The sequence below is a fragment of the Salvelinus namaycush genome, chromosome 10 (genome assembly GCF_016432855.1).
Source record: "Salvelinus namaycush isolate Seneca chromosome 10, SaNama_1.0, whole genome shotgun sequence".
Lineage (NCBI taxonomy): Eukaryota > Metazoa > Chordata > Actinopteri > Salmoniformes > Salmonidae > Salvelinus > Salvelinus namaycush.
In genome coordinates, this window is record NC_052316.1 from 19,095,204 (window position 1) to 19,156,151 (window position 60,948).

The following is a 60,948-nucleotide window of genomic DNA, read 5'->3' on the forward strand; positions in this document are numbered from 1 at the left end:
GATTATTAAACCATTGTTAATTCGATGCTGTCTGCATCTGGGTCTTACCTTCATACCGGATAGTACAAACTGGCTAGTACGGATAGTATTAGTACGAACTCCACCTTCCCGGCAGCCCCGTTTACCTCCCCCGGAATGCTTTAATCGAGAGCCAAGCTACTGAGGGGCATTTTTAGCTCAGTGTGCCCTCATTTGAGCTTCAGCAATCCTCCTTCCCCTCGAATTGCTCCAAGATAGCCTACCTCATCCTGCTGATGTCTGGGAGAGCTTTCACCTGGGCTGCCGCCGTATGGGAACAGCCGGCCGTGTGCGTGAGTCTGCAGGGGTTCGGGGGAGAGGTGAAGGTTTTTGATGCCCCGTTCTCCGGGAGAGAAGCTGTCCGGAAGCTAATCCAGCTCCGGCAGGACGCCCACAGGGTGGCCGACTATGCGGTGGATTTCCACACGTTGGCAGCGGAGAGTGTGTGGAACCAGGAAGCACTGTTCGACATGTTCCTGCACGGTGTCTCGGAGGAGGTTAAGGATGAGATTGCTGCTCGGGAGTTACCCACAGATCTTGACTCCCTCATCGCTTTGACCATCCGCATCGATGGGCGATTGTGGGAACGACGGATGGAGAGGAAATTCGATTTTGCTCGCACGTCCAGGAATTCCTCAGACATCCCCGAAGTCCTCGATGGTCCCGTTGCTGAGAGCACCCGAGGTTTCCCAACCTTCCTTGAGAGTCACCGACGACGGCCGAGGCATTGTTTCCCGAGCCTATGCAACAAGGCAGAGCTGGACTATTGCCAGCGGAACGGCAACACAGAATCAACACAAGGAGCTGTCTGTGTTGCGGGACTTTTGGTAATTTTGTGTCCTCTTGCCCGGTAAAAGACCAGGCTCAACGGTAGGAGCGAGTACTCTGGTGGGACATATGGAAAACTTTTCTGCTTCCCTTACTCGCACCCCTTCATGTCATTCTGCTGTGGGGAAACGAGCCCAAATCTCTCCGGGTCCTCATTGACTCTGGGGCCGATGAGAGCTTTTGGACGCCACACTGGCTTCCGAGCTGAACATCCCCACTCAGCCCCTCTCCATTCCCATGGATGTTAGAGCGCTGGATGGGCGCTCTATAGGTCGGGTCACCCATAACACCACTCCCATCAACCTACGTGTGTCAGGGAATCACAGCGAGACCATTCAATTCCTGCTCATCAAGTCCCCCCAGATTCCAGTGGTTTTGGGATTCTCCTGGCTCCAGCAACACAATCTCCTCATCAACTGGTCTATGGGTGCTATCATGGGCTGGAGTCCGTTCTGCCCCGCCCATTGTCTGAAGTCAGCGCAACCTGCCCCGGGATGTCTTCCTGGGGGCTCGGACCTCTCCACCATTCCCACGGAGTACCAGGACCTCTGGGAGGTGTTCAGAAAGTCCCGGGCAACATCCCTTCCGCTGCACTGCCCCTATGACTGCGGGATTGACCTTCTCCTTGGCAGCACGACACCACGGAGAGGTCTGTACTCTCTGTTGGGACCAGAGACCAAGGCTATGGAGACCTACATTGGGGACGCTGTCCGCTCCGCGGTCCTGGAGTGGGCCCATTCCCCCAGGCTTGCCTGACACCCGGGCTCTCGTCGGACCCTGGCCTTCATGCGACAACGCTTTTGGTGGCCTACTATGATTCCGGATGTTGCCGTGTTTGTTGCCGTCTGCGCACAGAACAAGACTCTTCGTCAAGCTCCGGCTGGTCTTCTCCAACCACTGCCTTTCCCTCACCGTCCCTGGTCCCACATATCCCTGGATTTCATCACGGGTCTCCCCCCGTCTGAGGGCAACACTGCCATCCTGACTGTGGTCGACCGGTTTTCCAAAGCCGCCCACTTCATTCCTCTCCCCAAACTACACCCGGCTAAGGAAACGACCCAGTTTATGGTGCAGCACGTCTTCCGGATCCACGGACTCCCGGTGGACATGGTCTTTCGACCGGGGTCTGCAGTTCTCGTCCCCGTTCTGAAAGGCGTTCTGCACGCTCATTGTTTCGTCGGCCAGCCTGTCCTCCGGATTCCAAACCCAGTCCAATGGCCAGTCGGAGCAAGCCAACCAGGACTTAGAGACAACTCTTTGCTGCCCGACAACCCTACCACCTGGAGTCAGTAACTGGTATGAGTTGAGTACACCCGCAACACCCTTCCTTGCTCTGCAATGGGTCTCTCGCCCTTCGAGTGTTCCTTGGGATATCAGCCTCTGCTCTTCCCCGAGCAATAGGAGGAAGTCGGCAATCCCTCTGCCCAGATGTTCATCCGTCGTTGTCACCATACCTGGAAGAGAGCCCGGGCCGCTCTGTTGAAGACCACTTCCAGGTATAGGCGACAAGCGGATCACCACCAGGCTCCTGCTATCGGCTCGGGCAGAGGGTATAGCTCTCCACCCGGGACCTGCCCCCCCCCCCCCCACCCCCACCCCCATTTAATCGGCCTGTTCCCCATCTCTAGAGTTATTAGCCCCACCGCTGTTTGTCTTTTGTTACTTCGTACCCTCCGTATTCACCCTACTTTCCATGTGTCTAGGATTAAGCCTGTGTCTCAGAGCCCTTTGTCTTCTGTTTCAAGGCCCACCCCTCATCCCCGTGTCATCGATGGCCATCTGGCGTACACGGTGAGAAGCGTCCTGAGTGTTCGACCACGGGGCAGGGGTGGGAGGGTTATGGCCCAGAGGAGAGGTGCTGGGTCCCTGCTAGAGACATCCTATACCCAGCCTTCATCACGACTTTCACCGCCGGCACACCGATTAACCAGGCATGCGCCCAGGTAGGACGCCAGGTGGTCTGCCGTCCGGTACCGTTGCCCCACCTCCGGTTTACTGACCCCTGCCTGCCTTGACCTGTCTACTGCCTGCCCCTTTTGGATTATTAAACCATTGTTAGTTCGACGTTGTCTGCATCTGGGTCGTACCTTCATACCTGATAGTTTTCACTTTGTCATTATGGGGTATTGTGTGTAGATGGGTGAGACCTTTTTTGTAATCAATTTTGAATTCAGGCTGTAACACAACAAAATGTGGAATAAGTCAAGGGGTATGAATACAGTCAGAAAGCACAGTATACCATTAGTCAACTAGTTTTTCTGATTAACAACTTGTGTCATGACCATGTAAAGGCAGATGCCAAAGTACCACACAAAGTACAGGCTACATTTCCTCTAAGAGTATATTTCCTGGTAGGACTATAGAAAACGGCCCAGTGGATCACTGCACCCACACACCAGAGGACAGGGCAAGCAGCAGCATCATTATTCAAGCAGTGCAATGCTGGGGCCAGGGCCTGAATAGTAATGAGTTCTCCTCTCACAGACACACAGCACACCTGAGAAGAGCAGGTTCAATAGGAGGATAGGATCGCAGCCTAAACTAAGGTCTCCACAAGGTAATATCCCATTAAACTGGAATGACGGCCAGTCACTTTAAATGTTACAGTGACCCGAGGACACTTAAATCAATTAAAATGTAAAGTATGGCTGTAAGGATATGCTCTGGTGTGCCAGCCTTTCATGGAAACTTTTTACTAAGTGTGTGCACGTGTATTTTATTTCCTAACATTCTGAAAAGGGGCAAGTACACTTGCAATTTCAGTCTATTGTGGTATTCTCTGGACTGGACTTAAGCTTTTTTCAAAGTAATAAATTAGGACAAAGAAACTTTGCGCCAAATTCAGCAGAAAAATTGAGCTTCTGTTAATTTGGTCTATTTGCTTTCTTGTCAAGGATGGAGGATGGGGAACGGACAATAAATAAATAAACCAAAAACATGTTTTGTTCTTCCTCCCTTTCATCCCACACAGTGTCTCGCTGTAGACCTGCACTAGATAAGACAAGAGCTGAGTGGGATGGGAAAATGAAATGGCTTAGCAAAAATCGTGACCTTCGAAGAGAACACTGTGCTTTTTAATATTTAAACAACGTGGGGAGAAGGGGCAGTGCAGGATTCCTCTAAGAGGAGAGGCTCAAACTAGATCAGTACTGAATACAGCAGTAATTATTGTTCTTCTGCTGCAGAATGTGCCAGAAACCACTCAGACATTGGTGAAGTTATGTATCACGTAGGGTGTAACTTTGTGTTGGATATTGTGGGGGTCAGTAGCAATGGGTTCTCTAGAGTGGTTTGGGGCATTCCCCCGTAATAAATACTGTATATATATTTTTAATAGCTTTGAAATGGTTGTTTCTGGTACATTTTGAATGGAAAATGCATCCAAAAATGTCCTACTAATTTGGTCAATATACCCCAATCACAACTGAAATACCAATATCTGTCTATATTACTTTAAACTGTGTTCTTCTTAACAGTTCAGAAAGTCACCACCACATCCCTTTAAGTGCATTTAAATGTCAGAACACATTTTTCTATCTTTTATCTTTGTACCCTTGGCTCATACATAGTCTTGAATAACTCATTTCTTATTCCCAATAGTGTAGGTGCATAAAGATGGCGGCACCCATGCACTTACCACAAATTCCTCGTTTTGCTCACCGTATTGTACATTGCTCTCTGTTGCTCTTTTTTTGTATGGTCATTAGCAGAGTATAAATGATCCCAATTTTAGATTCAAGATGCCGGCAATTTGAAAAGCAGAAAAAGTAGACTGTGCTGATTTATTGGCACATTGAACCATATCGTGGACCGTAGTTTAAAAACTCAGTGGATGGTGCTAAAACAATGACGCCATATCTGAATTCTGCCATCTTTATGTACTTTTGCAGTTTAACTTAACAGGAGTCGAGGCAATCGGAGATCAGAAAATTCTAACTTGGTTACACAATTTAATTGGAGTATTAATTCATAAATGTATTGCAACCTTATACAAAGATGGGCATATAGTGGTACAGAGAGGGGTCAGATCTTTAGTCTCAATTCACTTAAATGCACCAAATACCTGTTTACGCCTATCACTGCCAGCAATGACATTCTGACATATTGTTTTCCTATCTATGGTATTCCACTTCTCCTGGTGGATATGACAGACGGCAACATGGTTCAATCTGCTTTTTGTCATAGAGCGCAACCACGTCTTCAACCTACATGACAACCAAATGAAATCAGAATGTAGGCAACAACATTTGTTACAGCATTTGGGCTACAGTCAGCAAAGATGAGGAGCTGAAACGATAGATCCAATCTGTGTGCGATGTAAATAGCTGTGCAACGTACCCTATCAGACTGCCTTATAACTCAAATTCTCACCTGATGACCTTTTCATCCTCTCCCTACTTCAATATGGCAGTGCCCTTTCTCTCTTTACTGTCTCTGACCCCTGCGGTGACAATCAATTAAATCAGAATGTAGGCAACAACATTTGTTATAGCACTTGGGCTACAGTCAGCAAAGAAGAGGAGCTGAACTGATAGTGCCTTTATAAATCAAATTCTCAACTGATGACCTGTTCATCCTCTCCCTGCCTCTACATGGGCGGACTGGGACCAGAAATTGGCCCTGGCATTTCAAAAATACGGGCCCATTTTTTTCCTGTAGGTCTCCACACCGGCCCATTTTTTTCTTGAGCCCCCCATTATTAGCTAGATAATGATCATTTTGTGCAACATCAAAAAAAAATAGTTAGACAGGACTGGGCTAAAAATGGACCAGCCCATCCACCCCTGATGGGCGGTGCCAGTGCTCTCTCTCACTCTCTCTATTGCCTGTCTTTGATCCCTGCCATAATCATACTAATTTTCCCCCAACTTCGGACACAATTTTCATGGACTGGAAAATAATGGTAAGTTTTAAATACACCCGTCAGGCTAGCTGACCACCAATTTTCATTACAATTTAAGTTAGGTTCTGAGAAGTTTTTTAAAAGTTATGTATTGACATTTTGTGGGACACGCTACAAATCATAAAATTCGACTTGCGCGACAGACCACAAATCATTTAATATCAAGCTTTTAACCTCTAAAATATAGCTAACGGTTTTACTAAAGGTGATAGCTTATTTTCTCAATGTTGATAGGACTGCTTAGTAATGAGAAATAAATAGTAAGTGTTAGATAATACATAGAGTGAGGGAAAAAAGTATTTGATCCCCTGCTGATTTTGTACGTTTGCCCACTGACAAAGAAATGATCAGTCTATAATTTTAGTGGTAGGTTTATTTGAACAGTGAGAGACAGAATAACAAAAAAATCCTGAAAAACGCATGTCAAAAATGTTATAAATTAATTTGCATTTTAATGAGGGAAATAAGTATTTGACCCCTCTGCAAAACATGACTTAGTACTTGGTGGCAAAACCCTTGTTGGCAATCACAGAGGTCAGATGTTTCTTGTAGTTGGCCACCAGGTTTGCACACATCTCAGGAGGGATTTTGTCCCACTCCTCTTTGCAGATCTTCTCCAAGTCATTAAGGTTTCGAGGCTGACGTTTGGCAACTCGAACCTTCAGCTCCCTCCACAGATTTTCTATGGGATTAAGGTCTGGAGACTGGCTAGGCCACTCCAGGACCTTAATGTGCTTCTTCTTGAGCCACTCCTTTGTTGCCTTGGCCGTGTGTTTTGGGTCATTGTCATGCTGGAATACCCATCCACGACCCATTTTCAATGCCCTGGCTGAGGGAAGGAGGTTCTCACCCAAGATTTGATGGTACATGGCCCCGTCCATCGTACCTTTGATGCGGTGAAGTTGTCCTGTCCCCTTAGCAGAAAAACACCCCCAAAGCATAATGTTTCCACCTCCATGTTTGACGGTGGGGATGGTGTTCTTGGGGTCATAGGCAGCATTCCTCCTCCTCCAAACACAGCGAGTTGAGTTGATGCCAAAGAGCTCCATTTTGGTCTCATCTGACCACAACACTTTCACCCAGTTGTCCTCTGAATCATTCAGATGTTCATTGGCAAACTTCAGATGGGCATTTATATGTGCTTTCTTGAACAGGGGGACCTTGCGGGCACTGCAGGATTTCAGTCCTTCACGGCGTAGTGTGTCACCAATTGTTTTCTTGGTGACTATGGTCCCAGCTGCCTTGAGATCATTGACAAGATCCTCCCGTGTAGTTCTGGGCTGACTCCTCACCGTTCTCATGATCATTGCAACTCCACGAGGTGAGAGCTTGCATGGAGCCCCAAGCCGAGGGAGATTGACAGTTCTTTTGTGTTTCTTCCATTTGCGAATAATCACACCAACGGTTGTCACCTTCTCACCAAGCTGCTTGGCGATGGTCTTGTAGCCCATTCCAGCCTTGTGTAGGTCTACAATCTTGTCCCTGACATCCTTGGAGAGCTCTTTGGTCTTGGCCATGGTGGAGAGTTTGGAATCTGATTGATTGATTGCTTCTGTGGACAGGTGTCTTTTATACAGGTAACAAACTGAGATTAGGAGCACTCCCTTTAAGAGTGTGCTCCTAATCTCAGCTCGTTACCTGTATAAAAGACACCTGGGAGCCAGAAATCTTTCTGATTGAGAGGGGGTCAAACACTTATTTCCCTCATTAAAATGCAAATCAATTTATACAATTTTTGACATGCGTTTTTCTGGATTTTTTTGTTGTTATTCTGTCTCTCACTGTTCAAATAAACCTACCATTAAAATTATAGACTGATAATTTCTTTGTCAGTGGGCAAACGTACAAAATCAGCAGGGGATCAAATACTTTTTTCCCTCACTGTATCATATCATGAAAACAGCTGAATGTTGTCAAGCTTTACCGTTTCAAATTGGAAGCGTTTTGCACAATCTGCAAGAATGAACTTTGAACCATTAACTTTTTTGACACCTTTCACTGTGTCGGTTATGTTTCATCTTACAACAGCTACATTATCTGCAGTATTTAGTCAAATGTTAGCTACAATGTGTGCATCAATATTAAACTATTTGTGACTGCAATTGTAATTACAGATAACAACATCAAACAAAAAACGTGAGTATACTTTCAGTTTATTGTGAAACCTTTCATCTTCAAATTTCAATAACTTAGATTTTAATTGTAAATGTTTATACATATTGAAATTATCTTTCTAAAATTAGTATATTATGCCAAGTTATTCAGCAAAATGTATTTCCCACCGGAGCATGGAGAAAGTAAAAAGGCAGCAGCCATGGAGGATTGCGGTGCAGGGATGGCTATCCCCCGGGCTGCCAAGGTTAGTCTTCTTTTGTTTTGATGAGATTAACACGGGAATGTGAATTTCATCTGCAAATAACAGTTTTTATTTTTTTATCTGCCGAGGTGCAGACCCTGGCAGGCTGAGCGGCCGGGTGACCCATGGTTGTCGTAGTGGACTATCCACATTGCTTGCACCAGAGGATAAAAATTCTCTGGTGCAGTACTGTATCTTCCCCTTCACCAGACAGAGGCTGACTAATTACGCAGACAAAATATGCAGGCATTTGGTGTTTTATGTGCTAGTGTATGCAGAATACTGGACTGACTGTTCTCAATGTGTGTGACCTTAAATGTGTATGTGTATAATGATGCCAAAAGACACATTTCCATTCTGGATGGACAATTAAGTTTTATTCTATTCTAGGTTTCGGTAACCAGGGGAGACAATTTCACCAGTGGCGAAGAGGTGTTGGAAAATGTTCAGGAGGAGGCACAAGAACCTGAGCATGAGGAGGCCGGACACTCTGGACAGGCCGAGAGATGAGTGTGCCACAGTAGTTCTTGCAAGCGGGAGCGAAGGGCACTGTGTCCCGTTGTTGTTGCCACTCATGCCCTCCCCATTGAGTAGTAGGCAATGTATGTATCAAGGTCACACCTAGATGGTTATCAATATTAGTTATTTCTTGTGTAGGCTCCTATCCTACTTGAAATAAAATCATGGGAGGGAAAAATGATGATACAGCCATGATACAGCTGCCCAATATGAAGCACCTCAGGTCAGCAGGCATGTCTATACACCAGTGCACTGGTCGTCGGCTTATCGACTCGTCATGCGGCCCAGTCAGCCACGCAAAACAGTCTTGAGTGGCAACAAATCCACCCAATTAGCTGATTCTCTTTCCATGCACCCACTCCTTTCGACACACCCACGCACCGATACAAATTATATTTTATTAGTCATATGCTTCATGAACAAACCTGTGAAGTGAGTAGTTCCATGTCATTGGCTAGATGTCATTGCCATGTTTCTTTACACACAGCATAGAGAAACAGAAAAGAGAATTGTCCACTACTCTCATACATAATTTCTATTGCACAGCCTTGACTTATCCTGACTGTTGCCCATAGCACATGCACCAACTGAATCAACAAGTATAATGACCCACTTTCCAATGGATACATTCTCCATTGGGTATTAACTTGAACTTTACTAATGCTAACGCAATTACTGGTGATTTTCTCTTGGTAGACATCCAGAGCTGATAAAAGTGCTCTGCTTCTGATGTCTGACCACTTGTTTCTCTGAGAGGGGCATTGTCATGGTAGCCAGGGGTGTCATGCACCCCAAAAATCTGAGGGTGCACAAAGTACGTGAGGATCATTATCGTTACTTTCCCCAGTTTCTGTTGTGGTTTTGTTTGTTTGTTTGTATGTGTGTGTGTTTCAGGATGGCTTCCTGAAATTCCCCAAGCAGCTGATTGGTTGGCCCATTGATGATTGGAGCTGACCCCGCCCTCTCGTCAGGAAACAGCTGTCTTCAATTACCAACTCCTTCTCCAGCTATATAAGCCAGTGTTCTGTTGCACAGATGATTGCTGAGAGAAGAGGGCAGATTCGTAGTATATTCTGTATTTTGGTTAGTGTTGTTGAGAGAGATGATTAGTGTGTCCTATGTTGGTTGTGGTTAAGAGAGCTGAGGGTTATATCTTGTGTTGGTTGTTGCAGAAAGAGAGAGCTAATTCGTATGTCCTGTGTGTGAAGTAGTTTGTATTGTTCTGTGTCGTTTGTTCCCAAGGGGAAGGCACCTAGGGAGTGCTTAGGCAAGAGGCCTGCGGGCATACATAACCCGTAGTATTCACTGTCTATGCACACTAGGTAAGACCTGGGCGGACCACCACCTGTATTTTGGTTAGTGCACCAGGTGGTGCTAGTTAGGTAAGTTGTGGGTAGGCAGGTAAGGTAGGAGAGGGGGCTTTGACATTTACTTTCTTTGCTTTGGTTCCGTTCAGCCCCTTTTCCCCAAAATTACCGTGTGACGGAATAAGTTCCTAGTAAACGGTAAATTCTCTGCCTTTTGTCATCCTTACTCGCACCTACAATCCCATACCTCTTTCACTCCACAGGGAGTTGAGTTGTAGCAGGGTGTTGCGTTCCCTCTTCCTAGAGGGAATGTAACATCAAATCAAAATCAAATTTTATTTGTCACATATACATGGTTAGCAGATGTTAATGCGAGTGTAGCGAAATGCTTGTGCTTCTAGTTCCGACAATGCAGTAATAACCAACGAGTAATCTAACCTCACAATTCCACAACTACTACCTTATACACATAAGTGTAAAGGGATAAAGAATATGTACATAAATATATATGAATGAGTGATGGTACAGAATGGCATAGGCAAGATGCAGTAGATGGTATCGAGTACAGTATATACATATGAGATGAGTAATGTAGAGTATGTAAATATAAAAGTGCATAGTTTAAAGTGGCTAGTGATACATGTATTACATAAAGATGGCAAGATGCAGTAGATGATATAGAGTACAGTATATACATATACATTATATTAAGTGGCTTTGTTTAAAGTGGCTAGTGATACATTTTTGATCAATTTCCATCAATTTCCATTATTAAAGTGAGCTGGAGTTGAGTCAGTATGTTGGCAGCAGCCACTCGATGCTTAATTCTGTCAAAAATATATTTTTGTATATCTAAGCATACCTCTTGAGCTGTCTGTATATGCTTCTCTGCTAAAATCTGGGTATCAGATTGGAAGGAATGAGTATTTAATACATTTAGTAACTGCTTGATTTTTTAAAGTCTACCAGTCTTGCCAGCACGCATGCTAGCTGAGATAGTTAGATAACCTAGCTACTCTAACCTGATTGATAGCTTGAAATGGCTTCTTGGTACATAGTTATTCGGTTGGGAACCTATCCGGGCTAGCGAAAGCCAACTTCATAAAATTGCCAGGTGGTTAGTAGTATTACAGAGAAACAACAATAAATGAGAAATTAAAATATTTTTTCAACAGGTCGGTCAAATCTAATGGGGTGGGTGCCCCTGTGCCCCCTATCGCCATGACGCCTCTGATGGTAGCCATGGTTTGAGTGGAGCGTGCAGCAGGGGAAGAGATGAAAGACAGGACAGGGGGAAGAGAAGGCCACTGGCGTACCACACAACCGCAGCATACCCCACAATGTGGGTGGGGGGGGCACACAGGCTCTGGACTTTAGTTGTTGTCATTGTGTTGGAGTCACCCTGATAGAATTAGGAATTAGAATAATAGAATAGACATGAACCTCCTATGATGGGTTAAAGGTTGGATATATTTGTCAGGGAGTTGGTCAACCATGGTTTGCCAGTGCTGTGATAAGATATTGTGTAAAATAAATTAAGAATGTATCTGGACTGTATGTTTGTTAGCTAGCTAGCCCTCCAGTTTTAAAGGAATGATTCCATAACATTTTCAAATTAACTGCCAATATGACAACATTACATTCAAACAATGCAGTCAATCCACTGCCATACACTGGCTGAAGTCAGTAGATAAGACTTTAGAGAAGTTGTAAATGCAACAAGTACTGATATTGTATCATATAATAGCACTCTCAGCTTTCCAAGAACACTAAATTGAGACATTTATGGTCTGTTTACATATATTTTAGAGGCTATTTATACAGAATGTTTATAAAACCCGAATAAACTGTATTTATGATTATATGACACTATTTTAGGTTGACAATTATATTACACAATTCCTGATATATCACAAGCCTTTGTTTTATTTGCCTGCATAAGTAAAACCAGGATTATCCCAACTGCCATTCATTCCAATTAGACTGGTTTGGATTTCTTCCTGACCAATATAGCTGCCATTTTAACCCCATTCTGGACATAGCCCCACCATTTATTTTACAGTACGTCACCTTGCTATAGTCACTCAGCGTACTGCAACACATCCGTCCTTTGTTTGGGGATAGCACAGTTGTAGGCCATCACTGTCAGGACAGATCCAGTCATATCCCAGCCAGACAATGAATATTTCAGGGCTAGTCGTCTCCCCCGTGTCCCCAGCACCTCTGCTGTTGCCTCTGTGCCGTTGGCAACCCCCTCTGCCCAAATAATCCCACTAGAATAAACAGAGGCACACCAGTCGCCTGTGTTTCAGACATGATGAAAAGTCATCAATTAGGAGGCTATTGTTTCCCAGGGAGGAAACTGGCTTATTTGTTACTTTTCATTTTGTATGTTGTTTTGGGGGCTTTTCTAGTTTGTTGTTTTAAAGAGCCAACAGAGACTCAGTAGAATCATATTGTCAATATCGTACAACCTGGAAAAGATGTATCTTATTTAAAGTCTCAGGCTGTTCCAACTTCCTCAACAGAGGCCTTTGTGATTATAACTGAAAAGATTCAAGAGACGTACACTCACACAGAGCCAAATACAGTTAATGACTATGATGAGTATTCATTTTAAAAGAATAAGGATGAGTTCATGCTTCTTGAAAATGTAACATTAATTTGAATGCCCCCTGATGCACATAATTAGGACAGTTTTTTCATCCACTATTTCTAAGACATGATTTTTAATCTGAACACATTGTACAAAAGTAGAATAGGGAAAAAAGCATTTAGAAAGAGCAAGAGAGTATTAGACACACTAACCTCAAAGCTGTTTCAGTTTTCATTGTGCATTGACAAGCCACATCATTAAACCCACAAAAAACATTGAATCATTGGTGAGAAGTAATCAATATGTTTATTCATTCATTGGAACAGGAGATATAAAAATATAAAATATAAAAAAGACCTTGTACTCTCTTAGAGGATATGGGTAGATGGAGGCAGGCAGGGTTACAGTATACTAACAGTATAGTACGCGTGTGGTTGACTTGACCACCTCTGATGCATGGTCAACCTCTGCTCTCTATATCCCTTCCACATGAGCTGTGTTCCTGTTCATGTCTAAGACCTACATCAGCTCAGCCAAGGTTACGCCTTATTAATGTGTTATTACACCATAAATTGCCAGGGCAAAAGCTCATATCAAGTTTCAACCTTGAGATGATTTATAATGGTGTGGTCCATGTTACTGATACCTGATTTTGCAGCCAGGATGCCCAAAATATGTTGCAGTGCATTGAAAATAGGACTTCTGCTGATGGTGTGTAGAGGGCCGATCTTACTTAAACAGACTTGAATTGAAATGGGCATAAAATGGACAGATGGTAAATAATTCAAATAGATTTAAGATGCAGCTCTTTTGACCTTAGAATCAACATTCAGGTGTTGCATTTGCAAAAAAAAATCAAATGCAAGTGTTGGGAAGAAGTTTTTAAAAAGCGTATTTTTTTAAACGTTTTTTGTGTAACACACTTGTACCATCTGTTTTTTATGTAAACATGAATCATTACTTTAGAATTGTACTGCATTTTTGTTTTGCAGAGTGATCACACTAACATTAGATCACAAAGCCTCCCTTGGACCAATTCATCTTCCAATGCGAAGAAGTTTATCAATTCTACCTGTTTGGGCCTCCTTGAAACCTTTATGGTTGATGTGTCCTCATCACTAGTCAGTTTATTGGGTTTGGGTAAAATAAATAGAATCCTAATCAGATTTTTTAAACCCTGGGCTTGGTTAATTTGACCCAGACATTTTCAGTAATGCTAAAGTAAATGGCTGATAAAACTAACAGCAGCTGCACCATACAACCCTAGCAACCTGGCTATGTTGCCAATTTAGTCTGCTCATCTAGAATGGTATGTTCTCAGACACAGGGCAAGTTCTAATTGTCCTAAGGGATCAGTCATTTTCTTATCTCCTAATCTTCAATTACTCAATATCCAGAACAATTTGGGCCACAATCAATTGATCCAGTGGAGCAGAGTCAGAGTTAAACAGAAACAGATGACACTACCGGCCTCCAGGGCACATGCTGGTAACCCCAGTCTGGGGAAATTGAAGGAGGAGGAAGTAGAGGGACACTGGGGAACATTAAATCCCCACACTCTCCAAAAACACACAAACTAATAACTGAAAAAGATATGATAGAAGAGTAGGAACACAGACACCCCACTGTTCTCCAGTTACCAGACTTGTTTAATTTCTCATTTGTTAATATGTCTGCATGCGGTGTGAATATGTTTACTTTCAGAAGGGTTGGTGATTATAAATGTAACCACAGAATTAATTTCACTTCAAACATGAACCAAAATGTAACTGCGGAAGCCATTCAGAGTATCTCTGATAGCAATATTAAAGTAATCTCTCTCTGCATTTTGGCCTAATAGCTGTGAAAATATAAAAGGGCAGATAATGAAAATTATAATGGGTCATATTTTATCGTGATTAGAATCTCCTAATGAAATGGAGGAGTTTGTGGAAATGGAATCCTGCATAACAAATAATGGTAATGGAAATTATTGTGCCTGGCATGCTGGGATAACATATTACCAGTAGCCGTTCGTGGGTAAAATCACTGGGGAAGCCAAGCCAGAAAAAAAACATATTACAACCTATGTGTTGTGATAATTGCATTGTTTGCTCTAAAACCTGTTAGTTCATATGCCTTGCAACCGTGATATATAGGCCTAAGGCCGAGACAATGAGAAGACAGAGTGGCAGAATAAATTCAACCACACATTTGTTTCACAAATTGTCCATTTGGAAGAGCCATTTGCGACCAAGCTTTAACTTCCTGACTGAGGTCTTGAGATGTTGCTTCAACATATCCACATAATTTTCCATCCTCATGATGCCATCGGTTTTGTGAAGTGCAACCAGTCCCTCCTGCAGCAAAACACCCCCACAACATGATGCTGCCACCCCCGTGCTTCACGGTTGGGATGGTGTTCTTCGGCTTGCAAGCCTCCCCCTTTTTCCTCCAAACATAACGATGGTCATCATGGCCAAACAGTTCCAGTTTTGTTTCAGCAGACCAGAGGTCATTTCTCCAAAAAGTACAATCTTTGTCCCCATGTGCAGTTGCAAACCGTAGTCTGGCTTTTTTTATGGCGGGTTTGGAGCAGTGGCTTCTTCCTTGCTGAGCGGCCTTTCAAGTTATGTCGATATAGGACTCGTTTAACTGTGGATATAGATACTTTTGTACCTGTTTCCTCCAGCATCTTCACAAGGTCCTTTGCTGTTGTTCTGGGATTGATTTGCACTTTTCGCACCAAAGTACGTTCATCTCTAGGAGACAGAACACGTCTCCTTCCTGAGCAGTATGACGGCTGCATGGTCCCATGGTATTTATACTTGCCTACTATTGTTTGTACAGATGAATGTGGTACCTTCAGGCGTTTGGAAATTGCTCCCAAGGATGAACCAGACTTGTGGAGTTCTACATTTTCTGAGGTCTTGGCTGATTTCTTTTGATTTTCCCATAATGTCAAGCAAAGCGGCACCAAGTTTGAAGGTAGGGCTTGAAATACATCCACAGGTACACCTCCAATTGACTCAAATTATGTCAATTAGCCTATCAGAAGCTTCTAAAGCCATGACATCATTTTCTGGAATTTAACAAGCTGTTTAAAGGCACAGTCAACTTAGTGTATGTAAACTTCTGACCCACTGGAATTGTGATACAGTGAATTATAAGTGAAATAATCTGTCTGTAAACAATTGTTGGAAAAATGACTTGTGTCATGCACAAAGTAGATGTCCTAACCGACTTGCCAAAACTATAGTTTGTTAACAAGAAATTTGTGGAGTGGTTGAAAAACAAGTTTTAAAGACTCCAACCTAAGTGTATGTAAACTTCCGACTTCAACTGTACATATTAAACGTCCATCCTCTCAGTCCAGGGGCACAGTGTATGAATTTATGGTTTGATCAGAATCGCTGTTATAATCATTGGCCAGTAAGGAGAATTAAGTAAATCCACAAGTCCAAATCCCTATCTCCACCCATGGCTAATTTAGAAAAGGGACAATTTTAGCTAGCTAGCTAGCTAGCCACAGGAGGACAACAACACAACGAGGTGCAACAATTCAAGTTGTTTCTGTCAATTACATATTTATCTTGATGCGATGTGATAGGAGTGAAGCCAAATCCAAACTGGCTTCCCTTGACACATTTTGTTGGTGAGCCAGGACTATTCACAGTTGAGCTCACTCAGTTTAGCTCAACTCTGATTGGCTATTATTTTATATATTTTTTCTTATTAAGGGAGGCCAAATGCTCGCTGGCTTCCCTTGCATTCAACGCTACAGACGGCAACAATGTCATACTCTTTTTGACCAGACAGCATCAGATAGATGGCCTACAAACACAGAAACAGAGGGGTGCTGTTTCTCTTGCTCGGACGCTTTCTCCGGTGAGTTATATTAAGCCTCTTGCGAATTGAAGAAAATTCTGAAAACACAGAGAGACGAAAGCTTTAAAAAAAATGGGAAGCCTGGCTTCCCTTGGCATCCATGGATACACTCCACTGCCAGCCAAACAGAGTGACACATTGTTCTAGCATTTAAAACAATAGGAAGAGCTTATATCATATGAACTCCACATGTCAGGGAATCATGAATATTATTTTTATCTTCCTATGGACAATCCTCACTAGATTTATTTTATAGAGATAGTCTACATATGTACCCCATACATTTTCTGAAAGCCTCACACTTGCATTTATAAATGCATCCACATGCCCTTCTATTTCATCGGCTTCATAGTGGATTTACTCTCTGTTCTAAAATATAAAAATAAACTTGTAGTTATAATTTGTTTAAAAGGATCCTCTCAACATGTCTTCAATATGGGTGCCAAGCAGACTTGAAAGACCTTGCAGAGGCTCAGCCACATACAGTGAGGCTGCAGCACATTGGCCTCTCTTTGTGGGTAAAGAATGCCCTCTTCAGGTGTAGCTACCCATTGCAGTTACACTGCATTACACAGAAATACAAAGCCACTCTTGTTGCTGTAGTAATTATTAATTGCGTCACAGATAGAACAATGAGACAGATATATCACCAGATGTATAAATGTGAAGCATCCGCTTGGTGTTTCAACTCACTACCAAATTTGGTAGGAAAATTATGAAAAGAGATGGATTTTGGCCGACATTCTGTAATTTTTCTCATCAATGAAACATTTGATCTCAATACAGTTTAATGTTCCCATAACTAGAATCTGTTTTGAACAGAGTGGACTGAGTATTGTAGACTTTGGCTTTTGCCAACGTTTTATAAAATAGCGTTGTTTAGAAGTGCAAAGGCGAATTGAGTTAATGCACACGCGCATTTCACAGAGTAGGCGTTCCCTAACGGAAATATGCAAATGTTTACTAGAACAGGAAAATAGGATCTCGCTATTTCGTGCTTGGCTCTGCCCACCTCCTTACTTGTTCTGCCCACTATGACTCATTTGTTCCCATTGGAAACGACATGCTGTGGTCTATCTTGGTTTAGTTATACAAATCTTTGCTTGAATTTTAATCACGGCAACCCAGAAGCAAAATATCACTTTAGCTACTAGATTAGGTTCTAGGCAGGGAAGACTAGTATTTGAACGAGGCACTTAGCCTACCTGCAATGGCGATTTCCGTCATTGGTGCAGGTTGAAAGTTGCTCATGAGGAGTCAACATTAACCTAAATGTAGCAGGCGTAAAATTAACCGTCCCCATAGGCAATTGGCTTTCAAGACATAGGGTAACATATTTGGTTGGCCGATGTTCCTATTTATTGCAGGTAGGCTATAAAACATAAATTATATAACGTTATACAGCTACTTTGCATAGAACAAAATACCATACAACGTGAATTGAGGTAAGAACCACAACTGCAACTTTTGTAAACGTTGTAGGGTAACAGTTTATGGGTCTTCAAGATGTAAATTATTAAATATTGCCAGGTCTAAATCATTGATTGACCCTTAAACCAGATCTCATTGAAGATGTGAGGCACCTGATTGCATTTAAGGGTAGGCCTAATAATCCCAACAGATGTTCTGTGATTTTACCTGGCTTTATGAAATCAGTAAAACTCACGTTTGTGTGACATTTTTCAACACCTGATGATGCAATGTGAAGTTGTGTTCCCCATCTATTTATAATCTAAATGTATTAGCCTATACCAATAATCAGTCTCATCATCAATTATGACATGAACACAATACTAACATAAATAGAAATCCACAGACATTATAGATAACGCTTGATATTCCAAAATATATAATCATACAGGCACAACTATTGATATCATAATTGTTAGGCTACATGGTTTCATGTAACCTGACTACATTCATTGGCTACTGTTGCGTATAGCTAGTTTCAGTTTACAGTGATTGGTTAACTTTCAGGAACAATTTGACAACCCCGCCTTTGCTCTGCCCATGTTTTCCCAAGTGTGCTGCCAGGGCTTGGTCGGGACACGGCTATCTGGGTTAAACTTCGCAGCAGGGTCAACGGAGGACAGGAGCATGCCAAATATATTATGTTTATTATCAGCGAGGTCAGTGACTAAATTGACAACCTGTCTGGAAACTAATATTTTGAAAAGCATGCAGAGCTGTATCATGCGGTAACATTAGGATAACAACTTGTAACCTTCTAGCTTCGTCTTGGACCAGGCTTGCTAACAAACTATACTGTTATTTTAGATGTCTGCTTAAGTGCCTGTTTAATGTCTATTTAGATAGAAGTTAATCAAACTACTGTAGGCTAGTTGCTCACGTTCTCTACCAGAGAAGCTATTCATTTTACGGTACTGGGAAAGTCCCTTTTGTGGGGTAAAGTTCAGCAGAACTATGGCCCAATTTTTCAAAACACTTTTAAATATGGCTTATTTTCAAATTGTAATTTGGCCCCTCATACCTCTTATTTGCTTCTTTGTGAAGTAGTATTTTTCATACTTTCACCTGTCATAACTGTAAATGATTTGACTGGAATTGGAACGTTGTAGGCTGCTGGGACCATTAATTTATATGGCTTTGACCCACGTCTTTCTTCATAGTCAGTCATTGCTTGCATACCAACCTACTGCCATCTAGGCCTGCTCTACTGGCTTCAGGGGTCACACACAGAGGGGTAAATCCATTTGAATTCAATCACTTTTTGACAGAATTCGTTTTGATTTGAATGAAACCTCCCATACATATTTGTCCCTTGTAGAAGTGTTCAGAATTTGTATATGTGTATTTTTTTTACCTGAATGGAAAAACATACAAGACACAAAGGTGTTCAAGGTTGACCCATTTTTGGTGGGGTGTATGCATTTTTGCATACCCCACCATCCATGTTGAGTTTACTATAATTTAAAGTGGTGTTACCACGCTGCTTGCTGGTAGAAGGCTCCGCTACGCTATCCTCAGCATGGCCAAGTGCAGGCAGCTGCATCAGTATGCACATGTAGAACTCCCTAGTGGGGAGCTCTGCTCATGTCCATGTAGTAGCATATCTGTTTCCACCTCCTCTGGTCAGACAGCTGCTGGTAGTACTGCATGCACCTCTGCCAGTACTCCTGGCTATAGCACCCTGTGTGACTGAATGAAGGGGCCTGCCATGGACCAGGAGAGGGGCCTGCTGAGGTCATGAGCTGGGGATGTCCAACTGCTTCCTTCCCCTACGTCAGAAACGGCCTCGAGTGGGATCAGCAGAGGGCTGTTCTTGGGCTGCTGTGGAGGTGAGGCCTGGTCAGGAGCCTGAGGGAGGTTTACGGTTCCCAGGTAGGTCAGTGTCAGAGGCTCATCCAGCTGGACCTTCAGACCCTTTAGAGAGCTCAGACGACTGATGAGAGAGAGGAGGCATGTGGAAGATCCTTCATGATGACCACATATCGAATATGGGTGTCTGGATGGGTCTCCTTTACCTTTGGGGCCTGCTCTGAGGTGGGGGGCAGTTTGCCTGTCCCACGTAGGTCAGGGGATCCACCAGTGAGGCCTGGTGAGCAGGGCCAGTACCAGAGCCACAGGGCTCGTTGCTGCCACAGTATTGGTTTGACCTGAAAATGACACATCCATATTGCTGTTGCAATAAAATAAAAAACACTTATCTAGACAGTAGGGATTTCAAATTGCTTTGAAGATCTAAGATTTTGGTGACATCAGAATATGGTTTAACTGTCTTTGGCAATTGGCTATAGTGACATCCAAAGATTTTGTCATCAATAGCTAGGTTTCCATCCAATTGGTGACAGATTTCCATGCGAATATGAACATTTTTAGAATTTTTCCACCAAATGGATTTGTTGTTGTAAGACCCTCTATTTATTGTACAGGAGCATCAAGATTACCGTGCACTTTCACCACTTTGTGAAGTCATAGTTTAATCTGTAGCCTCAAAATGCGTTGTTTCCCGAGTCGCAGTAGAAGGACCACGCACCATAGCATCACGTAACTCCAAGTTTACTTCCATATGATGGTTATTATACACCTATATATACAAAAGTATGTGGACACCTGTTCAAATTAGTGGATTTGGCAATTTTAGCAACACTGTTGCTGATAGGCGTATAAAATCAAACACACAGCCATGCAATCTTCATTGACAAACATTGGCAGTAGAATGGCTTTACTGAAGAACTCAGTGACTTTCAACGTGGCACTGTCATAGGATGCCACCTTTCCAACAAGTCAGTTTGTCAAATTTCTTCCCTGCTAGAGCTGCCCTGTTCAACTGTAAGTGATGTTACTGTGAAGTGGAAACATCTAGGAGCATAAATGGCTCACCCGCGAAGTGGTAGGCCACACAAGCTCATAGAACGGGACCGCCGAGTGCTGTAGCGCGTAACAATTGTCTGTTCTTGGTTGCAACACTCACTACCGAGTTCCAAACTGCCTCTGGAAGCAACATCGGCACAAGAACTGTTCGTCGGGAGCTTCATGAAATGGTTTTCAATGGCTGAGCAGCCGCACATAAGCCTAAGATCACCATGCGCAATGCCAAGCGTCGGCTGGAGTGGTGTAAAGGTTGCCGCCATTGAACTCTGGAGCAGTGGAAACAAGTTCTCTGGAGTGATGAATCATGCTTCATCTGGCAGTCCAATGGACAAAGCTACCTTCCCAAATGCCTAGTGCCAACTGTAAAGTTTGATGGAGGAGGAATAATGGTTTGGAGCTGTTTTTCATGTTTCGGGCTAGGCCCTTTAGGTCCAGTGAATGGAAGTCGTCACGCTACAGCATACAATGACTTTCTAGATCATTCTGTGCTTCCAACTTTGTGGCAACAGTTTGTGGAAGGCCCTTTCCTGTTTCAGCATGACAATGCCCCGTGCACAACCAGGTCCATACAGAAATAGTTTGTTGAGATCAGTTTGGAAGAACTTGACTGGCCTGCACTGAACCCTGACCGTAACCCCATCTAACAACTTTGGGATTAGTTGACACCAACTGCGAGCTAGGCCTAATCGCCCAACATCACTGGCCAACCTCACTAATGCGCTTGTCCCTGCAGCAATGTTCCAACATCTAGTGGAAAGCCTTCCCAGAAGAGTAGAGGCTGTTATAGCAGCATAGGGGGGACCAACTCCATATTTATGCCCATGATTTTGGAATGAGATGTTCGATGAGCAGGTGTCCACATACTTTTGGTTATGTAGTGTATCAATATTTGCGCATAAAGGCATTTCCACTGCCATTTCTCGCATAATAAATTTTACTGACACAAAAAGATGCCAACACGTCAAACAAACTAATTATCTGTCAGCATTTATAAAATTGTACCGAAACTTCCAGTTTCCATCATAGCAGTTTTTTTTACAGTATGACTTTACTCGCATAAAAACTGTCGATGGAAACGTGGTAATTGTGGTAATTGTGTACCAATTACGTGTCAATGACACATCAATGACTTCTGCCATTCCACAATCCTAAGACTAGACAAAGCAACAGCATCACCATACCAATGTTTTTTTTCCCATGGAATATTGAGCAGTACACAAAAATGAGCTATGGCCCTGCCCTCCGGAGGAATAAAATGTTCTTAGCATTATGGATGAAAGTAGATGGTCTTGCTGGAAGATCTCCCTGTCCCATCAATGGTACAGACTGATCATCTCCCTGAATATATATATATATATATATATATATACACTGCTCAAAAAAATAAAGGGAACACTTAAACAACACAATGTAACTCCAAGTCAATCACACTTCTGTGAAATCAAACTGTCCACTTAGGAAGCAACACTGATTGACAATAAATTGCACATGCTGTTGTGCAAATGGAATAGACAAAAGGTGGAAATTATAGGCAATTAGCAAGACACCCCCAAAAAAGGAGTGATTCTGCAGGTGGTGACCACAGACCAATTCTCAGTTCCTATGCTTCCTGGCTGATGTTTTGGTCACTTTTGAATGCTGGCGGTGCTCTCACTCTAGTGGTAGCATGAGACGGAGTCTACAACCCACACAAGTGGCTCAGGTAGTGCAGTTCATCCAGGATGGCACATCAATGCGAGCTGTGGCAAAAAGGTTTGCTGTGTCTGTCAGCGTAGTGTCCAGAGCATGGAGGCGCTACCAGGAGACAGGCCAGTACATCAGGAGACGTGGAGGAGGCCGTAGGAGGGCAACAACCCAGCAGCAGGACCGCTACCTCCGCCTTTGTGCAAGGAGGTCACTGCCAGAGCCCTGCAAAATGACCTCCAGCAGGCCACAAATGTGCATGTGTCAGCATATGGTCTCACAAGGGGTCTGAGGATCTCATCTCGGTACCTATTGGCAGTCAGGCTACCTCTGGCGAGCACATGGAGGGCTGTGCGGCCCCACAAAGAAATGCCACCCCACACCATGACTGACCCATCGCAAACCGGTCATGCTGGAGGATGTTGCAGGCAGCAGAACGTTCTCCACGGCGTCTCCAGACTCTGTCACGTCTGTCACATGTGCTCATGTGCTCAGTGTGAACCTGCTTTCATCTGTGAAGAGCACAGGGCGCCAGTGGCGAATTTGCCAATCTTGGTGTTCTCTGGCAAATGCCAAACGTCCTGCACGGTGTTGGGCTGTAAGCACAACCCCCACCTGTGGACGTCGGGCCCTCATACCACCCTCATGGAGTCTGTTTCTGACCGTTTGAGCAGACACATGCACATTTGTGGCCTGCTGGAGGTCATTTTGCAGGGCGCTGGCAGTGCACCTCCTTGCACAAAGGCGGAGGAAGCGGTCCTGCTGCTGGGTTGTTGCCCTCCTACGGCCTCCTCCACGTCTCCTGATGTACTGGCCTGTCTCCTGGTAGCGCCTCCATGCTCTGGACACTACGCTGACAGACACAGCAAACCTTTTTGCCACAGCTCGCATTGATGTGCCATCCTGGATGAACTGCACTATCTGAGCCACTTGTGTGGGTTGTAGACTCCGTCTCATGCTACCACTAGAGTGAGAGTACCGCCAGCATTCAAAAGTGACCAAAACATCAGCCAGGAAGCATAGGAACTGAGAAGTGGTCTGTGATCACCACCTGCAGAATCACTCCTTTTTTGGGGGTGTCTTGCTAATTGCCTATAATTTCCACCTTTTGTCTATTCCATTTGCACAACAGCATGTGAAATTTATTGTCAATCAGTGTTGCTTCCTAAGTGGACAGTTTGATTTCACAGAAGTGTGATTGACTTGGAGTTACATTGTGTTGTTTAAGTGTTCCCTTTATTTTTTTGAGCAGTGTATATATATATAACTCATTTTTGAAAATCGGTAATCTGTGTACCAGCAAGTTTTTAGTTTCAAATTTGTTACCACCAAAACTGAGTTCAGAATCAAACAATCAGCGCATTGCACTTGCTGGTACACAGATAACTGATTTTCAAAAATGTGTTTTTTTTATATATTCAGGGAGATGATCAGTTGGCCCAAACATTCAATTGTTATGTCATCCAATTTTACATCTGAATAACGATCACATTCAGAATTACCATGATATTAAGTTCTACAGGATTTAAATGTTCAATTGTGATGTCATCCAATTTACATTTTTGCCAACATTTTTCAAAAATCTTCATAATAAAATACAATTTTGCCAAGCATTTAGTTTAAGGTACTGAAAAATCACATGATCAAAATGCCACATCATTATTATAAAGACAAACATCAAATTGATGGCCTACATGAGTAACTTTGGTCTGCCGTGACCAGAGCCAGGGCCCAGACAAATGTGTAGTGGAGGAGCTCCTAGTGCTACTGTTTGGAATATTAGCAATTATTGTATCTGCCTCCATCATAATGATATATTTTGGCTATATCTTTTTGGCCTTCCAATGGCATCAGGTGCTGTAGGTGTCCAGGATGGTGGGAGGTTTGCCCCCGGTAATGCGTTGGGCAGACCGCACCACCCTCTGGAGAGCTTTGTGGTTGTGGGCGGTGCAGTTGCCATACCAGGCGGTGATACAGCCCGACAGGATGCTCTCAATTGTGCATCTGTAAAAGTTTTAGGTGTTAAGCCAAATTTCTTTAGCCTCCTGAGGTTCAAGAGCTGCTGTTGTGCCTTCTTTACCACACTGTATGTGTGGGTGGACCATTTCAGTTTGTCAGTGATGTGTACGCCAAGGAACTTGAAGCTTTCCACCTTCTCCACTACGGTCCCATCAATGTGGATAGGGTGCTCCCTGTGCTGTTTCCTGAAGTCTCCGATCATCTCCTTAGTTTTGTTGACGTTGAGTGAGAGGTTATTTTCCTGGCACCACACTCCCAGAGCCCTCACCTCCTCTCTTTTAGGCTGTCTCATCATTGTTGGTAATCAAGCCTACTACTGTTGTGTTGTCTGCAAACTTGATGATTGAGTTGGAGACGTGCTTGGCCATGCGGTCATGGGCCCCAGTGTTGAGGATCAGTGAAGAGGTGTTGTTTCCTACCTTCACCACCTGGGGGCGACCCGTCAGGAAGTCCAGGACCCAGTTGCACAGGGCGGGGTTCAGACCCAGGGCCTCAAGCTTGATGATGAGCTATAGTCAATGAACAGCATTCTTACATAGGTATGCCTCTTGTCCAGATGGGACAGGGCATCCTTGTTCAGTCCAACTTCTGTCCAGTGACGTGAATCATTCTATAATTCAGCCCTATCCAGTTCCATCCTGGCTGTATCCTGTTGCTTGACAAATGAAGCAGACATGACTGGGTTGTCTACAAATGGATAGATGGAGGGACAGCACAAAAAATCCCCTCACTGCTGTTCAGCTGCATAATGAATATCTGTATTATGAAGCAAGTAAAAGTTCTGTCTCATAAACCATGTAATTTGAGGTGAATCTCCTCTTTTTCATGTCAGAAATTTAAAGACATCCTTAAACACATCCTGCACAATGGCCGACAGCGGGAAGACTGTGCCCAGTACAGCCACAGCCCAGCCAACTAATGGAGACCTGCAGGTGAGGAGCACCATCACTATGACATTAGTTTACCCTACAATACAGCTCTGAAGGGTCTGATACACAAATAACATTGAAACCAGCATTCAGTATTTCACTCAAGTGGATAAATTGGAAATATGCAAGCACTCAAGGATAATATGTGCATGTACACACAAACTCCAGGTGCAGATTGAGTGATCAGTACAAATCAAACAAAATATGCAACATGCAATTGTTGAAATTGGCAACACAAAGGCTGTTTCCCCTCTACTAACTCAGGCTAAATAATAACCATTGTTTTGTTTCCAGAGTGTTGTGTCCCGCGTGGGTAGCATACCCCTGGTGAGCTCTGCGTGTGGTGTAGTGTCCAACGCCTACAGCAGCACTAAGGACAGCGTGCCCCTGCTGAAGGGGGTCATGGAGGCTGTCGAGAGCGGGGTGCGCACTCTTGGGGCAGCCGCCACAACCGGCTCCAAGCCACTCCTGGACAGACTGGAGCCACAGAGTGAGTTCTGCTGCGTAGTGACCACAGACAGACATCACAAAAAAACTATATATTTATTTTAGTGGATAACTTTTTTGTTCTGAGTTAATGAATGAATTGTTGCAGTTTCTGTGGTGAATCATTATGCTATGATGGGACTGGACAAGGTGGAAAAACTGCAAATCCTCCAGCAGCCAGCTGATAAGGTGAGTCTCCAAATCTAGTGTTGACTAGTCAACAATGCTTCCTCATGCATCCAATTCAACTCAAGTCCCCAAGAAAACACTTTACTTGATGTAATTCCTTGTATATTCATAACAGCTTTTTAATTGTTTCTCCCTCAGCTAGTTTCAGATACAATAGGCATGATGTACCAGTCGATGAGTGGGACAAAGGAGGCTATGACTGGGGCTGTAACCGGGGCCAAAGAAACCATGACTGGGGCTGTAATGTCGGCAGTGTTCGGGGGTGTGGAGATGACCCAAGCAGCAGCCAGTGGATTGTTCAGCTCATTCATGGTGACCGGTGTGGGCCAGATGGTCAGCATTGGGGTGGACCTGGCCCTCAGCCACTCTGAGAACTGGGTGGACCATAACCTGCCTCTCAGCGACAGAGAGCTGGGTCAGTATGAATGAGAAAATGAACTAATAACCTCTGAATTGACTGTACTTAAATGGAATTGAACCCATTCCTGGTGTGGGTGCTGCTGAGTCAGGTCTAGAGCTGCAAGATGGTTAATATATTTGTAGCTATGTACAGTTGAAGTTGGAAGTTTACGTACACTTAGGTTGGTGTTATTAAAACTCGTTTTTCAACCACTCCACAAATTTCTTGTTAACAAACTATAGTTCTGGCAAGTCGGTTAGGACATCTACTTTGTGCATGACGCAAGTAATTTTTCCAACAATTGTTTACAGACAGATTATTTCACTTAAAATTCACTGTATCACAATTCCAGTGGGTCAGAAGTTTACATACACTAAGTTGACTGTGCCTTTAAACAGCTTGTTAAATTCCAGAAAATGATGTCATGGCTTTAGAAGGTTCTGATAGGCTAATTGACATCATTTGAGTCAATTGGAGGTGTACCTGTGGATGTATTTCAAGCCCTACCTTCAAACTTGGTGCCTCTTTGCTTGACATCATGGGAAAATCAAAAGAAATCAGCCAAGACCACAGAAAAAAAATTGTAGACCTCCACAAGTCTGGTTCATCCTTGGGAGCAATTTCCAAACGCCTGAAGGGACCACGTTCATCTGTACAAACAATAGTACGGATAATTAGTATAAACACCATGGGACCACGCAGCTATCATACCGCTCAGGAAGGAGATGCGTTCTGTCTCCTAGAGATGAACATACTTTGGTGCGAAAAGTGCAAATCAATCCTAGAACAGCAGCAAAGGACCTTGTGAAGATGCTAGAGAAAACGGGTACAAAAGTATCTATAGCCACAGTTAAACGAGTCCTATATCGACATAACCTGAAAGGCCGCTCAGCAAGGAAGAAGCCATTGCTCCAAACCCGCCATTAAAAAAGCCAGACTACGGTTTGCAACTGCACATGGGGACAAAGATCATCATTTTTGGAGAAATGTCCTCTGGTCTGATGCAACAAAAATAGAACTGTTTGGCCATGATGACCCTCGTTATGCTTGGAGGAAAAAGGGGGATGCTTGCAAGCCGAAGAACACCATCCCAACCGTGAAGCATGGGGTGGCAGCATCATGTTGTGGGGGTGCGTTGCTGCAGGAAGGACTGGTGCACTTCACAAAATAGATGGCATGTTGAGGAAGGAAAATGATGTGGATATATTGAAACAACATCTCAAGACATCAGTCAGGAAGTTAAAGCTTGGTCCGAAATGGGTCTTCCAAATGGACAATGACCCCAAGCATACTTCCAAAGTTGTGGCAAAATGGCATAAGGACAACAAAGTCAAGGTATTGGAGTGGCCATTACAAAGCCCTGACCTCAATCCTATAGAAAATGTGTGGGCATAACTGAAAAAGCGTGTGTGAGCAAGGAGGCCTACAAACCTGACTCAGTTACACCAGCTCTGTCAGGAGGAATGGGCCAAAATTCACCCAACTCATTGTGGGAAGCTTGTGGAAGGCTACCCAAAACCGTTTGACCCAAGTTAAACAATTTAAAGGCAATGCTACCAAATACTAATTGAGTGTATGTAAACTTCTGATCCACTGGGAATGTGATGAAAGAAATAAAAACTGAAATCATTCTCTATACTATTATTCTGACATTTCACATTCTTGAAATAAAGTGGTGATCCTAACTGACCTAAGACAGGGAATTTTTACTAGGATTAAATGTCAGGAATTGTGAAAAACTGAGTTTAAATGTATTTGTCTAAGGTGTATGTAAACTTCCGACTTCAACTGTATATGTAGACAAGGCGACACAAATCAATAGCTCTGATCTCAGACCGTGAATTATCGTTTATAGATTATCGTTATTTTTTCCGCATACAGCTGCTTTGGCGGAGCCTGCAACAGGTGAGGTGACTACTGCACCAGTGGTGGGCTCTAGCTACTTTGTCCGTCTGGGAAAGCTGTCCTCCAAGGTGCAGGAGCGGGCCCTGGAGCAGTCCCTGGTAAGAGCCCGGCATGCCAGAGATGCCACGTACGCAACTTTGACACAGATCACCAGCACCCTGGACCTGCTGGAGAAAGCCCGCTCCACCCTGGCCACTGCCAACCACCAGCTGGGAGGGGCACCAGAGCAGCTGCTGCAGCGCTGGAAGGAGTGGCAGGAGAAACAGCCTAAAGATGGAGGGGTAGAGATGGGGGAGGTGGATGTTCCCAAAGACCAGACTGAGGTAGGAAGTCCTGAGTTAGTATTTTCTGTCCAAGTAGCCATGTGAATGAATGTACTTGAGGAACTTTATAAACACTGTATTGTAGTTTCCACAGATACCTGTAAATGCCTATGTTTGTGTAGCAGTTGGAGTGGCGAACCCTCTCGATGGTGCGTGGTCTCAGTGACCAGTTGCGGTCTGCATGCTCTGGGGTGGTGTCCAGCGCCCAGGGCTTACCCGGTGCTGTCCAGGACCAGCTGGCAAACGCACGGAAAGCGGCTGAAGAACTGCACTCCTCCCTGGGCAACACTAGCACCCTCACACCCCCCCTCCTGGAGCAGACCCGTCACCATCTAACACAGGTATACCAAACTCTGTTGCTCAATTTCTCCTGTGTGCATTCATTATGAATACACCAGCTGCTGGTTTCTCATTATTTATTCAGTTTCAATATTTCAACAAACACATTGTATGTACATCACCTCAGAGTGATTTCATAATTATCTGTTATTTGTGTTGATTGACACATTTTAAATGTTCACAGGTGCGACAGTCTCTGGATGGTGTCGTAGAGTATCTGCTCAATAACACTCCTCTCAACTGGCTGGTGGGACCCTTTGCACCCCAGATCACAGAGAAGGGGGAGGGCGGGCGGGCTGGCTGCGAATAAGAGGGCCTCTCAGAACTAGGATTAGAGGAGGACCGAGAGGTTGTAGATTACTCCAAAAAGGCTTGTGCTTTTCATCTCCGAGGCCTGGCATGCCTGCATCTTTTTGTACAGTGCAGTAAATGTGCTTTCTAAGAACTTACTGCCCGCATCCATAAGCTATGCTAATTTGTATTTATTTTTTACATTTATTTTTTTAACTTTATTTAACTAGGCAAGTCAGTTAAGAACAATTTCTTATTTATAATGACGGCCTAGGAACAGTGGGTTAACTGCCTTGTTCAGGGGCAGAACGACAGATTTTTTTTTTTTACCTTGTCAGCTCAGGGATTCGATCTAGCAACCTTTCAGTTACTGGCCCAACGCTCTAAGCACTAGGCTACCTGATGGTAACATATGGAAATCACAATACTGTGTTATAAGGGGAATCTACAACATAAAACTGCCATATTTGGCATCTAGATCACACTCCAATCTGTGAATGTTGAGAAACGATTTAAAAACAGTAATTTTGTTTCTGTAACTGTATAAAATGCAGTCTAAACCTCACATGCAACTGATCTTTATTCTTCTGAAATGTACAAATTGGTGTGTGACATTTGTCTGTCCTCTCTGCTGTATGTGTAAGCTCCAGCAGGGTCTTGCTGAGTACTGATACAGTAGGCTAAATAAAGTCATTTTGGCTCTGGTCCTGGGCTTTCATAACATTATTTGTTATACAGGATAATTTACCTGCATCTTTCACTCATAGTTCATACTGCCTAGTGAATATTTAGAATGAATTATGTTGTACTTTGCTGTCATTTTTCGTTATTCTTATAACTCAAACATGTTTCCAAGAACCTGTAACTTATTATAACCCTGTTCTCGTTGCTGATATTGACATCAATGTTCAATGTCACAAGACTCATTAACTAGCATTTTGGTTATATCACACTTATTTCTATGTTATTGTATTTGGCAGATGTGAAAGGGCCATTCCTGTGAGAAAAATAACGCTTAGAATGACGTCAAAGTCGTTGTCTCGAATGTCGGGAGCTAGCGCTTGTTAACAGGCCGCGCGCACAGAAGGGTAACGATTATTACTACATTCTGGAGAGCAAGGTCGTCGACATCTGCAGCACTTCGTATTTCAGGTACTGCTTTTCCGGCGTAAAAAATGGAAGGGTTCGTTAATATAAACCGATTCGATGCATTCTCTGACTAGCTTAGAGCTTCATGATAGCTAGCCAGCTAACGCAACGTTCGTTTTTATCCAAGTGATTTATGCGAAAGTCGTGTTATATTTGAAAGGTAATCCGTCTAATTCATTTCAGACATTACCCAGGTAAACTAGGACATGCATTACTTCGCTTGTCCTTGTTTTCAATCAGCTAACGTTAGCAGGTCTCTAGGGCAGGCTAAAGTTATTTGTTGGCCGACGTCGTTATGAGCTGAGAGGAAGGAATTGTTTTGAGCCAAATCCGACATGGGTTAATGACAGTCAGCTGTAGTTACTAATTTAGCTAGCTAGTTAATTTTACTAGCCAGAGCTATTTTTTTTATTATTGTCAGTATATGGCAAGAAGTCTAGCTAACTAGTTGGCAAGATAATGCAGACATTTTGTGTTTTCAATTTTGCTTGTCCAGACCTAGTTATGGACCGCTCAAATCCGTTCTATGGAGGAAGTGTTGAGTTTTGATAACTGGTCGCCGGAAGTCACCATCAGTCGATTCTTGTAAAAATGTCAATTCTGAAGACGCTTACCTATGTTTGTTCTGTAGAACTACAGTCTTTCCGCGGTGTGCTGAAATTCATGTTTTTAATAAACGTAGCGAATACAACCACCGACTTTTTCCTCATTTGTGTTCATACAATGTAAACAGATTCAATTGGCGCATTCCAGTATGGAACGTCGTTTGGGTCTTTGCGTGTCAAAGATACACGTCAAATAACAAAATTTGACACGTTAAATAACACCGTTTAATTGTAGAATGTTGTGTTGGACCGCAACTTCTGGGGTAGAGGGTTAGCTTTAGCTTGGTACCTAGCTAGCACCAATACAACCAGCCTGAAAACAATGACCAGTAGAAACTGCAGTCATCTTCATTATTCTTAGCAATGATTTCGGAATCCTAAGTATTAGCTAGGTAGCCACTTGTTGTTCGCTTATTGAAATTGAACTTCAGTTCATGAAAATAAATAGCTAGCCAGCTACTAAACCGTGTTGCCCAAAGCTAACCTTATAAAAGCAGTCAGTTAGCTTCATGAGGCTCGACCAGACTGGGTTAATAGTTGTGAAGGTAGCCACAATAAGGATTAGGCACCATAGTGGAATTTTCGGTTTCGCTTAAAAATAAAAGTACCTCTTTGAAAGTGATGAAGGTTAGAATTGGTTTACTCATGCCATATTTAGAATAATGTTGAACAAGGTTGGAATGTGAATCAATGAAATGGGGTATCAGTCTACTCGGTAACACCCACAGAACACAACTGTTTAGAGTTTACGCAAATATAAGCGCTACAACAGGGACTGAAATCACCTCCCCAGTCAGCCTGTTGTGTGTTCACATTCATATTGCACTGTACAGCTTTACCTAAGGATTGGGTATCAGTCTACTCAATAACCAGTGTATCCCCCCCCAACATCCTCAGTTATCAGACTCCAAAACATCCAGGCAGTATTGTTTTCCATTTGGAATAGTGTTCAATACATATAGGTTGACAGTAAATGTAGCTAATTTCAGTGTCCCACAATAAGGGCTACGACTCTGATATTCTCTGGGTGTCACCAGTAGTGTCACCAGTCACCAGTAGACCGATAACCCATGTCATTGATCCACAATCCATAGGTAAGGCTGTACAGTGAAATAAGTATGCCCCCAATGCAATTCTAGTTTTAATACATCCAGTGTGATTTCAACAGATTTTTGTCAAATTAACAAATTGTTTTTTTGTATATTTTATATAACATTCCAACCTTGTTTAGCATGATCTATTCAATTATGGCATAGTTCTACTATTTGTATTCATTCGCATTACTGTCAATGACACTTATTTTGAAGGCTAATCGCAAAGTCCACTTGTGGCTAATCCTTATTGTGGCTAGCTTCACATAGATGGGTATGACCACCATTAATCAAATAAGAACTGTCTTATACATTAGGGTTATTTTAGATGACACCTAGCTATATACAGTGGGGCAAAAAAGTATTTAGTCAGCCACCAATTGTGCAAGTTCTCCCACTTAAAAAGATGAGAGAGGCCTGTAATTTTCATCATAGGTACACTTCAACTATGACAGACAAAATGAGGGAAAAAAATCCAGAAAATCACATTGTAGGATTTTTAATGAATTTATTTGCAAATTATGGTGGAAAATAAGTATTTGGTCAATAACAAAAGTTTATCTCAATACTTTGTTATATACCCTTTGTTGGCAATGACAGAGGTCAAACGTTTTCTGTAAGTCTTCACAAGGTTTTCACACACTGTTGCTGGTATTTTGGCCCATTCCTCCATGCAGATCTCCTCTAGAGCAGTGATGTTTTGGGGCTGTTGCTGGGCAACACGGACTTTCAACTCCCTCCAAAGATTTTCTATGGGGTTGAGATCTGGAGACTGGCTAGGCCACTCCAGGACCTTGAAATGCTTCTTACGAAGCCGCTCCTTCGTTGCCCAGGCGGTGTGTTTGGGATCATTGTCATGCTGAAAGACCCAGCCACGTTTCATCTTCAATGCCCTTGTTGATGGAAGGAGGTTTTCACTCAAAATCTCACGATACATGGCCCCATTCATTCTTTCCTTTACACGGATCAGTCGTCCTGGTCCCTTTGCAGAAAAACAGCCCCAAAGCATGATGTTTCCACCCCCATGCTTCACAGTAGGTATGGTGTTCTTTGGATGCAACTCAGCATTCTTTGTCCTCCAAACACGACGAGTTGAGTTTTTACCAAAAAGTTATATTTTGGTTTCATCTGACCATATGACATTCTCCCAATCTTCTTCTGGATCATCCAAATGCTCTCTAGCAAACTTCAGACGGGCCTGGACATGTACTGGCTTAAGCAGGGGGACACGTCTGGCACTGCAGGATTTGAGTCCCTGGCGGAGTAGTGTGTTACTGATGGTAGGCTTTGTTACTTTGGTCCCAGCTCTCTGCAGGTCATTCACTAGGTCCCCCTGTGTGGTTCTGGGATTTTTGCTCACCATTCTTGTGATCATTTTGACCCCACGGGTGAGATCTTGCGTGGAGCCCCAGATCGAGGGAGATTATCAGTGGTCTTGTATGTCTTCCATTTCCTAATAATTGCTCCCACAGTAGATTTCTTCAAACCAAGCTGCTTACCTATTGCAGATTCAGTCTTCCCAGCCTGGTGCAGGTCTACAATTTTGTTTCTGGTGTCCTTTGACAGCTCTTTGGTCTTGGCCATAGTGGAGTTTGGAGTGTGACTGTTTGAGGTTGTGGACAGGTGTCTTTTATACTGATAACAAGTTCAAACAGGTCCCATTAATACAGGTAACGAGTGGAGGACAGAGGAGCCTCTTAAAGAAGAAGTTACAGGTCTGTGAGAGCCAGAAATCTTGCTTGTTTGTAGGTGACCAAATACTTATTTTCCACCATAATTTGCAAATAAATTCATTAAAAATCCTACAATGTGATTTTCTGGATTTTATCCCCTCATTTTGTCTGTCATAGTTGAAGTGTACATATGATGAAAATTACAGGCCTCTCATCTTTTTAAGTGGGAGAACTTGCACAATTGGTGGCTGACTAAATACTTTTTTGCCCCACTGTAGTTAGTTAGCTAACAATAGCTACTGAAACAGATTGTCGTTTTTTGGAAAGAACATTGTTTGCATCCATGAGTTAGCTAGCTTTTTTTAAATTACCAGCACTGTAGGTGCCCGAGACAACTTTACCAGCATCATAGCAATGAATCTTTGTGACATATGAAATTCAAGTGATCAATGTGTAATATCTACGTAAAAAATGTATTAACTTAAATTATGTGTATTCAGGTCCTGATTGGTCAACAAGCTTATGTGACACGTCAAATAGTGTTAATTGACATGTCAAATAGTTTTAATTGATATGTATCTTTTTTGACACGCAAAAACACAAATGAGGAAAAAGTCGGTTGTATTCGATACAAGATGAATAGGGGTATTATGATATGTACAGTGCATTCGGAAAGTATTCAGACCCCTTTTCCACATTTTGTTACGTTACAGCCTTATTCTCAAATTTATGAAATTAAAATGTTCCTCATCAATCTACATACAATATCCCATAATGACGAAGCGAAAACAGGTGCTTATATTTTTTTGCAAATGTCTTAAATACAAAAACCATATTTACATAAGTATTCAGACCCTTGGATATGATTTGGAAAGGCACACACCTGTCTATATAATGTCCCACAGTTAACGGTGCATGTCAGAGCAAAAACCAAGCCATGAGGTCGAAGGTATTGTCCATAGAGCACCGAGACAGGATTGTGTCGGGGCACAGATCTGGGGAAGGGTACCAAAATATTTCTGCAGCTTTGAAGGTCCCCAAGAACACAGTGGCCTCCATCATTCTTAAATGGAAGAAGTTTGGAACCACCAGGACTCTTCCTAGAGCTGGCCACCCAGCCAAACTGAGCAATCAGAGAAGGGCCTTGGTCAGGCAGGTGACCAAGAACCCAATGGTCACTCTGACAGCTCCAGAGTTCCTCTGTGGAGATGAGAGAACCTTCCAAAAGGACAACCATCTTTGCAGCACTCCAGCAATTAGGTCTTTATGGTAGAGTGGCCAGACGGAAGCCACTCCTCAGTAAAAGTCACATAACAGCCCGCTTGGAGTTTGCCAAATGGCACCTAAAGGAGACTCAGACCATGAGAAACAAGATTCTCTGATCTGATGAAAGCAAGATTTAACTATTTGTCCTGAATGCCAAGCGTCATGTCTTTGGGAACCATGACACCATCCCTACAGTGAAGCATGGTGGTGGCAGCATCATGCTGTGGGGATGTTTTTCAGCGGCAGGGACTGGGAGACTAGTCAGGATCAAGGGGAAAGATGAACAGAGCAAAGTACAGAGAGATCCTTGATGAAAACCAGCTCCAGTGCTCAGGACCTCAGACAGGGGGCGAAGGTTCACCTTCCAACAGGACAACGACTCTTAAGCACACAGCCAGACCAAGCAGGAGTGGCTTCGGGACAAGTCTCAATGACCTTGAGTGGCCTGGACTTGAACCCGATTAAACATCTCTGGAGAGATCTGACAGAGTTTGGAGGATCTGCAGATAAGAATGGGAGAAACTCCCCAAATACAGGCATGCCAAGCTTGTAGCGTCATACCCAAGAAGACTCAAGACTGTAATCACTGCCAAAGTTGCTTCAACAAAGTACCGAGTAAAGGGTCTGAATACTTTTGTAAATGTGATATTTCTGGGGGGGGTTATACATTTGCAAAAAAAAATAAAAGCCTGTTTTTGCTTTGTCATTATGGGGTATTGTGTGTAGATTGTTTTTCTTATAAATGTAATACATTTTAGAATAAGGCTGTAATGTAACAAAGTGGAAAAAGTTATTGAATGCGCTGTAGCTACTGGTTTTCCCACGGTCAATGATATGAGACCATTCAAGTGAAGTGAATAAGTTGATTTTGTGTTTTGAAAGCTACTGTATGTTATGGGTGTCAAATTCTAAACCTAAACCAGAATAAGTACAGCTCTCTGGATTGGGTAGCCTCCCTGCTAGTAACAAGAAACCGTATTTGTATTGTATCTAACAAATTGATCACTCATCACCAATACTGTCAAGATCATCTCTAATAAACTAAACCATTTATCAATCATTCATACCTACTCCTAGCAGAACCACTAACTCTTAGCAGAACCACTCAACTGCTCTCCTGCTGGTCTCCAAGCTCTTTTAGCCCGTTTGTTAAGAATGTTCATGTAAACAAATGGCCACTAGTTTGACTAACTCTTCAACCTCATTTCAGGAATTTCCTGTCCCCCCCCCCTCCCTTTGTCAGAGAGCATGGCTCAGGAGACCAATCGGACGCAAGTGCCAATGCTTTGCACTATGGGCTGCGGTTTCTATGGTAATCCCCGCACCAACGGCATGTGCTCAGTCTGCTACAAGGAACACCTGCAGAGACAACAGGGCGTGAGCCGTTCCAGCCCCCCAGGTGAGAAAGGTAGGAAGATGGGAGAGGGACACAAAATGGTGGGGCTGGAGGAGGTAGCAATCGCTACCAAAACCTTGGCATTATAAAACAATAGTGATTTATCAGTTTGTGAAACACTTTTTTTTTTTGTTCATTGAAGCCATGATTCAACATAAGTAAAAGGTCATTCATAGTCACAAACAATAAACGTGGTTTGTCTACAGGCTCGGTTGCTTCATCGCCAGTGGGGTCCCCGGGAGCAGCTGGTGTGTCGGTGAAGCGCAAGACAGCGGAACCCAGCGCGGAAGGGATCACTCCGCCCGAGGAAAGGACATCCAGGTATGCTGACAGAGAATCAGCTTGTCTCTGCAAACAAACACCCAGACTGCTAAATGGAATCCATTCAATTGACAGTAAGCTGTTGCTCAAGAGGCTTTGGTTTATCATTGTGTTTTGGAGTTCCCTAGTCTTCCTACTGGGCTTAATATTGGATTATGGTTGCAGTTGATCAACTCATTATTGGTCTGAGTGTGTATGTGTGTCTTTAGTCCCAGCTCCCCCAGCCCAGTAACCCAGCAAATGACAGCCATGAGTATCTCCCAGGATACTGGAGCCACTGACTCAGACCAGGCTAATGGGGAAGAGGAGGGGACATCCAAAAACACAGGTTAGAACAACTGCAGGGGGGGGGGGGGGCTCAATACTTTCTTGGTTTCCAAACTGTTTTCCATGTCTATATCATCAGTAACATTATATGGTATGCCTCCTGCCTTGTCTTGTAATACATAACTACACTGCAGCAACAGTCCTATATGGGTATCTATGTTTGAAGTTCAGTCAGATGTTGTATTTTAACAGAGCCAGTGGGTGAGGTAGCCCAGACCTTGTCTGATGGTGATCAGACCCCTGACAAAAATAAGAAGAACCGATGCTTCACTTGCCGGAAGAAAGTGGGCCTCACGGGTAAGACTGAAGAGGGTTTTAAGCCAGGTGGACACTACACCTTTTTAGTCTGATCTACAGGCTCCTGATCAGCTACTGGCACATTTTTCCAAATTGGAGTAAAACTTAGAGCTGCAGCCTGTAGAAGTGTAAGCACATACTTGATTTGCGGTTGATTGCTGTAATAGGCTCCCAGTTTAATATATTCTACCTCAAATCGACCATTGTCGCCAAGTGTGAACAATGCACAGAGCAGATGCGAGGCATTTCCTACCATCAGCCAATGGCAGCTACTCGGGACAATAAATTGTTCTCTTCACCTACATTACAAGTTCATCTCTAACCATGTTTTGTCCAACCTTTTTATGCAAGTAAAGTACATGTCGGATAAAAAATAATGCTATGACAGCCCTGATGGAAACGGAACATTTTTCGCAGAACTTTGCAAATGTCAACAAAACAAAATACGCTAGACAAGGTGGGATCTTTTTGTCGGTAAAATGAATTCTGCGAGAAATGCCGGAGGAAACGCTTTTATGAGATATTATTGATATAACCATCATATCGAAGTAAAGGTGGAGTCACGCAATGTCATGTTGTGTGGTCCCCCACTACGACTCACCAGGAAAGCATGCAGTTTATTAGGAGGCTACAAATGAAATAAGTCATAAACTTCACAGGGTGGTGGAAGTGCAAGGTGATGAGCTTGATGTTCCTTTTCAATAAATATCAAGGGTCTTATTCTGGTGACATGATCATCGATGCTTGGCTGCTGTTTGACAAATACAAATCTTGCTCTTTTGTCCATAATAATCTCATGTAGGCTATACGTGCGCTCTAGCCAAGACCAGAGTGGGAACACGCTATATAAAGGACATTTTTGGGGGGACAAAACCATTAGTAGAATTAAATGTGATGGAAAGCCATTTAACTTGTATTTTTTATTCGGTACATGAGAATTTAACTGCGAAAGGTATTTTATGTGCACTACGTCATCACGCACAGCCTTTTATGTACCACAAGTAACTTCGATGGAAATACATCTCTGGTGGGAAATGATATGTTGTTTTTATGCAAATGTTTTAATATTTGCTTGAAAATCTGTCGCCAATGGGTGTAAACCTAGCTACTCACACACACACAAGCTAGCTGGTCTCCTGGGTTATGTTACAAGTCTTATTTTATACTGTTCTTACCTCAAGCTCTTTCTGCAAAATCGACAATCCATATTGGCCTCTCTTCCGTAACCCAAATTTGCTTCTTTCTTGCTTAGTTTTTTCGGAGCATGACAATCGGTGATGTAGTGTTATTTTTGGGGGGGCGTACCAGAACTCTTTTTTTAAAAAGTATTATTACGTCAATGAAAGTTGGTACCCAAATTTAGCCTATTGTTTGATATAATTTTACAATGTACAGTACCATTCAAAAGTTTGGACATACTTATACATTCCAGGGTTTTTCTTTATATTTACTATTTTCTACATTTGTAGAATAATAGTGACGACATCAACTATGAAATAACACATATGGAATCAAGTATCAAAATATATTTTGAGATTCTTCGAAGTAGCCACCCTTTGCCTTGATGACAACTTTGCACACTCTTGGCATTCTCTCAACCAGCTTCATACCTCACCTGCATAACAGGTGTGCCTTGTTCATTTGTGTAATTTCTTTCCTTAATGCGTTTGAGCCAATCAGTTGTGTTGAGACAAGGTAAGTGTGGTATACAGAAAATGGCCCTATTTGGTAAAAGACCAAGTAATGGCAAGACAGCTCAAATAAGCAAAGAGAAACGACAGTCAATTACTTTAAGACATGAAGGTCAGTTAGTCCGGAACGTTTCAATAACTTTTAAAGTTTCTAAATGTGCAGTCGTAAAAACCATAAAGTGCTATGATGAAATTGGCTCTCACGAGGCCCGCCACAGCAAAGGAAGACCCAGAGTTACCTCTGCTGCAGAGGTTAAGTTCATTAGCGTTAACTGCACCTCAGATTGCAGCCCAAATAAATGCTTAACAGAGAAAAGCAGCCAACAAGTGCTCAGCATATGTGGGAACCGCATTAAGACTGTTGGAAAAGCATTCTTCATGAAGCTGGTTGAGAGAATGCCAAGAGTGTGCAAAGCTGTCAAGGCAAAGGGTAGCTACTTTGAAGAATCTAAATAGAAAACATTATTTTGATTTGTTAAAAAAGAGGTTTCTACACGTATGTGTTATTTCATAGTTTTGATGTCCTCACTATTTCAGAATGGAGAAAATGAAAAAAAAAAAATAAGAACCCTTGAATGAGTAGGTGTGTCCAAACCTTTGATTGGTACTGTATTTCCACACTGAGGTTTGAATAATACTGTGAAAATTGTTATAATGCCCTTTTTAGTGTAAGAGCTGATTGAAAAGACCACCTGAAGTTTCAGCCTGTTTTGGTGGGAGCGAGTTTTGGCCTTCCATGTTGACATCCTCATGTGGTAAATTAGTCAATGGCCCAATAAAGAATTCCAAACCGCTCTACCAGTAACAGCTCATGTTCAGTTTTCCCCTTTCTACTCAAACCACTCCCAGACAGTCCTAGCAAAATACTTGCTTGAGAAATTGCTCTTTGCTAAGAAGCCATTTTAATTTAAAACTTTGTCCATCTCCTCACTCACTAGGCTTCGCTTGTCGCTGTGGTAACCTGTTCTGCGCCATTCACCGCTACTCTGACAAACATGACTGTCCCTACGACTATCGAGGTGCTGCCGCAGCACGCATACGCAAGGAGAACCCTATCGTGGTGGCTGAGAAGATCCAGAAGTTATGAGGACTGAGTAGAAAAGTCTCTGACGTGCAAATTGTGGAACAATGGCGGCATGGAATAAAATTGTTTCATGGTAGGATAAGGTGGGTGGGGTGGCGGTGTCACAGCCCCTGCCCAGCCACTTCCTTTATTAACATCTCCCTCTCTCTCCTAGAGTGACCGCTTGAGTGTGAATGCCTGTGGTGAGATGGTCTGTGTGTGTGCAGTAGGGTTTGGTGGGCATTAGAAGTCTACTGTGGGGAGGGAAGACATTTCATTTTTACCATTTTTATTGTTTCTTAACTTGGGGGGACTTGAGTTAATTTTTATATTACCCCCGTGTGGTGGTTAAAATGAGCCAGAAGTAACATGTTTAAGAGCATGCTACATCTCCGATAAGGACATCAGGAGGTCACGTTAAGATCCATGCTGGGAGTTTCTGTGTATCAGCAATATCTTTTGAGGGCTTCAGATTAATTTACTCCCAGAAAAGAAACCTTGTCCATTTTCTGTCAAATGGGCTTTTTGTTGTAACTTTTCTTTCCCTTCTGACCCTTAGATGAATAGTTCACAACATGGCAATATTTTTTCAAGAAATGTTCTTTGACTTACTGATATTGGGTGCATGAAAGAGCCTCGACATGAGTGATTGAGATTGTTTTTATGAGTGTATGACATCAGAAGATCTATATTAATATATTGTCGTTAGCTTGAATTTTTTTTACATTTTGAATATATATATTTTTTATATATAATTTGGTTGGTTTGTACTGGAGGATTGGCAGCATGTCAGAAAATCATTTGATTTGTACTTAACCTTTCAATTATATTTGAGCATTTCCATCTGATTTATGTAACCATTTGAAAATACAACTTCTGATATGTGATGGAGTAGAGTCCTGTTAATATGTTCAGATTAGGACCGTGCAGAAAATTCCATTATTATAGAATCAAAGCACAACAATTAAAGTTTCAACTGCAGAGCATAAGACATTGAATGTGCAAGTTAACCTACTCAGTTTTCTTCAGCATCCGGGTCTTTATAGTTTAGCTTGATCTCTCTGCAGGTTTGCTACTGAGAATAAAGCATGTTCTGCCAGTCCAGGCAGGACATAATGTAGTGTTCTCCTTGAACGCCCTCTTCTGTTCCATAAAGCCAACACAGTGAACCACCTTGTTCCCTAACCACCAGCAGACCACTGATAAATGCTGAATGATAACAGAACTGGTTGGCAACTAGTCCAAGTATTAGTTTGTGTGTGTATTAATGTTTTCATAACTACCCTAAAGAAAGAACTGCCGTGGCACTGCTTTCTTTTCCTTGTATTTTCTTTCACCCACAGGTAATTCCTGTGTCTTCAAACGGGGGGGGGGGAATTTAGTAAAAGAGCTAAAATCACCCTGGATGACATTTATTCTCAACCTTGTCATTCTAGGTTGCTTTCCTGTTCCTCCTGACTGCCCACATTTGGTGAATCAATAGACAGCCAAACACAACCCTTATGTCCAAAGTACTGGTACTGTCTCAATCCTCGGCAAGGGCCTTCGTGTCCCTGTGGTTGTTTTCAGGATTGGTCACACTAGTTTGGTTCCAAATAATTAGTGGCAGTTTTGCATTTTTATGTGAATCAAACATTGATTTCTGATTCCTCATGCTTTTTTTTGTTTCATAACATAGCGAATGTCATTGAAAAAGATTTGTGTGGAAAAAAAGCAGATACTGAAAAACATCAAGTGTGACACCTGGCAAAACAACGAGGCCCTTTTGAGAGAAAGTCTGAACTGAATGAGCTCTCTTATATGAACAGGAAATAATCGGGACTTGACGCCAGGCACCACAGGTTGAAATTACATTTTTGCATCTACTGATTGAGATTTGTTGGTATTTTTGGTCCATTTTTATTATTTGTATTTTCACAAAGTAAACAATTTCAAACTTGCTGAAAATTTATAATTTCTTTAGTTTGTCATACTACTGTCATCAAAATTGTTATTCATTTTAACCACTAAAATGGACATGCATCATTCATTTCAAAGCCCATTTCATAGAGATTTACAAACTGGACTACATTTAATAACTTACTTTCAAGAGCTGGTGATTGGGTCTAAATAGACTTTTGGCATTTGGTAGTCTTAATTCAGTGTATTTGCCTTTAACTGTCATTTCCCAAAAAATCAGACTCTTCCCACACGGCAATTTCTTTTCTCGGCTTCAGGAGCATCTGCATTCACCAAATGTTGTGTGGTTATCCTGAGATACATTACATGACCAAAAATATGTGGATACCTGCTCTGCGAATATCTCATTCCAAAATCATGGGCATTAATATGGAGTTGGACCCCTTTGCTGCTATAACAGCCTCCACTCGTCTGGGAAGACTTTCCACTAGATGTTGGAACATTGCTGCGAGTCTTGCTTCCATTAGCGTTAGTGAGGTCAGGCGATTAGGCCTGGCTCGCATTTGGCATTCCAATTCATCCCAAAGGTGTTGGATGGGGTCAGGGCTCTTTGCAGTGAAGTTCTTACACCTTGATCTTGACAAACAATTTCTTTATGGACCTCGCATTGTGCACGGGGGCATTGTCATGCTGAAACAGGAAAGGGTCTTCCCCAAACTGTTGCCACAAAGTTGGAAGCACAGAATTGTCTAGAATGTAATTGTATGCTGTAGCATTAAAATTTCCCTTCACTGGGGCCTAGCCTGAAACATGAGAAACAGCCCCAGACCATCATTCATCCACCAACCATTCCTGTTGGCACTATACATTGGGGCAAGTAGTGTTCTCCTGGCATCTGCCAAACCTAGATTCGTCCATCGGACTGCCAGATGGTGAAGCGTGATTCATCACGCCAGAGAACGCGTTTCCAATGGCGGCGAGCTTTACACCACTCCAGCCGACGCTTGGGATTGCGCATGGTGATCTTAGGCTTGTGTTTGGTTGCTCGCCCATGGAAACCCATTTCATGAAGCTCCCGACTAACAGTTGTGCTGAAGTTGCTTCCAGAGACAGTTTAGAATTCAGTATTGAGTTTCGCAACTGAGGACAGACGATTTTTATGAGCTTCAGCACTCGGCGGTCCTGTTCTGTGAGCTTGTGTGGCCTACCACTTCACGGCTGAGCCGTTGTTGCTCCTAGACGTTTCCACTTCACAATGACAGCATTTACAGTTGACCAGGGCAAAAATTTGACGAACTGACTTGTTGGAAAGGTGGCATCCTATGACGGTGCCACGTTGAAAGTCACCGAGCTCTTCAGTACAGATTATTCTACTGCCAATGTTTGTCTATGGAGATTGCATGGCTATGTGCTTGATTTTATACGCCTGTCTGCAACAGGTGTGGCTGAAATAGCCGGATCCACTAATTTGAAGTGGTGTCCACGTACTTTTGTGTAAATAGTGTATATTCTCCAGACATGCCCAGAGGGAATTGTTTATATGCTCTCTTTAATTAAAAAAAAATCTAGTTAACATTTTAATTTGGAAGAATTATAAATACATTTATCTACATGTCTTTATTATTTTACAGATAGAAAGATGGATAAAGTTTTTATCCACAATCTTCTCTGGCCAAGTCCGGTCGTGGGTATCTTTAACAAAAATATTTTTCCGGACTTCGTCCATTGTCCAGAAAAATGTATTTGTGTCTTATGCAAATATGAGCATATTTAATGATATCACCTTTATTTGCATATATATATATATATCACCTTTTTTTTTTACTCAGAAAAAATGTAATGCAAAAGTATTTTATGTGTGTCTACATTCAACTGGTAAGTTGATTTGTGATATGATTGAGAGAAAAAATCCCTATTGGGATGTGGTGCCTGGTCTGGATTTAGATGGACCTGTGATTGGAGCATTAGCCTGGGTAGTGTTGCCAGTTAAAGAACGTCTTAGTGAAGGAAAGGTCTAAAATGGCTCAAAGTCTTGGCATGCAAACACCAAGGTTGCCTGTTGCTGAGCCAAGCCAGGAGCTCAAAGCCCCTGTGGCAAGAGATGAGTCCTCTGGGTTCTCATTTGGAATTTAGGCACTTGGATCTTTAGGTTCCCACTATATAAAGTATCTGAGTGGAGATGTGATACCATGTAAGAAGGGCACCTGAGAAGAGGTATGCGTATGATGCACTAGACTCTTGTCTGTGAGATAAAAAACTTACTTTGCTGTAGGTTTTATTCCCTATTGTGATGTTACTGTTTTAAGGACATGCAGTAAACTGGCTTTAAAGTGGGCAGAGATGTGGCCTCGAGTTTACCTGATGAGTATATCCTGTTTTAGGCCAAGGGAACAGAGTTGGCTTGTTCTTCAGTTTGGCTGATTTGTTTTCTTTGCAATTGTGATGTTTTGCAGGTTGATAGTTCCCTTGACTACTCAAACTACCCCAGCATTTAAAAAGGTGAGCAGTTTGAATGTTACCAACAGGGTTATCAAGCTATTTTTAGCTCTGGAATTGACCAAACAAAGCCTTCCTTGTGGGGTCCACTGGGCTTATTTTAGGCTTAATAAGATTTCTTTAAATTAAAATAAACCTTTATTTAACTAGGCAAGCCAGTTAAGAACAAATTCTTATTTACAATGATGACCAAACCCAGATGACACTGGGCTAATTGTGCGCCACCCTATGGGACTCCCAATCATGGCCGGTTGTGATACAGCCTGGAATGGAACCAGGGTGTCTAGTGACGCCTCTAGCACTGAGATGCAGTGCCTTAGACGTGCTGCGCCACTCAGGAGCCCCTGTTGGATCGTTGCAATTGTATGTAAATTAATCAGATCAGAATCAGCGCTTGATGTTCCGAAAACATCCACTACAATTTCAATCTGGTCTACTTTAATTAACCTCTACAGGATCGGTGTCCCCCCGCAGGACTGTTGGGAAATTTCCTTGTTACTTACAACGTCATGCTCAAGACATAGACATGTCTTATATGGACAGAGAGCTTCAATTCTTGTTAATCTAACTGCACTGTCCAATTTACAGTAGCTAATTCAGTGAAAAAAGACCATGCTATTGTTTGAGGAGAGTGCACAACAAAACTTATCACGGCAACTGATTTGATACATTCACCTCTGAAGGTAAATAATGTACTTACATTCAGTAATCTTCCTCTGATTTGTCATCCCGATGGTCCCAGATATAAAATATAGCATAGTTTTGTTTGATCAAAACTATTTTTATATTAAAATGTAGGAACTGGGTTCTACAGTTTGAACCCTAAAGTGTTTCCATTCAAATGGTATCAAGAATATGCATATCCTTGCTTCAGGTCCTGAGCTACCCAAATCTAACTGCCTGTATGTCATTTTAGGCGAAAATTGGAAAAAAAGGGTCCGATCCTTTTAACAATGATGTCATTAAGCTTGTTTGTTGCACAACATAATCATTGTCTGCATTTTGAGGCCGTTACTACAAAGCTTTTGATCCGTGACCAAATCTGGCAATATCTTCTCAATGTGTAACTGCAGAACTGATTTACCATAAATGACAGTGAAGTACTTTACTCATTTCACTGATGAATGAGAAATGATAGTGTGGACAATAATTGTGTTCCAGAATGTTCCAAGTAGTAGATCTGTCCTGCAGGAAATTGCAGAGTGCAGTCAAGTCCTTTGGCTCACCAGTCACCCAGAAACACCACCAGATATATTTTTTGTTTTTAAAATGTAGGACTGTATGATCTGTAAGAGTAAGTATAAAAAAATAAAATCACAAAGTTTATTTTAAATTGACACCTGACTTTTGTATTTATTTGTACAACTGAGGTTAAGCAGTACAAATCTGGTAAAGTAGAGGCAGCCCAGGGATGCCAAAAGCATTTTTCTCGCATGGGTTCAGACTTTCCTCTCGAGACAGGTTAATCCTATAAAAAGTCAAACATTACATCACTACCTCCCAATGTACTGCAGTACATTTAATGGACAACACTTAAAGCCTGTTGTTTTACAGCTGTACCTTAACACAATACTTTGTTCTGCTGTGTTTCTGACTCAGCAAAATGCTTAAACTGCTTAGATGTAAAGTCTCCAGCTGCGTGGTTCTGGCACCGGTTCTGACCGACATGTTCTTATAAATTTATCTGTGGATACCGTACATCGGAATGGCTTGAATTGAGCGACAGCCCTGGTTCTTACAGAGACAGTATTCTTTTTCTGAGCCTGTGTGATGTAGGACGTTAGACCTGAAACCACTTCATGCTGGGATGTCCCTCCTACCACTTAATTCGCTCTTCCTACTGTCCATAAACACCTGGCTGAACCCTACATCACCCGCAAATCATATGCCTGCAATCCTTATATCGTAGCACAGCAGTAGAGAGTGGTTTCATCATGGTAGCACATTCAGAGGTCGATTTATAGTCATTAACCTAAAATAGATCATATTTTAAACAAAACACTTTCCGTTTGTCATAGATGAACAAGGTTAATATGAGGGCTCCTGAGTGGCGCAGCGGTGTAAGGCACTACATCTCAGTGCTAGAGGCGTCACTAAAGACACCCTGGTTCGAATCCAGGCTGTATCGCAACCGGTCGTGATTGGGAGTCCCATAGGGCGGCGCACAATTGGCCCAGCATTTTCCGTGTTTGGCCGGTGTAGAGGTAATATACAATATACACACACACACACACTTTGAACAACAGGCAAATTGTTTTTACCTAAATTGAGCTAAAGGTCAAATCTGGGATAATTTCTATTCCTTAATGATAAGCAGTTCTCTCAATCTTAAACTTGATTAACATGCAACTGTCTTACCCGCCACATATTTCGTCTCCAATATTTATTGAAAACATACATTTGCACAATGACCACTTGTATTTGAAACAACATTGTTCGTTTTTGGTTAGCTACCTAGCGAATTTTAGCAATAGTGGCATTGACATGAAATCAATCAAAACACCTCAAAACAAGACATGGTATCAATAACATGATGAAACAAGCCATTTATGATTCTACACATGGCAGTGTCATTCTTGCTAGCAATCTGGCCATCCAGAATCACAACAGGCTGACCTATGCCCCATAGAACAGCGCACATCGTTTTCGTGACGTCAGCCAACCATCTATGTTAGCTAGATGCTAAATAATTGTATTGTAAACACACATACAATTTATTCACGTAAAAAAAAAATATTGAACCTTTATTTAACAAAGAAAGTCAGTTAAGAACAAATTCTTATTTACAATGACTGCCTACCAAGGAGACAAAAGATCTCCTGCGGGAACGGGGGCTGAGATTAAAAATACAAAAATGTTATAAAATATATAGGACAAAACACATCACGATAAGAGAAACAACACAACACAAAGAGAGACCTAAGACAACATAGCAAGGCAGCAACACAACAACATGGTAGCAACATTATTGGGCACAGACAACAGCACAAAGGGCAAGGCAGAGACAATATATCAGGCAAAGCAGCCACAACTGTCAGTAAGAGTGTCCATGATTGAGTCTTTGAATGAAGAGATTGAGATAAAACTGTCCAGTTTGAGTGTTTGTTGCAGCTCGTTCCAGTCGCTAGCTGCAGCGGACAGAAAAGACGAGCGACACATGGATGTGTGTGCTTTGGGGACCTTTAACAGAAGGTGACTGGCAGAACGGGTGTTGTATGTGGAGGATGAGGGCTGCAGTAGATATCTCAGTTAGGGGGGAATGAGGCCTAAGGGTTTTATAAATAAGCATCAACCAGTGGGTCTTGCGACGGGTATAGAGATGACCAGCTTACAGAAGTGTATAGAGTGCAGTGATGTGTTCTATAAGGAGCATTGGTGGCAAATCTGATGGCCGAATGGTAAAGCACATCTAGCTGCTCGAGAGCACCCTTACTTGCCGATCTATAAATTATGTGTCCGTAATCTAGCATTGGTAGGATGGTCATCTGAATCAGGCTTAGTTTGGCAGCTGGGGTGAAAGAGAGTGATTACAATAGAGGAAACCAAGTCTAGATTTAACTTTAGCCTGCAGCTTTGATATGTGCTGAGAGAAGGACAGTGTACCATCTAGCCATACTCCCAAGTACTTGTATGAGGTGACTACCTCAAGCTCTAAACCTTCAGAGGTAGTAATCACACTTCTGGGCTTCAAAGACTCCTGCCACTTGTTGGACCCAAAGGCCTCGACACCTGTCACTTTACACCTCAGTGCTAATTGAAGTTGTTTCTGGTCTATCCTAGCAAGCCTGGCAGCCTTAACTCAGCATTCAGTTCCCATAAATTAAAATATATAATTGTACTTTCTCTGCTGTTTGTTTGCTTGAGCACCCTCCGTATAGCTTGGAAAAAGGCATCCTTGGTAGCAGTAATCCCTCCAGGTAATTTTGGGCAAAATTAAGTTGTAGGTTTAGAGTTTTGATCTGGAATAAAGGCCATGCTATGGAGGGTAGCATCCTGCATATGTCCCTGCTGAAAAAATGCAAGTTTATCTAACTCCAAATCTATAATTTACTAAAAAACATGTTGAATAATGTGAAAGCTCACATACATCTGTGTCTCTCTCTCTCTCCAGTTTGCTATATCTTAATGTGTGGTCATGAACACACGTTTCCATAGTTGTCAGTCACCCAACATTGATCCCTCAGCAGCATTTCACACCACACACAGAGTTAGCAAATACACAGAGGCCAAAGAAAAATATTGCAGTCCAAAGACAATATCTTGCGCTGAGAGCCGTCTCACAGCATCAGTTCCCCCAAAAAATTATCCTGAAAAAAAAGTATTCTGTGCCAGGAATATTTCATTATGGAATTCTCCTAGAACAACAGTTTGCTGTTCCCCTGTTAGTGTGTGTGAGGTTGAAGAGACAGGTTTTGGGCGAGTTATGCCTCTCGCTTCTCCTCTTCCTCCACTCCTGCAAATACAACAACCGTCTGTGTTTGAGAGCTACATCTCTCGCCCTCTTTCTCAAGAAATTCCATATGTCCATCTTCTATAAATGAATTTGAGGAAAAAATGAACTCAGCTATCCAGCTTTGTTTTTTTCAACAGATAGCTAGCTAATTGAGCTGCCTTTACCAAAAGTAGCTAACGTCATGTTAGCCTTAAGTTAACTAGATAGTTTATTAGTCATTTTTAGCATATTTGGACAGTATTTCATTAGACAATAATTGGTAAGTTAATGATACTTTGTCGGGTGGTGAACAGAGTTCCAGCAGTTGGTTTCAGTGTCCAGATATCTCATCAATAACTGTACTGTCAAAACCCTGCTCATAAAATGTGCTAGGTTTCTAATGATGCAGCACTGCTAATGTTAGCTAGACTGGGTAGTCCTTCACGTAAGTTAGTTAGCTTATCATTATCTGTCAGTGCAGCTTTTGAGTCAACATCTTGAAATGTAAATGACAAATCTTGCTTACTGTGAGGTCAATAACTCTGAATAACATCCTCATGGGCTATAATAATAGCAAGCTAACAAAATTTACCTCCGGTTCTCCTTCTCATCTTTGTCTCTCTCCCCCAGAGAATGAACAGTCACCCTCGTGCGCCAAAATATAATTTATTTGGACCAATCAATATTCACTTTGGAAAATCACTTTGACCCCACCTCCTAAAGTACACAGTAAAACTGGCTTCAGGCAGCACTAAAAGGGCATGGCAGGCCGGCGCTTATGTTTGGAGTGTAGCCTAGCTTGTTTTACACCATCCCAGCAGGGCAAAAGACTCAGGGCTGAGACCAAAGCCCGGGTCTGGTGGCTTCAATGCTTGCCACTGTCGTGGTAATTTCCTGTATTACTAAATGGAAAGAGTTTACAAACCACACACAAGTCAGAGTTATATTTTAAACTCCATCTTTAATTATATGAGCTTCACCATAGCCCTTTGACTCTCAGATCAATTCAGTGTCTATAAATGAATTCTCTGAGAGTGCTTACAAAACAATTCTTAGTTTCTTTTATAGCCAAGATACACCCCTCTCAACTTACATGACGAACCACAGATCTTAGGAACTTCACAAAGGGCCTTTTACTTGAAAGAGGAGCATCCCATAGCCAGATAGCGTTTAAATTATCGTTCAGTTTGGTCTCTTAGACGAGGTTCTACTTCTCGTTCTTGGTACTTCATAGTACCAAAACATTACCTCATCCAATGGCATATATCAATTGTCAATTCTAGATACTTCCATCTCAAATACAACCCCTCTTATCCCCACTCCTGGAGAAGCTCACTAAGGGGAGTGAACCTCTAGGTCATATACTATGAAAGATAAGTTCAACCTCAGAGGGGTAATACAATGTTTCCAGACACTGCCATACTCCTCCCCCCCAATGGGAAAATGAGGGAGTGACTGGAGTACAGACATAGTGGAGCCCTTCACATGGTTTCACAGATATATTCATTATGAAGACAATGTTCAAACCTGACTTCTCCCTTTCTGATATTCTGCATATTACCAGACATGTAAAAGACAAGCCTGACCTCTCCCCTCTCTGGGCCCCAAGTGACTTTTCCCTAGAGAGAAAGGAAAATGCAACTGCCAACAGTATAGTCCAAAAGAAGACATTCTAATGACAAGTATAAAGTAAATAAAACATCTTATTTATCTATGTTACCTAACTAATTCTGATTCAGCTACGACACCACTCCTGTCATTTACCTCATAGATGTGACTTCTGTTTTGGAGATGGAACACTCAACCATTAATGGTGATTGTATACCTTGCCTTTCATCTGTTTTATGTGTTGAGTTGCATTTACTATACATATATCACCTATGAGACATAGCTTCTAACTTCTATGTGCTGGAAGAGGTCCATGCAACAACAAAATATAGTGAAAATATGCTGACAACTATTGAAAGCTGACAACTAACTAACTAAAATCACCTGACTCTACTTTCAAAATAACATTTTCAGTCTTAATTTTAAATTTTTGCTGACAGGAAAACTTTCATGTTTTGTTTTGGAGAGTAGGGGTTGGCTTTGGATCAATGGTTGATTTTTGCATGTGTTATAGTTCATTTTTTGCAAATAATATCCTCTCACAGGTAGGTGGAACTTTTTTATTCTTTAACATAAGATTTGTTAGTTAGAATTGACGATAACTACATATAGTATTTCTGAACAATTTTAACAGTAGTGTAATTGTAAATACAACTTTGAATATCAAATTTTGTTGTACTCCTTTGTTTTGAAATCAGATCAACATACAATGTCGTCTTTGCCCCCACAGTAGAAAATGAATGGCCTATCTGTCAGTGAGCTATGCTGCCTGTTCTGCTGCCCTCCCTGTCCGAGCCGTATTGTCGCCAAGCTTGCCTTCCTGCCTCCTGAGCCTACATATTCCCTCTTGCCGGACCTCGATGGGTCTGCGGCCCCAGGGACAGCAGGGTCAGTAAAACTGGCTTCAGGCAGCACTAAAAGGGCATGGCAGGCCAGGCGCTTATGTTTGCAGTGTAGCCTAGCTTGTTTTACACCATCCCAGCAGGGCAAAATACTCGGGGCTGAGACCAAAGCCCGGGTCTGGTGACTTCAATGCTTGCCACTCCTGTCATTTACCTCATAGATGTGACTTTGGTTTTGGAGATGGAACACGCAACCATTAATGGTGATTGTATACCTTGCCTTTCATCTGTTTTATGTGTTGAGTTGCATTTACTATACATATATCACCCATGAGACATAGCTTCTAACTTCTATGTGCTGGAAGAGGTCCATGCAACAACAAAAGATAGTGAAAATATGCTGACAACTATTTTCCAGAGAAGTAGTAAACCCCCCCCCCCCCCCCCCCTTCCTTCCCTTAGTACCTCACTACAGGACATCTTTTCTCACCAGAAGAATGCCAGAGCTGCTAGTCAGTCTCCTCCTTCAACCTTTCCCAAGCCCTCTTGCTTCCTTCATTCCTTCAAGTGTGGTTACTGTTTTCAAGAGTAGACCTTGATTCATGGCAGTTCCTTATGAAGTCCTAAGAATGATTCAATGGATCTTTACAAGCAAGCCCACACAAGCCAGTAACTGTATCTTACAAAGATAACATTGTCACTCCACACAGAATACTTTTTCATTTAAATCAACAAGAGGATTAATTTGAGATAAAAAAAACAATTGAATAAATTGAACAATAAGTGATTCACATGTCATGATTGTATATTATGGTAAGTGATTCCCATGTCATCAGCCCATCTGATCTGGTAGTTAGAGAAACAATAGGGATACATTGCTCATGGAGTGTATCTATTGAGGTCTAAAAATTATACTGTACATTGTAATCTGTTTGATAACGTTACGAAGTTCCCCCTGCTTATCATTGGAAGCTGCCCTGTCCGTCACGTCCTGTCCCTGTCATTTCCGGAGATGACAAAACACTGCACATCCAATGGATTAATAAATGACAGTAGCTGCTAATCATTTCAACCACTAAAAACCGATTTGATTATCAAAACGGATATTCGTGACGTTTTTTAGTTTTTTTTGTTCCCAGGCTATATATTTGTGTCGGTGTCCACAAATGACTGTCCTTCTAAAATTGGTGTTTTCAGGTCTGAATAACTAAACTAGCTAGCTAGTTTGCTAGCTACCCAATGCTAGCTGCTTAGCTGATACATTTCTGTGACCTAATTTAGCTAACGTTAGCTGGCTACTTAGCGATACAAAATGTGTTGAAAATTAAGCTTTGGTTTGGTTTCTGTGGTTAAAAATAATATTGTTTTTGTGTGTCGTCATTAGCATTGCCGGGATGTGTTTACTTATTCCTTTGCAGGCACGACTTTACGCTTTGAATCATTTGGCTGTACTAACGTTAGCAGTAGAAGGTCAATATTGTTGATGACAGCTAACTATAGTGGAATACTTCTCAACAAACCGCCTATGCGCAATGAGATGTAAAGCTACTGTTAGGCTATTCGATATGAGATGTAAACAGAGTGGGAGCTTCAGCTATCCAGATTCACAGTTGCTCATTAGTTAGCTAGCTAGTCATTAGCTAACAGGAAAAGTAGCCATACCCAGTGTTGGCTGAAGTTAACTTTACTCGATTCTCTCCAACAATGATTAAGTCGATCACTACGAAAACACCTCAATAATAACAGCCAATACTTGGAAATATGGATTTCATGTGGACTTCAGCCATACTACAAAATCACCTGATTCTACTTTCAAAATAACCTTTTCAGACGACCGTCTTAATTTCAGATTTTTGCTGACAGGATAACTTTCATGTTTTGTTTTGGAGAGTAGGGGTTGGCTTTGGATCAATTGTAGATTTTTGCATGTGTTATAGTTAATTTTTTTCCAAATAATATCCTCTCACAGGTAGGCAGAACTTTTTTTATTCTTTAACATGAAATGTGTTCGTTTTATTGTTAGTTAGAATTGACGATAACTACTAAAGTATTTCTGAACAATTTTAACAGTAGTGTAATTGTAAATACAACTTTGCATGTCAAATTTTGTTGTACTCCTTTGTTTTGAAATCAGATCAACATACAATGTCGTCTTTGCCCCCACAGTAGAAAATGAATGGCCTATCTGTCAGTGAGCTATGCTGCCTGTTCTGCTGCCCTCCCTGTCCGAGCCGTATTGCCGCCAAGCTTGCCTTCCTGCCTCCTGAGCCTACATATTCCCTCTTGCCGGACCTCGATGGATCTGCAGCCCCAGGGACAGCAGGGTCAGCGGGGCTGAGATCCAGGGGAGGGGTACCTGGAGCAGCTGTAGGGGGTTCAGGCAGCACTGGTCCTGCAGAGGGAAAATGGAAGCTCCACCTGACAGAGCGAGCTGAGTTTCAGTACTCCCAGAGAGAGCTGGATGCTACAGAGGTGTTCTTCACCCGCTCCAGCCGTGGCAATCGAGTGGGCTGCATGTACATCCGCTGTGCCCCCACCGCCAGGTTAGTCACGCAGAACAGTGTGTGCGCGTGCGTGTACCTTGGCTCATTTAGGTCCTTTTGTCTGACCATGTGTCCAAACTCGCCCCTTTTCCTCTCGTCTTCTTTTTGTAATGCCATTATTTTTCCACTCCCTTGTGTCCTATTTCCTTACTTCCTGTACTGGCATTCTCATTGTGTGTGGCTATCTCAAATCTGTTCTCTTCCTGCTTTCGGCATTCATTTGTTTAGGCCATCTCTTTTGACTTACAAATACCATTCTACTTATTCTTACCCCAATTTATGCTAAAATGTTTGCCTGTGGTCTTGTCAGATTTGTCAATTGGTCTTTGATAGTCTGGTTTGCTGAGTTTATACCTCAGTATGTCTTCATATTGTATGACTTCAGGTAGCAAAATTGTTTCTCTTGTTGTGGCGTTCAGTAATAAACTAAATTGCTTTGCGAAGACATGGACTGGGTCTTGTTACACTTGAGTAATATCAGTGTCACGCATGCAATGTAATATCGTATTCCTTGTTCAGGGTCACATTTTGAGCAAAACGCCCAAGAGCAAAGATATAACTTAGTGTATGGGAGAGGCCCAGTCTATTTAAAGAATAGAGAGTATCCAGTTGCTTTAGGGAGCACAGCTCACATTCATGAATATAAAGCACATGGATGATGCCTGGGGTATAGCAACCCTATTATTCATGTAGTACAGAACAAGCAAAAAGACCTGATTCAAACTTAGTGAACTAGTCCTCTCTTGAGTCTGTGGCCGTAACCAATTTACCTTATACAGCATATTCATGTCCCATGCAAAGAGGTAATTCCTGAGTTTTCAATGGAAATCTGCTGTTCACACAATACAGGTTAGGATAGGTAAAAATACCAGGTAGAGTCCATAGCCGCAGGAAATAGGGGTGTTGGTGGTGCTGCAGCACCCTCTGATAAATTTAAATGCATTTGCCAAAATTATATAGTCTAATTACTCCTGTCTGTAGCCTACAGACATCAACAAAATCATTCAAAACACCAGAGAGCTGCAATTTTGGCAGACAGCGCCTAGTACTTGTTGCTATGCAGCCATAGAAATATAATCTATAGAATGGCTTTTGGAATCTCTAACCCTGGCAATTTGACTGGTAAACTCATGGGTACACTCACAATGGTTGCCAGTCATGACTTGAATCCGAACCTCCGTTCTATGGATTCTATTTTTGTGGTTGTGGCTGTAAGTGAACAGCTATAATCTGCCTTTTGCACATTTCTAAATACAATCGTGGGAAAAACATAGTTTATAAAGCAAATGCCTACTGCTGAAAATAGTAGACTAATTTGTCTATAGAAACTACCAAATGTTTTCGCAACAACTCTACATCTTTAGCATAGGAACATTAGCCATCACCGGTGAGTAGCCTATGCTATCTTCATCATTGGGTGAGTCGGTGCCACTCGATAGTTTATTAAGTAGCCTGTACTGTAGCCTATTTATATTTCATCCTAATATTGTTCAATCTTTGTCTCCCCTCTTTTCATTGGCTTGGGCCTTTGGTTGCACCCCCAACTCAAAACATCTTCCCGCGGCTATGGTAGCGTCCATCTTTTTAACCTAGTCGTTGCTCTGTGGCCTCTCTCACCAGGTTTACAGTGCTGTTCTCCCATGGCAACGCGGTGGACTTGGGCCAGATGAGCAGCTTCTATATCGGCCTGGGCACACGCATCAACTGCAACATCTTCTCCTACGACTACTCCGGCTATGGTGTCAGCACGGGCAAGCCTTCCGAGAAGAACCTCTACGCTGACATTGAAGCCGCCTGGCAGGCCCTGCGCACACGGTACATACGGCACCGCCACAACGCAGTCAGTGTGGGAGATGTCACCTTACAGAGAGAGGAGGAGGGGTGGTGTGGGTGGAGTCATTTCACACAAGGAAGGGCTCATGCAGCTGATGGACTGTCATTAGATTGATGGGATGCTGTGCTATCAACGGCTGCCCCTGGAATGGATTTTAGAGTTATGGAGCTACAGCTGTTTTTTGTATTAGGCGTGCCATGTTCGCAGACATTTGTTACCCGTCAACTTCTGGATCTTTGTGATAAAAATATATATTATCATTCCATATTATCACAGTTTAGGTTTCATAGGAGTGATTTATGTTCAAATCGTTTGCCAATACAAGCTTTTCCTTGACATTATTGTATTTTATTCCACTCTCTTCCTGGTTGTGATCAGATATGGCATCAGCCCAGAGAACATAATCCTGTATGGGCAAAGCATTGGCACCGTTCCCACGGTCGACCTGGCATCACGGTATGAGTGTGCCGCTGTGGTGCTCCACTCCCCCCTCACCTCTGGCATGCGGGTGGCCTTCCCAGACACCAAGAAGACATACTGCTTTGATGCTTTCCCCAAGTGAGTCATCTACCACACCTTCCTCTTATCTCCATCTTCACATTATTGCAGACTTGTCAAGATTAGCAGATCATTATAGAACTAGAAATGTCAGTGGCAAAATATTTCTGTCCAACTAAAAGAAGAGCTGCAATCTCTTTCATAGCTTCCACGTATTTTATTATTCAGCCTCTCTCCCTGGGGAATCAGCCTTAGTACATAACTGAGTCATCTCTCACTCTGCATCAGATCATAAGCAGGTGTCAGAAACACTGACTCCTCCAGTCATTTGTCATATCATCGCCCGTTATTATGTCAAATGTGGTCGTGTGGTATCTGAACCATTAAGATCACATGCTGGTTCACTGAATAGGATTCCATTACAGTCCAGTTCCAGAACCAGGCAGTGCAGTGTGGGAGTAGAGTAGGTGGTGGGGAGGGAGCTGGGGATGCCTCTTATCTGTGGTGAAAGCCTCCGGTGTTCTCCTCCATCCTCCTGAATTCTCCCGCGCCTGTTGCCCAGTTGGCACTCCCCAGCCCACACAACACTCAGCTCCCATACTCAATACTCCATCTAGTCAGAGTGGACTCCAAGTGATGTGATACTAGCTTGGTTCAGATCTGTATTTGCTGTTATGTGGGGGATGGAGGACTGAAAGTTCTCTCTTCCATCTGAACTAGCAGATGGAGCTGATCTGGGAGATGCATTTACATGCAGCAGGATTGTGTTCTCATTATTCTCCCCTTCCTGTCCTGTTTGTCCCTCTACCTGTTAGAGAACAGTTGCTGCTCAGTGCTCAAGGCTGCAGGGCATTTTGCACTAACTGGCCATGCTAGAACAGACTGTACAATGCTTTCTATCCATGGTTACCCTTTAAGAACATACTTGCCCATTAGTTATAACAATGTTGTTACATAATTCCTATCGTACATTGCCGTCTAGGGACTACCTTTGCTTCCCTTATCCCCAGTCACTAACTCCTTTGCCCATTGTGTCTCTGTCAGCATTGAGAAGGTGTCTAAGATCACGTCACCGGTGCTGATCATCCACGGGACTGAGGACGAGGTGATCGACTTCTCCCACGGTCTGGCTCTGTTCGAGCGCTGTCCCAAGGCCGTGGAGCCACTTTGGGTGGAGGGGGCGGGACACAACGACATCGAACTGTACAGCCAGTACCTGGAGCGCCTGCGCCGCTTCATTGGCCAGGAGCTGGCCGTACAGCATGCCTGAACACCCCCACACCGCCTCCAGGCTCCAACCCTCCTCTGGCTCCCCTCTGTTCCTCTGGGTCTAAGTGGGTCAGGAGGAATGGATGGCTGGGCTCTCAGAATGAATGATCCTTCACCTTTTGGGGCGACTTTGTCTGGATGCTCGGCAGCCCTGTCTTTTAGTTGTTTTCCTATTTTTCTGTCTCTGTCACCTGTCATTAATCCTGGTCAGAGAATCTAGTCCACCTCCCGCCCCTTGGACAGTGCAAGAATGCACCCAGGCATGGAGGGCTCTCTACCTTCTGCCTGTTTTATTTCTGTCTGTCCAAAGCCCCTCTATTACCCCAGGCATGGAGGGCTCTCTACCTTCTGCCTGTTTTATTTCTGTCTGTCTAAAGCCCCTCTATTACCCCAGGCATGGAGGGCTCTCTACCTTCTGCCTGTTTTATTTCTGTCTGTCTAAAGCCCCTCTATTACCCCAGGCATGGAGGGCTCTCTACCTTCTGCCTGTTTTATTTCTGTCTGTCTAAAGCCCCTCTATTACCCCAGGCAAAAACAACCTCAAACAGGCTAGGTGTTCTAAACACATGTACTGTTTATCATCTTCTGAGACATTTACACATGATTCAATTTTAACTAACAACCCTAACATGGGCAAATCATTGAGTAATGAAAGTCTGTTTTGAGCACTGACATTTTGGTATTTAATTTGAATGGGGAATGTGTATTTCTCTTTTCTAACACAACGATGACACTGAGCCACTACTTTACAAATCCTGTGGTGTTGATGTATGAGTATAACTGTCCTATTTGAAAGCAGGTTTGTTGCTAATGTTTCTTGTGGAATCTTTTTTCTTTGCTCTCTTCTCTTTCTCTCCTCCTGTCTCTTCCTCTCTGTCTCATTTTCAGTTAAGCTGTCAGATTAATAGTCCATGTCTATGAATAATTTCTTTCATAGACATAAATCTTACGTTTTTATAATTATTAAGCATGGTTTAATTTTTATCTAAAAAGTGATTAGAGCAAAAATCATTTTTAAAAAGTTGCTGAATATTGCTTTGGCTAAAGTCCAAAATCTCTCTGCCAAATTAATTGTTTCAAAAGCATCATTAAGTCGCTAACATCTCTCTAAGATGTGATTGATTTCTAACTCGGCAACCACTCTCATGTTTCACTCCCTGATTCATATTCTACAGTAGTTGTACTGCAATTGATGTTATGGACATGTGAGTTTACCTTTAGAACACAAACTAAGTCCTGCCACGTTCTCTGAGTTAAGGAGGCATTAGTTGGCCTTTACTCACACGGAACTCAATTCACATCTTACTGGGTTTCTATATGGGATGTTTTCCAAAGGCTTTTTAAAATATTTGTACGTGATTTAGAGTTGTACATATTCAATTTCACTTTAGTTATTTCATCCCTCTAAAAACACAAAATCATTGTAAATTACTAGGCTTATGCTGGTAATGGCCATTCACAAGGTAAATTGGGTCAGGGCAGTTGAGATTAAGCTGGTTGGGTGGATGGAGTTTTAACTGAACTTGCTGCTAAAGATGAGGGTCAAATGGATTGAAAAGGGTCAAACCCTCCACATCCATTGTATACATTAATGCTGCTTAGTTTGAGGGGAAATGTTACAGTCATACATGTTATTTTACGCTGTACAGTGGAATGGATCCAGTGATGTACAGTACTCTCTGCTGGTGTCATGTTGCATGTTTGATTGGTTGCTCTTTTGCTTCATTTTAGGGGTAAAAGCACATCATTATAACACTAGTAGAGCTATGGAATGAGATGTGCTTTAATTTATTATTCACTAGGTTTATTTCCAGCAGGCTCCCTTTTCAGCTCCAACTAGCCCTTTTCACTGACTTTCTACTGTTGCCACACTATTTCAGACAGACTTAAGATTCCACAATTTCTGACCGACTGTGTGAAAGTCGACCGAATGCCCAACTTCTCTGGCATACAGGGTCCACCACCACTCACAGGATAGTGGAGGTCCTTTGTTTGGGTTGGGTTTTGGGGGAGTCAGGATTACTTGTACACAGCAACCAAATTTTAACAGTAAATGTTCTGTCTTGAACAAAGCATACCTCTTATATTGGTATGTTCATCAGAACCAAAGAAAGTCCTTCATCACCCATAGTACTTGGGTTTATTGTCCATCACCACATAAACAGTTAGGGAACAAAAGTTGTGCGCCCTGAATCAGCCAGGATATGCTCTTGTTCAAGCTGCTTATAGTTTGGTTTGGGACAGCTTAGGCGTGTTTACTCTCTATTATGGACGATTGTATGGAGAATACAAGCAATACAGCAGATTTGTGTGTCTGGGTGGCCTGAGATAGGAGTGTGAGTAGCAGATGATGGACTGTACTTCGAGTGTGAGGAGTTCCAGACACACATTCAGAGCTTTTGTTTAAAGAAACTAAGTTATAGAAATGTATTTTTTATTCAAATGTATTTACTATATTACATTGTTTATTTTTTTGCTGAGGGTTAGGATCCAAGTGTAAGATGGGGGTTGGTATGTTATTGTATCCAGTTATGCATTGTTTATTATTTACAACTTTGTTATATTTAGTTTAAAATGTTGTTTTCCTCACCCCCCCCCCCCCCCCCCCCCAAAAACATCTTAGAAAATAAAATAATGAATTGATAAAATTTGACTTTCATGTCTGACTTAATTTCTATGATGTTTACCCCATTGGTGTAGTACAGGTCTCTGTAAATTAAAGGTTAAGTCCACTCTATTCACCAGTTTCCCCTTTCATCTCTGTGATTCAGCTTTGGCATGCTGTAAAGAAAGAGTAGGATGAGTGTTGGACCAGGTTTCGGAGGACTAGTCTACCAGATGCTATACATATACTGCTGGTGGGTGACCAGGTGACAGGGCATTGTATTGGGGAATGGGCAGCCCATCAAAATAGGCTTAGCTATTTATCTGTGACAAAAATATTCAAATAATCTGTCTGTTTTATTTTTGTAGTACAAGCCCTTCCAGTCTGTCCAACCTCTCTTCGCAGGCTAGGATGAAGAGTAGGGGGATGTAGCACTGCCAGATGGGACTTAAGCGCTGCTCCCCCTTCCCGCAAACACACACACACTTCTCCCAACTCTTCTCAATGGGCTACATACATGAGCACACACAGTCTCTCACACAAATGCGCTTATCGCTTGGCACAGAGATTAAGGCAGATGCAACAGCACTCCCCTTCTGCCAGGCTGCAAACAGCACAATAGGAAGTTAGAGACTGAGTGACCCACTGTAGCAGTACAATCACATCCACTGTCACCGCCTTGCACGTATAGTCTACATGGACCATTCATGCATCCATTTTAACTTAGACATGCAACTAGCAGGTTGCTAC

The 60,948-nt window shown here is 42.5% G+C and overlaps 3 protein-coding genes across 7 annotated transcripts; all 3 read left to right on the top strand.

Annotated features, from left to right (window-relative positions):
- Positions 1–24,935: 24,935 nt before the first annotated feature.
- Positions 24,936–29,312, top strand: plin3 (perilipin 3). The gene is made up of 7 exons (XM_039003121.1): positions 24,936–25,363; positions 25,655–25,850; positions 25,956–26,035; positions 26,174–26,450; positions 28,317–28,663; positions 28,786–29,004; positions 29,187–29,312. The coding sequence occupies exons 1-7, from the start codon at positions 25,298–25,300 to the stop codon at positions 29,310–29,312; spliced, it is 1,311 nt and encodes a 436-aa protein (XP_038859049.1). The 5' UTR covers positions 24,936–25,297.
- Positions 29,313–30,315: 1,003 nt separating this feature from the next.
- Positions 30,316–41,292, top strand: LOC120054806 (AN1-type zinc finger protein 5-like). Of its 2 annotated transcripts, none has more exons than XM_039002443.1 (6): positions 30,316–30,445; positions 36,288–36,485; positions 36,680–36,794; positions 37,004–37,122; positions 37,314–37,418; positions 40,048–41,292. In XM_039002443.1, the coding sequence occupies exons 2-6, from the start codon at positions 36,326–36,328 to the stop codon at positions 40,194–40,196; spliced, it is 648 nt and encodes a 215-aa protein (XP_038858371.1). In that variant the 5' UTR covers positions 30,316–30,445; positions 36,288–36,325; the 3' UTR covers positions 40,197–41,292. The 2 variants fall into 2 exon arrangements, with proteins under 2 accessions (XP_038858371.1, XP_038858372.1); XM_039002444.1 differs by having other exon boundaries at positions 30,317–30,445; positions 36,288–36,476.
- Positions 41,293–51,278: 9,986 nt separating this feature from the next.
- Positions 51,279–60,195, top strand: abhd17ab (abhydrolase domain containing 17A, depalmitoylase b). 4 transcript variants are annotated; one of them, XM_039002449.1, is made up of 5 exons: positions 51,279–51,471; positions 53,750–53,992; positions 55,613–55,807; positions 56,205–56,384; positions 57,369–60,195. In XM_039002449.1, the coding sequence occupies exons 1-5, from the start codon at positions 51,344–51,346 to the stop codon at positions 57,592–57,594; spliced, it is 972 nt and encodes a 323-aa protein (XP_038858377.1). In that variant the 5' UTR covers positions 51,279–51,343; the 3' UTR covers positions 57,595–60,195. The 4 variants fall into 4 exon arrangements, with proteins under 4 accessions (XP_038858377.1, XP_038858374.1, XP_038858375.1 ...); XM_039002446.1 differs by lacking the exon at positions 51,279–51,471 and adding an exon at positions 52,464–53,418 and having other exon boundaries at positions 53,616–53,992; XM_039002447.1 differs by lacking the exon at positions 51,279–51,471 and adding an exon at positions 52,464–53,418 and having other exon boundaries at positions 53,619–53,992.
- The last annotated feature ends 753 nt before the right edge of the window (positions 60,196–60,948 follow it).

Excerpts from the sequence above, each read along its gene's own strand:
- LOC120054806 (XM_039002443.1), top strand. The coding sequence starts at position 36,326 with ATGGCTCAGGAGACCAATCGGACGCAAGTGCCAATGCTTTGCACTATG. Across the intron at positions 36,486-36,679 it reads CAGCCCCCCAGGTGAGAAAG|GCTCGGTTGCTTCATCGCCA; the intron begins GTAGGAAGATGG and ends GTTTGTCTACAG. Across the intron at positions 37,419-40,047 it reads GAAGAAAGTGGGCCTCACGG|GCTTCGCTTGTCGCTGTGGT; the intron begins GTAAGACTGAAG and ends CTCACTCACTAG.
- abhd17ab (XM_039002449.1), top strand. The coding sequence starts at position 51,344 with ATGAATGGCCTATCTGTCAGTGAGCTATGCTGCCTGTTCTGCTGCCCT. Across the intron at positions 51,472-53,749 it reads CTCTTGCCGGACCTCGATGG|ATCTGCAGCCCCAGGGACAG; the intron begins GTCTGCGGCCCC and ends GGACCTCGATGG. Across the intron at positions 55,808-56,204 it reads TGGCAGGCCCTGCGCACACG|ATATGGCATCAGCCCAGAGA; the intron begins GTACATACGGCA and ends GGTTGTGATCAG.
- plin3 (XM_039003121.1), top strand. The coding sequence starts at position 25,298 with ATGGCCGACAGCGGGAAGACTGTGCCCAGTACAGCCACAGCCCAGCCA. Across the intron at positions 26,451-28,316 it reads TCTCAGCGACAGAGAGCTGG|CTGCTTTGGCGGAGCCTGCA; the intron begins GTCAGTATGAAT and ends TTCCGCATACAG. Across the intron at positions 29,005-29,186 it reads CCCGTCACCATCTAACACAG|GTGCGACAGTCTCTGGATGG; the intron begins GTATACCAAACT and ends AAATGTTCACAG.